At 51.0% G+C, this 72,089-nt stretch overlaps 1 protein-coding gene and 1 pseudogene across 2 annotated transcripts; one reads left to right on the top strand and one right to left on the bottom strand.

Moving 5' to 3' along the window:
• Positions 1 to 26,525: 26,525 nt before the first annotated feature.
• LOC142917324 (large ribosomal subunit protein eL43-like) lies at positions 26,526 to 36,326 on the bottom strand (annotated as a pseudogene).
• Positions 36,327 to 39,661: 3,335 nt separating this feature from the next.
• LOC142917329 (uncharacterized) lies at positions 39,662 to 67,854 on the top strand. 2 transcript variants are annotated; one of them, XM_076061964.1, is made up of 8 exons: positions 39,662 to 39,856; positions 41,673 to 41,758; positions 42,608 to 42,815; positions 50,390 to 51,836; positions 54,864 to 54,991; positions 59,830 to 60,026; positions 62,485 to 62,997; positions 66,953 to 67,854. In XM_076061964.1, exons 2-8 carry the CDS (start codon positions 41,681 to 41,683, stop codon positions 67,025 to 67,027), a joined length of 2,646 nt encoding a protein of 881 aa, XP_075918079.1. In that variant the 5' UTR covers positions 39,662 to 39,856; positions 41,673 to 41,680; the 3' UTR covers positions 67,028 to 67,854. The 2 variants fall into 2 exon arrangements, with proteins under 2 accessions (XP_075918079.1, XP_075918080.1); XM_076061965.1 differs by lacking the exon at positions 39,662 to 39,856 and adding an exon at positions 40,612 to 41,123.
• Positions 67,855 to 72,089: the final 4,235 nt, after the last annotated feature.

Raw genomic sequence — 72,089 nt, 5'->3', positions numbered from 1 at the left:
ATATTAGGGCCAGGGAGATTAGGGCCAGCATTATTAGGGCCAGGGATATTAGGGCCAGGGATATTATGGCCAGGGATATTAGGGCCAGGGTTATTAGGGCCAGGGATATTAGGGCCAGGGATATTAGGGCGAGGGATATTAGGGCCAGGGATATTAGGGCCAGGGATATTAGGGCCAGGGATATTAGGGCCAGGGATATTAAGGCCAGGGATTTTAGGGCAAGGGATATTAGGGCCCAGGGATATTAGGGCCAGGGATATTAGAGCCAGGGATATTAGGGCCAGGGATATAAGGGCCAGGGATATTAGGGCCAGGGATATTAGGGCCAGGGATATTAGGGCCAGGGATATCAGGGCCAGGGATATTAGGGCCAGGGATATTAGGGCCAGGGATATTAGGGCCAGGGATATTATGGCCAGGGATATTAGGGCCAGCGATATTAGGGCCAGTGATATTAGAGCCAGGGATATTAGGGCCAGGGATATTAGAGCCAGGGATATTAGGGCCAGGGATATTAGGGCCAGGGATATGAGGGCCAGGGATATTAGGGCCAGGGATTTTAGGGCAAGGGATATTAGGGCCAGGGATATTAGGGCCAGGGATATTAGAGCCAGGGATATTAGGGCCAGGGATATTAGGGCCAGGGATATTAGGGCCAGGGATATTAGGGCCAGGGATATCAGGGCCAGGGATATCAGGGCCAGGGATATTAGGGCCAGGGATATTAGGGCCAGGGATATTAGGGCCAGGGATATTAGGGCCAGGGATATTAGGGCCAGGGATATTAGGGCCAGGGAGATTAGGGCCAGCATTATTAGGGCCAGGGATATTAGGGCCAGGGATATTATGGCCAGGGATATTAGGGCCAGGGTTATTAGGGCCAGGGATATTAGGGCCAGGGATATTAGGGCGAGGGATATTAGGGCCAGGGATATAAGGGCCAGGGATATTAGGGCCAGGGATATTAGAGCCAGGGATATTAGGGCGAGGGATATTAGGCCCAGGGATATTAGGGCCAGGGATATTAGGGCCAGGGATATTAGAGCCAGGGATATTAAGGCCAGGGATATTAGGCCCAGGGATATTAGGGCCAGGGATATTAGGTCCAGCGATGTTACGGCCAGGGATATTAGGGCCAGGGATATTAGGGCCAGGGATATTAGGGCCAGGGATATTAGGGCCAGGGATATTAGGTCCAGGGATATTAGGGCCAGGGATATTAGGGCCAGGGATGTTAGGGCCAGGGATATTAGCGCCAGGGATATTAGGGCCAGGGATATTAGGGCCAGGGTTATTAGGGCCAGGGATATTAGGGCCAGGGATTTTAGGGCCAGGGATATTAAGGCCAGGGATATTAGGCCCAGGGATATTAGGGCCAGGGATATTAAGGCCAGGGATATTAGGCCCAGGGATATTAGGGCCAGGGATATTAGGTCCAGCGATGTTACGGCCAGGGATATTAGGGCCAGGGATATTAGGGCCAGGGATATTAGGGCCAGGGATATTAGGGCAGGGATATTAGGTCCAGGGATATTAGGGCCAGGGATATTAGGGCCAGGGATGTTAGGGCCAGGGATATTAGCGCCAGGGATATTAGGGCCAGGGATATTAGGGCGAGGGATATTAGGGCCAGGGATATTAGGGCCAGGGATATTAGGGCCAGGGATATTAGGGCCAGGGATATTAGGGCCAGGGATATTAGGGCCAGGGATTTTAGGGCAAGGGATATTAGGGCCCAGGGATATTAGGGCCAGGGATATTAGAGCCAGGGATATTAGGGCCAGGGATATTAGGGCCAGGGATATTAGGGCCAGGGATATTAGGGCCAGGGATATTAGGGCCAGGGATATCAGGGCCAGGGATATTAGGGCCAGGGATATTAGGGCCAGGGATATTAGGGCCAGGGATATTATGGCCAGGGATATTAGGGCCAGCGATATTTGGGCCAGTGATATTAGTGCCAGGGATATTCGGGCCAGGGATATTAGAGCCAGGGATATTAGGGCCAGGGATATTAGGGCCAGGGATATGAGGGCCAGGGATATTAGGGCCAGGGATTTTAGGGCAAGGGATATTAGGGCCAGGGATATTAGGGCCAGGGATATTAGAGCCAGGGATATTAGGGCCAGGGATATTAGGGCCAGGGATATTAGGGCCAGGGATATTAGGGCCAGGGATATCAGGGCCAGGGATATCAGGGCCAGGGATATTAGGGCCAGGGATATTAGGGCCAGGGATATTAGGGCCAGGGATATTAGGGCCAGGGATATTAGGGCCAGGGATATTAGGGCCAGGGAGATTAGGGCCAGCATTATTAGGGCCAGGGATATTAGGGCCAGGGATATTATGGCCAGGGATATTAGGGCCAGGGTTATTAGGGCCAGGGATATTAGGGCCAGGGATATTAGGGCGAGGGATATTAGGGCCAGGGATATAAGGGCCAGGGATATTAGGGCCAGGCATATTATGGCCAGGGATATTAGGGCCAGGGATATTAGGGCCTGGGATATTAGGGCCAGGGATATTAGGGCCAGGGATATTAGGGCCAGGGATATTAGGGCCAGGGATATTAGGGCCAGGGATTTTAGGGCCAGGGATATTAGGGGCAGGGATATTAGGGACAGGGATATTAGGGCCAGGGATATTAGGGCCAGGGATATAAGGGCCAGGAATATTAGGGCCAGGCATATTATGCCCAGGGATATTAGGGCCAGGGATATTAGGGCCAGGGATATTAGAGCCAGGGATATTAAGGCCAGGGATATTAGGCCCAGGGATATTAGGGTCAGGGATATTAGGTCCAGCGATGTTAGGGCCAGGGATATTAGGGCCAGGGATATTAGGGCCAGGGATATTAGGGCCAGGGATATTAGGGCAGGGATATTAGGTCCAGGGATATTAGGGCCAGGGATATTAGGGCCAGGGATGTTGGGGCCAGGGATATTAGCGCCAGGGATATTAGGGCCAGGGATATTAGGGCCAGGGTTATTAGGGCCAGGGATATTAGGGCCAGGGATATTAGGGTGAGGGATATTAGGGCCAAGGATATTAGGGCCAGGGATATTAGGGCCAGGGATATTAGGGCCAGGGATATTAGGGCCAGGGATATTAGGGCCAGGGATTTTAGGGCAAGGGATATTAGGGCCCAGGGATATTAGGGCCAGGGATATTAGAGCCAGGGATATTAGGGCCAGGGATATTAGGGCCAGGGATATTAGGGCCAGGGATATTAGGGCCAGGGATATTAGGGCCAGGGATATCAGGGCCAGGGATATTAGGGCCAGGGATATTAGGGCCAGGGATATTAGGGCCAGGGATATTATGGCCAGGGATATTAGGGCCAGCGATATTAGGGCCAGTGATATTAGAGCCAGGGATATTAGGGCTAGGGATATTAGAGCCAGGGATATTAGGGCCAGGGATATTAGGGCCAGGGATATTAGGGCCAGGGATATTAGGGCCAGGGATTTTAGGGCAAGGGATATTAGGGCCAGGGATATTAGGGCCAGGGATATTAGAGCCAGGGATATTAGGGCATGGGATATTAGGGCCAGGGATGTTAGGGCCAGGGATATTAGCGCCAGGGATATTAGGGCCAGGGATATTAGGGCCAGGGTTATTAGGGCCAGGGATATTAGGGCCAGGGATATTAGGGCGAGGGATATTAGGGCCAGGGATATTAGGGCCAGGGATATTAGGGCCAGGGATATTAGGGCCAGGGATATTAGGGCCAGGGATATTAGGGCCAGAGATTTTAGGGCAAGGGATATTAGGGCCCAGGGATATTAGGGCCAGGGATATTAGAGCCAGGGATATTAGGGCCAGGGATATAAGGGCCAGGGATATTAGGGCCTGGGATATTAGGGCCAGGGATATTAGGGCCAGGGATATCAGAGCCAGGGATATTAGGGCCAGGGATATTAGGGCCAGGGATATTAGGGCCAGGGATATTATGGCCAGGGATATTAGGGCCAGCGATATTAGGGCCAGTGATATTAGAGCCAGGGATATTAGGGCCAGGGATATTAGAGCCAGGGATATTAGGGCCAGGGATATTAGGGCCAGGGATATGAGGGCCAGGGATATTAGGGCCAGGGATTTTAGGGCAAGGGATATTAGGGCCAGGGATATTAGGGCCAGGGATATTAGAGCCAGGGATATTAGGGCCAGGGATATTAGGGCCAGGGATATTAGGGCCAGGGATATTAGGGCCAGGGATATCAGGGCCAGGGATATCAGGGCCAGGGATATTAGGGCCAGGGATATTAGGGCCAGGGATATTAGGGCCAGGGATATTAGGGCCAGGGATATTAGGGCCAGGGAGATTAGGGCCAGCATTATTAGGGCCAGGGATATTAGGGCCAGGGATATTATGGCCAGGGATATTAGGGCCAGGGATATTAGGGCCAGGGATATTAGGGCGAGGGATATTAGGGCCAGGGATATTAGGGCCAGGGATATTAGGGCCAGGGATATTAGGGCCAGGGATATTAAGGCCAGGGATTTTAGGGCAAGGGATATTAGGGCCCAGGGATATTAGGGCCAGGGATATTAGAGCCAGGGATATTAGGGCCAGGGATATTAGGGCCAGGGATATTAGGGCCAGGGATATTAGGACCAGGGATATCAGGGCCAGGGATATTAGGGCCAGAGATATTAGGGCCAGGGATATTAGGGCCAGGGATATTATGGCCAGGGATATTAGGGCCAGCGATATTAGGGCCAGGGATATTAGGGCCAGGGATATTAGGGCCAGGGATATTAGAGCCAGGGATATTAGGGCCAGGGATATTAGGGCCAGGGATATTAGGGCCAGGGATATTAGGACCAGGGATTTTAGGGCAAGGGATATTAGGGCCAGGGATATTAGGGCCAGAGATATTAGAGCCAGGGATATTAGGGCCAGGGATATTAGGGCCAGGGATATTAGGGCCAGGGATATTAGGGCCAGGGATATCAGGGCCAGGGATATCAGGGCCAGGGATATTAGGGCCAGGGATATTAGGGCCAGGGATATTAGGGCCAGGGATATTAGGGCCAGGGATATTAGGGCCAGGGATATTAGGGCCAGGGAGATTAGGGCCAGCGTTGTTAGGGCCAGGGATATTAGGGCCAGGGATATTATGGCCAGGGATATTAGGGCCAGGGATATTAGGGCCAGGGATATTAGGGCCAGGGATATTAGGGCCAGGGATATTAGGGCCAGGGATATTAGGGCCAGGGATATTAGGGCCAGGGATATTAGGGCCAGGGATATTAGGGCCAGGGATATCAGGGCCAGGGATATCAGGGCCAGGGATATTAGGGCCAGGGATATTAGGGCCAGGGATATTACGGCCAGGGATATTAGGGCCAGGGATATTAGGGCCAGGGAGATTAGGGCCAGCGTTATTAGGGCCAGGGATATTAGGGCCAGGGATATTATGGCCAGGGATATTAGGGCCAGGGATATTAGGGCCAGGGATATTAGGGCCATGGATATTAGGGCCAGGGATATTAGGGCCAGGGATATTAGGGCCAGGGATATTAGGGCCAGGGATATTAGGGCCACGGATATTAGGGCCAGGGATATTAGGGCCAGGGATATTAGGGCCAGGGATATTAGGGCCAGGGATATTAGGGCCAGGGATATTAGGGCCAGGGATATTAGGGCCAGGGATATTAGGGCCAGGCATATTATGGCCAGGGATATTAGGGCCAGGGATATTAGGGCAAGGGATATTAGGGCCAGGGATATTATGGCCAGGGATATTAGGGCCAGGGATATTAGGTCCAGGGATATTAGGGCCAGGGATATTAGGGCCAGGGATATTAGGGCCAGGGATATTAGGGCCAGGGATTTTAGGGCAAGGGATATTAGGCCCACGGATATTAGGGCCAGGGATATTAGAGCCAGGGATATTAGGGCCAGGGATATTAGGGCCAGGGATATTAGGGCCAGGGATATTAGGGCCAGGGATATCAGGGCCAGGTATATCAGGGCCAGGGATATTAAGGCCAGGGATATTAGGGCCAGGGATATTAGGGCCAGGGATATTAGGGCCAGGGATATTAGGGCCAGGGATATTAGGGCCAGGGAGATTAGGGCCAGCATTATTAGGGCCAGGGATATTAGGGCCAGGGATATTATGGCCAGGGATATTAGGGCCAGGGATATTAGGGCCAGGGATATTAGGGCCAGGGATATTAGGGCCAGGGATATTAGGGCCAGGGATATTAGGGCCAGGGATATTAGGGCCAGGGATATTAGGGTCAGGGATATTAGGGCCAGGGATATTAGGGCCAGGGATATTAGGGCCAGGGAAATTAGGCCAGGGATATTAGGGCCAGGGATATAAGGGCCAGGGATATTAGGGCCAGGCATATTATGGCCAGGGATATTAGGGCCAGGGATATTAGGGCAAGGGATATTAGGGCCAGGGATATTAGGGCCAGGGATATTAGTGCCAGGGATATTAGGGCCAGCGATATTAGGGCCAGGGATATTAGGGCCAGGGATATTAGGGCCAGGGATATTAGAGCCAGGCATATTAGGGCCAGGGATATTAGGGCCAGGGATATTAGGGCCAGGGATATTAGGGCCAGGGATATTAGGGCCTGGGATATTAGGGCCAGGGATATTAGGGCCAGGGATATTAGGGCCAGGGATATTAGGGCCAGCGATATTAGGGCCAGGGATATTAGGGCCAGGGATATTAGGGCCTGGGATATTAGGGCCAGGGATATTAGGGCCAGGGATATTAGGACCAGGGATATTAGGGCCAGGGATATTAGGGCCAGGGATTTTAGGGCCAGGGATATTAGGGGCAGGGATATTAGGGCCAGGGATATTAGGGCCAGGGATATTAGGGCCAGGGATATAAGGGCCAGGGATATTAGGGCCAGGCATATTATGCCCAGGGATATTAGGGCCAGGGATATTAGGGCCAGGGATATTAGGGCCAGGGATATTAAGGCCGGGGATATTAGGCCCAGGGATATTAGGGCCAGGGATATTAGGGCCAGCGATGTTAGGGCCAGGGATATTAGGGCCAGGGATATTAGGGCCAGGGATATTAGGGCCAGGGATATTAGGGCAGGGATATTAGTGCCAGGGATATTAGGGCCAGGGATATTAGGGCTAGGGATATTAGGGCCAGGGATATTAGGGCCAGGGATATTAGGGCCAGGGATATTAGGGCCAGGGATATTAGGGCCAGGGATATTAGGGCCAGGGATTTTAGGGCAAGGGATATTAGGGCCAGGGATATTAGGGCCAGGGATATTAGAGCCAGGGATATTAGGGCCAGGGATATTAAGGCCAGGGATATTAGGGCCAGGGATATTAGGGCCAGGGATATTAGGGCCAGGGATATCAGGGCCAGGGATATCAGGGCCAGGTATATGAGGGCCAGGGATATTAGGGCCAGGGATATTAGGGCCAGGGATATTAGGGCCAAGGATATTAGGGCCAGGGATATTAGGGCCAGGGATATTAGGGCCAGGGAGATTAGGGCCAGCGTTATTAGGGCCAGGGATATTAGGGCCAGGGATATTATGGCCAGGGAAATTAGGGCCAGGGATATTAGGGCCAGGGATATTAGGGCCACGGATATTAGGGCCAGGGATATTAGGGCCAGGGATATTAGGGCCACGGATATTAGGGCCAGGGATATTAGGGCCAGGGATATTAGGGCCAGGGATATTAGCGCCAGGGATATTAGGGCCAGGGATATTAGGGCCAGGGATATAAGGGCCAGGGATATTAGGGCCAGGCATATTATGGCCAGGGATATTAGGGCCAGGGATATTAGGGCCTGGGATATTAGGGCCAGGGATATTAGGGCCAGGGATATTAGGGCCAGGGATATTAGGGCCAGGGATATTAGGGCCAGGGATATTAGGGCCAGGGATATTAGGGCCAGGGAGATTAGGGCCAGCGTTGTTAGGGCCAGGGATATTAGGGCCAGGGATATTATGGCCAGGGATATTAGGGCCAGGGATATTAGGGCCAGGGATATTAGGGCCAGGGATATTAGGGCCAGGGATATTAGGGCCAGGGATATTAGGGCCAGGGATATTAGGGCCAGGGATATTAGGGCCAGGGATATTAGGGCCAGGGATATCAGGGCCAGGGATATCAGGGCCAGGGATATTAGGGCCAGGGATATTAGGGCCAGGGATATTACGGCCAGGGATATTAGGGCCAGGGATATTAGGGCCAGGGAGATTAGGGCCAGCGTTATTAGGGCCAGGGATATTAGGGCCAGGGATATTATGGCCAGGGATATTAGGGCCAGGGATATTAGGGCCAGGGATATTAGGGCCATGGATATTAGGGCCAGGGATATTAGGGCCAGGGATATTAGGGCCAGGGATATTAGGGCCAGGGATATTAGGGCCACGGATATTAGGGCCAGGGATATTAGGGCCAGGGATATTAGGGCCAGGGATATTAGGGCCAGGGATATTAGGGCCAGGGATATTAGGGCCAGGGATATTAGGGCCAGGGATATTAGGGCCAGGCATATTATGGCCAGGGATATTAGGGCCAGGGATATTAGGGCAAGGGATATTAGGGCCAGGGATATTATGGCCAGGGATATTAGGGCCAGGGATATTAGGTCCAGGGATATTAGGGCCAGGGATATTAGGGCCAGGGATATTAGGGCCAGGGATATTAGGGCCAGGGATTTTAGGGCAAGGGATATTAGGCCCACGGATATTAGGGCCAGGGATATTAGAGCCAGGGATATTAGGGCCAGGGATATTAGGGCCAGGGATATTAGGGCCAGGGATATTAGGGCCAGGGATATCAGGGCCAGGTATATCAGGGCCAGGGATATTAAGGCCAGGGATATTAGGGCCAGGGATATTAGGGCCAGGGATATTAGGGCCAGGGATATTAGGGCCAGGGATATTAGGGCCAGGGAGATTAGGGCCAGCATTATTAGGGCCAGGGATATTAGGGCCAGGGATATTATGGCCAGGGATATTAGGGCCAGGGATATTAGGGCCAGGGATATTAGGGCCAGGGATATTAGGGCCAGGGATATTAGGGCCAGGGATATTAGGGCCAGGGATATTAGGGCCAGGGATATTAGGGTCAGGGATATTAGGGCCAGGGATATTAGGGCCAGGGATATTAGGGCCAGGGAAATTAGGCCAGGGATATTAGGGCCAGGGATATAAGGGCCAGGGATATTAGGGCCAGGCATATTATGGCCAGGGATATTAGGGCCAGGGATATTAGGGCAAGGGATATTAGGGCCAGGGATATTAGGGCCAGGGATATTAGTGCCAGGGATATTAGGGCCAGCGATATTAGGGCCAGGGATATTAGGGCCAGGGATATTAGGGCCAGGGATATTAGAGCCAGGCATATTAGGGCCAGGGATATTAGGGCCAGGGATATTAGGGCCAGGGATATTAGGGCCAGGGATATTAGGGCCTGGGATATTAGGGCCAGGGATATTAGGGCCAGGGATATTAGGGCCAGGGATATTAGGGCCAGCGATATTAGGGCCAGGGATATTAGGGCCAGGGATATTAGGGCCTGGGATATTAGGGCCAGGGATATTAGGGCCAGGGATATTAGGACCAGGGATATTAGGGCCAGGGATATTAGGGCCAGGGATTTTAGGGCCAGGGATATTAGGGGCAGGGATATTAGGGCCAGGGATATTAGGGCCAGGGATATTAGGGCCAGGGATATAAGGGCCAGGGATATTAGGGCCAGGCATATTATGCCCAGGGATATTAGGGCCAGGGATATTAGGGCCAGGGATATTAGGGCCAGGGATATTAAGGCCGGGGATATTAGGCCCAGGGATATTAGGGCCAGGGATATTAGGGCCAGCGATGTTAGGGCCAGGGATATTAGGGCCAGGGATATTAGGGCCAGGGATATTAGGGCCAGGGATATTAGGGCAGGGATATTAGTGCCAGGGATATTAGGGCCAGGGATATTAGGGCTAGGGATATTAGGGCCAGGGATATTAGGGCCAGGGATATTAGGGCCAGGGATATTAGGGCCAGGGATATTAGGGCCAGGGATATTAGGGCCAGGGATTTTAGGGCATGGTATATTAGGGCCAGGGATATTAGGGCCAGGGATATTAGAGCCAGGGATATTAGGGCCAGGGATATTAAGGCCAGGGATATTAGGGCCAGGGATATTAGGGCCAGGGATATTAGGGCCAGGGATATCAGGGCCAGGGATATCAGGGCCAGGTATATGAGGGCCAGGGATATTAGGGCCAGGGATATTAGGGCCAGGGATATTAGGGCCAAGGATATTAGGGCCAGGGATATTAGGGCCAGGGATATTAGGGCCAGGGAGATTAGGGCCAGCGTTATTAGGGCCAGGGATATTAGGGCCAGGGATATTATGGCCAGGGAAATTAGGGCCAGGGATATTAGGGCCAGGGATATTAGGGCCACGGATATTAGGGCCAGGGATATTAGGGCCAGGGATATTAGGGCCACGGATATTAGGGCCAGGGATATTAGGGCCAGGGATATTAGGGCCAGGGATATTAGCGCCAGGGATATTAGGGCCAGGGATATTAGGGCCAGGGATATAAGGGCCAGGGATATTAGGGCCAGGCATATTATGGCCAGGGATATTAGGGCCAGGGATATTAGGGCCTGGGATATTAGGGCCAGGGATATTAGGGCCAGGGATATTAGGGCCAGGGATATTAGGGCCAGGGATATTAGGGCCAGGGATTTTAGGGCCAGGGATATTAGGGGCAGGGATATTAGGGCCAGGGATATTGGGCCAGGGATATTAGGGCCAGGGATATAAGGGCCAGGAATATTAGGGTCAGGCATATTATGCCCAGGGATATTAGGGCCAGGGATATTAGGGCCAGGGATATTAGGGCCAGGGATATTAAGGCCAGGGATATTAGGCCCAGGGATATTAGGGCCAGGGATATTAGGTCCAGCGATGTTAGGGCCAGGGATATTAGGGCCAGGGATATTAGGGCCAGGGATATTAGGGCCAGGGATATTAGGGCAGGGATATTAGGTCCAGGGATATTAGGGCCAGGGATATTAGGGCCAGGGATGTTAGGGCCAGGGATATCAGGGCCAGGGATATTAGGGCCAGGGATATTAGGGCCAGGGATATTAGGGCCAGGGATATTATGGCCAGGGATATTAGGGCCAGCGATATTAGGGCCAGTGATATTAGAGCCAGGGATATTAGGGCCAGGGATATTAGAGCCAGGGATATTAGGGCCAGGGATATTAGGGCCAGGGATATGAGGGCCAGGGATATTAGGGCCAGGGATTTTAGGGCAAGGGATATTAGGGCCAGGAATATTAGGGCCAGGGATATTAGAGCCAGGGATATTAGGGCCAGGGATATTAGGGCCAGGGATATTAGGGCCAGGGATATTAGGGCCAGGGATATCAGGGCCAGGGATATCAGGGCCAGGGATATTAGGGCCAGGGATATTAGGGCCAGGGATATTAGGGCCAGGGATATTAGGGCCAGGGATATTAGGGCCAGGGATATTAGGGCCAGGGAGATTAGGGCCAGCATTATTAGGGCCAGGGATATTAGGGCCAGGGATATTATGGCCAGGGATATTAGGGCCAGGGTTATTAGGGCCAGGGATATTAGGGCCAGGGATATTAGGGTGAGGGATATTAGGGCCAGGGATATTAGGGCCAGGGATATTAGGGCCAGGGATATTAGGGCCAGGGATATTAAGGCCAGGGATTTTAGGGCAAGGGATATTAGGGCCCAGGGATATTAGGGCCAGGGATATTAGAGCCAGGGATATTAGGGCCAGGGATATTAGGGCCAGGGATATTAGGGCCAGGGATATTAGGACCAGGGATATCAGGGCCAGGGATATTAGGGCCAGGGATATTAGGGCCAGGGATATTAGGGCCAGGGATATTATGGCCAGGGATATTAGGGCCAGCGATATTAGGGCCAGGGATATTAGGGCCAGGGATATTAGGGCCAGGGATATTAGAGCCAGGGATATTGGGGCCAGGGATATTAGGGCCAGGGATATTAGGGCCAGGGATATTAGGGCCAGGGATTTTAGGGCAAGGGATATTAGGGCCAGGGATATTAGGGCCAGGGATATTAGAGCCAGGGATATTAGGGCCAGGGATATTAGGGCCAGGGATATTAGGGCCAGGGATATTAGGGCCAGGGATATCAGGGCCAGGGATATCAGGGCCAGGGATATTAGGGCCAGGGATATTAGGGCCAGGGATATTAGGGCCAGGGATATTAGGGCCAGGGATATTAGGGCCAGGGATATTAGGGCCAGGGAGATTAGGGCCAGCGTTGTTAGGGCCAGGGATATTAGGGCCAGGGATATTATGGCCAGGGATATTAGGGCCAGGGATATTAGGGCCAGGGATATTAGGGCCAGGGATATTAGGGCCAGGGATATTAGGGCCAGGGATATTAGGGCCAGGGATATTAGGGCCAGGGATATTAGGGCCAGGGATATTAGGGCCAGGGATATCAGGGCCAGGGATATCAGGGCCAGGGATATTAGGGCCAGGGATATTAGGGCCAGGGATATTACGGCCAGGGATATTAGGGCCAGGGATATTAGGGCCAGGGAGATTAGGGCCAGCGTTATTAGGGCCAGGGATATTAGGGCCAGGGATATTATGGCCAGGGATATTAGGGCCAGGGATATTAGGGCCAGGGATATTAGGGCCAGGGATATTAGGGCCAGGGATATTAGGGCCAGGGATATTAGGGCCAGGGATATTAGGGCCAGGGATATTAGGGCCACGGATATTAGGGCCAGGGATATTAGGGCCAGGGATATTAGGGCCAGGGATATTAGGGCCAGGGATATTAGGGCCAGGGATATTAGGGCCAGGGATATTAGGGCCAGGCATATTATGGCCAGGGATATTAGGGCCAGGGATATTAGGGCAAGGGATATTAGGGCCAGGGATATTAGGGCCAGGGATATTAGGGCCAGGGATATTAAGTCCAGGGATATTAGGGCCAGGGATATTAGGGCCAGGGATATTAGGGCCAGGGATATTAGGGCCAGGGATTTTAGGGCAAGGGATATTAGGCCCAGGGATATTAGGGCCAGGGATATTAGAGCCAGGGATATTAGGGCCAGGGATATTAGGGCCAGGGATATTAGGGCCAGGGATATTAGGGCCAGGGATATCAGGGCCAGGGATATCAGGGCCAGGGATATTAAGGCCATGGATATTAGGGCCAGGGATATTAGGGCCAGGGATATTAGGGCCAGGGATATTAGGGCCAGGGATATTAGGGCCAGGGAGATTACGGCCAGCATTATTAGGGCCAGGGATATTAGGGCCAGGGATATTATGGCCAGGGATATTAGGGCCAGGGATATTAGGGCCAGGGATATTAGGGCCAGGGATATTAGGGCCAGATATATTAGGGCCAGGGATATTAGGGCCAGGGATATTAGGGCCAGGGATATTAGGGCCACAGATATTAGGGCCAGGGATATTAGGGCCAGGGATATTAGGGCCAGGGATATTAGGGCCAGGGATATTAGGCCAGGGATATTAGGGCCAGGGATATAAGGGCCAGGGATATTAGGGCCAGGCATATTATGGCCAGGGATATTAGGGCCAGGGATATTAGGGCAAGGGATATTAGGGCCAGGGATATTAGGGCCAGGGATATTAGTGCCAGGGATATTAGGGCCAGCGATATTAGGGCCAGGGATATTAGGGCCAGGGATATTAGGGCCAGGGATATTAGAGCCAGGCATATTAGGGCCAGGGATATTAGGGCCAGGGATATTAGGGCCAGGGATATTAGGGCCAGGGATATTAGGGCCTGGGATATTAGGGCCAGGGATATTAGGGCCAGGGATATTAGGGCCAGGGATATTAGGGCCAGGGATATTAGGGCCAGGGATTTTAGGGCCAGGGATATTAGGGGCAGGGATATTAGGGCCAGGGATATTAGGGCCAGGGATATTAGGGCCAGGGATATAAGGGCCAGGGATATTAGGGCCAGGCATATTATGCCCAGGGATATTAGGGCCAGGGATATTAGGGCCAGGGATATTAGGGCCAGGGATATTAAGGCCGGGGATATTAGGCCCAGGGATATTAGGGCCAGGGATATTAGGGCCAGCGATGTTAGGGCCAGGGATATTAGGGCCAGGGATATTAGGGCCAGGGATATTAGGGCCAGGGATATTAGGGCAGGGATATTAGTGCCAGGGATATTAGGGCCAGGGATATTAGGGCTAGGGATATTAGGGCCAGGGATATTAGGGCCAGGGATATTAGGGCCAGGGATATTAGGGCCAGGGATATTAGGGCCAGGGATATTAGGGCCAGGGATTTTAGGGCAAGGGATATTAGGGCTAGGGATATTAGGGCCAGGGATATTAGAGCCAGGGATATTAGGGCCAGGGATATTAAGGCCAGGGATATTAGGGCCAGGGATATTAGGGCCAGGGATATTAGGGCCAGGGATATCAGGGCCAGGGATATCAGGGCCAGGGATATGAGGGCCAGGGATATTAGGGCCAGGGATATTAGGGCCAGGGATATTAGGGCCAAGGATATTAGGGCCAGGGATATTAGGGCCAGGGATATTAGGGCCAGGGAGATTAGGGCCAGCGTTATTAGGGCCAGGGATATTAGGGCCAGGGATATTATGGCCAGGGAAATTAGGGCCAGGGATATTAGGGCCAGGGATATTAGGGCCAGGGATATTAGTGCCAGGGATATTAGGGCCAGGGATATTAGGGCCACGGATATTAGGGCCAGGGATATTAGGGCCAGGGATATTAGGGCCAGGGATATTAGCGCCAGGGATATTAGGGCCAGGGATATTAGGGCCAGGGATATAAGGGCCAGGGATATTAGGGCCAGGCATATTATGGCCAGGGATATTAGGGCCAGGGATATTAGGGCCTGGGATATTAGGGCCAGGGATATTAGGGCCAGGGATATTAGGGCCAGGGATATTAGGGCCAGGGATATTAGGGCCAGGGATTTTAGGGCCAGGGATATTAGGGGCAGGGATATTAGGGCCAGGGATATTGGGCCATGGATATTAGGGCCAGGGATATAAGGGCCAGGAATATTAGGGTCAGGCATATTATGCCCAGGGATATTAGGGCCAGGGATATTAGGGCCAGGGATATTAGGGCCAGGGATATTAAGGCCAGGGATATTAGGCCCAGGGATATTAGGGCCAGGGATGTTAGGTCCAGCGATGTTAGGGCCAGGGATATTAGGGCCAGGGATATTAGGACCAGGGATATTAGGGCCAGGGATATTAGGGCAGGGATATTAGGTCCAGGGATATTAGGGCCAGGGATATTAGGGCCAGGGATGTTAGGGCCAGGGATATTAGCGCCAGGGATATTAGGGCCAGGGATATTAGGGCCAGGGTTATTAGGGCCAGGGATATTACGGCCAGGGATATTAGGGCGAGGGATATTAGGGCGAGGGATATTAGGGCCAGGGATATTAGGGCCAGGGATATTAGGGCCAGGGATATTAGGGCCAGGGATATTAGGGCCAGGGATATTAGGGCCAGGGATTTTAGGGCAAGGGATATTAGGGCCCAGGGATATTAGGGCCAGGGATATTAGAGCCAGGGATATTAGGGCCAGGGATATTAGGGCCAGGGATATTAGGGCCAGGGATATTAGGGCCAGGGATATTAGGGCCAGGGATATCAGGGCCAGGGATATTAGGGCCAGGGATATTAGGGCCAGGGATATTAGGGCCAGGGATATTATGGCCAGGGATATTAGGGCCAGCGATATTAGGGCCAGGGATATTAGGGCCAGGGATATTAGGGCCAGGGATATTAGAGCCAGGGATATTAGTGCCAGGGATATTAGGGCCAGGGATATTAGGGCCAGGGATATTAGGGCCAGGGATTTTAGGGCAATGGATATTAGGGCCAGGGATATTAGGGCCAGCGATATTAGAGCCAGGGATATTAGGGCCAGGGATATTAGGGCCAAGGATATTAGGGCCAGGGATATTAGGGCCAGGGATATTAGGGCCAGGGATATCAGTGCCAGGGATATCAGGGCCAGGGATATTAGGGCCAGGGATATTAGGGCCAGGGATATTAGGGCCAGGGAGATTAGGGCCAGCATTATTAGGGCCAGGGATATTAGGGCCAGGGATATTATGGCCAGGGATATTAGGGCCAGGGATATTAGGGCCAGGGATATTAGGGCCAGGGATATTAGGGCCAGGGATATTAGGGCCAGGGATATTAGGGCCACGGATATTAGGGCCACGGATATTAGGGCCAGGGATATTAGGGCCAGGGATATTAGGGCCAGGGATATTAGGGCCAGGGATTTTAGGGCCAGGGATATTAGGGCCAGGGATATTGGGGCCAGGGATATTAGGGCCCCGGATATTAGGGCCAGGGATATTAGGTCCAGAGATATTAGGGCCAGGGATATTAGGGCCAGGGATATTAGGACCAGGGATATTAGGGGCAGGGATATTAGGGCCAGGGATATTAGGGCCAGGGATATTAGGGCCAGGGATATTAGGGCCTGGGATATTAGGGCCAGGGATATTAGGTTCAGGGATATTAGGGCCAGGGATTTTAGGGCCAGGGATATTAGGACCAAGGATATTAGGGCAGGGATATTAGGGCGAGGGATGTTAGGGCCAGGGATATTAGGGCCAGGGATTTTAGGGCCAGGGATATTAGGGCCAGGGATATTAGGGCCAGGGATGTTAGGACCAGGGATATTAGGTCCAGGGTTATTAGGGCCAGGGATATTAGTGCCAGGGATATTAAGGCCAGGGATATTAGGGCCAGGGATATTAGGGCCAGGGATATTAGGGCCAGGTGTATTAGGGCCAGGGATATTAGGGCCAGGGATATTAGGGGCAGGGATATTAGGGCCAGGGATATTAGGGCCAGGGATATTAAGGCCAGGGATATTAAGGCCAAGGATAATAGGGCCAGGGATATTAGGGCCAGGGATATTAGGACAGGGATATTAGGGCCAGGTATATTAGGGCCAGGGATATAAGGGCCAGGACTATTAGGGCCAGGCATATTATGCCCAGGGATATTAGGGCCAGGGATACTAGGGCCAGGGATATTAGGGCCAGGGATATTAGGGCCAGGGATATTAGGACAGGGATATTAGGGCCAGGTATATTAGGGCCAGGGATATAAGGGCCAGGACTATTAGGGCCAGGCATATTATGCCCAGGGATATTAGGGCCAGGGATACTAGGGCCAGGGATATTAGGGCCAGGGATATTAAGGCCAGGGATATTAGGGCCAGGGATATTACGGCCAGGGATATTAGGGCCAGGGATATTAGGGCCAGGGATATTAGGGCCAGGGATTTTAGGGCAAGGGATATTAGGGCCCAGGGATATTAGGGCCAGGGATATTAGAGCCAGGGATATTAGGGCCAGGGATATTAGGGCCAGGGATATTAGGGCCAGGGATATTAGGGCCAGGGATTTTAGGGCCAGGTGTATTAGGGCCAGGGATATTAGGGCCAGGGATATTAGGGGCAGGGATATTAGGGCCAGGGATATTAGGGCCAGGGATATTAAGGCCAGGGATATTAAGGCCAAGGATAATAGGGCCAGGGATATTAGGGCCAGGGATATTAGGACAGGGATATTAGGGCCAGGTATATTAGGGCCAGGGATATAAGGGCCAGGACTATTAGGGCCAGGCATATTATGCCCAGGGATATTAGGGCCAGGGATATTAGGGCCAGGGATATTAGGGCCAGGGATATTAAGGCCAGGGATATTAGGCCCAGGGATATTAGGGCCAGGGATATTAGGTCCAGCGATGTTAGGGCCAGGGATATTAGGGCCAGGGATATTAGGGCCAGGGATATTAGGGCCAGGGATATTAGGGCAGGGATATTAGGTCCAGGGATATTAGGGCCAGGGATATTAGGGCCAGGGATGTTAGGGCCAGGGATATTAGCACCAGGGATATTAGGGCCAGGGATATTAGGGCCAGGGTTATTAGGGCCAGGGATATTAGGGCCAGGGATATTAGGGCGAGGGATATTAGGGCCAGGGATATTACGGCCAGGGATATTAGGGCCAGGGATATTAGGGCCAGGGATATTAGGGCCAGGGATTTTAGGGCAAGGGATATTAGGGCCCAGGGATATTAGGGCCAGGGATATTAGAGCCAGGGATATTAGGGCCAGGGATATTAGGGCCAGGGATATTAGGGCCAGGGATATTAGGGCCAGGGATATTAGGGCCAGGGATATCAGGGCCAGGGATAATAGGGCCAGGGATATTAGGGCCAGGGATATTAGGGCCAGGGATATTATGGCCAGGGATATTAGGGCCAGCGATATTAGGGCCAGGGATATTAGGGCCAGGGATATTAGGGCCAGGGATATTAGAGCCAGGGATATTAGGGCCAGGGATATTAGGGCCAGGGATATTAGGGCCAGGGATATTAGGGCCAGGGATTTTAGGGCAAGGGATATTAGGGCCAGGGATATTAGGGCCAGGGATATTAGAGCCAGGGATATTAGGGCCAGGGATATTAGGGCCAGGGATATTAGGGCCAGGGATATTAGGGCCAGGGATATTAGGGCCAGGGATATCAGGACCAGGGATATCAGGGCCAGGGATATTAGGGCCAGGGATATTAGGGCCAGGGATATTAAAGTGCCACAATAAGCCCATCCCTCTTGAAACAAGACCCGGAAGAAAATCCCAGCTTGGACACTTTTAAAGGTATCGAGGTGAAATATGAAGAGGTGATGGTGAAGAGGGAAGAAGTGAAGGTGAAGAGGGAAGAAGTGTACACATAGTGTACACACTGTACACACATACAGTGTACACACGTAGTGTACACACAGGGTACACAGTGGACACACACACAGTGTACACACAGTGACAGTGACACACACACAGTGTACACACAGTGTACACACACAGTGTAGATACACAGTGTACACACAGGGTACACAGTGACACAACAACAAACGCCATTCGCCACTAAGTGGCGGTGACGTCACCACGACGTTTGTGCCAGGCACAGTGACACACACACAGTGACACAGTGACACAAACAGTGTACACACACACGCAGTGTACACACTGTGTGTACACACACACAGTGTATACACACAGTGACACACATAGTGTACATACACAGTGTCCACACACACAGTGTATACACAATAATGTCCACGTTGTTGCTGAGCTCACACACCCAAGGGAGGGAGCAATGTAAAATGAATCTAAATCAACTTAGACTTCAACTCTGTGACGTCACCACTCTGCATTCCCTCATCGGCGTGAAACGCCAGGGGGAGGTGTACCTCGCTAGTGACGTCACTGCGCTCTTGAGCGTGACGTCACCTCCGCTTGTGTCACTGCCGATATCGTTCCAGTGGCAATCCTTATTAGGGCAAAGCAACGCCCAGTGACTGGCGGCTCATTAACATAATGTATCCGTTAAAGCCGTCGCGAGTTTATTGCGACAGGTTGAGCGACCACGCACCCAGCCCTCGACATATGTGCCGGCCTCATTAACATAATTTATTCAGTTACAGAGCCGCTCTTGGGAGAGAAGTGACGTTATACTACTTCCTGCTGTCGCGAGGTAACAGGAAGCTTCCGTGTGCGCGCTTGCACTGAAATCTGAGGTGAGAAATTCTCATCGTTGTGGTGGTGGTTGTGGTGGTGGTTGTTGTTGTTTACCAAAGTAGAGCCTCTCTCTCTCGTAGGGATGTCAGTTGAGTAGCAGCGAGCATGGGAATCGATGTCCAGGTTGGAACTTTACAACGCGGGGCCTAGCCACGCGGGGCCTTGCCTCCTGCCCTCGCCTGATTGCATTCACTTTAATTATCTCTCTTAAGTTTAATTTGTCTTCACCCGGCTTGCCACTTTGTAACTTTGTTTTATTGTAAATATTCACGGAGTTTTTTATTTTCTTTTGTTAGCAGGCCAAGCCCGCTTGAGCTGCTATACCGCTCTTGTTATCAGAAGCGACCTGCCCACAACAACACAAGGTGAGGCTTTGTCAACGTGTGTGAATGTTTTGACTTAAAACTTTGGTGACTGCAGGAATTAATATTCTTGGTTCTTTCGGTAAAGTCACGTAGATAGGAAATAAAATAAAAAATAAAATAAAAAATTAAAATAAAGCAAAAAACCCACGACGTTTCGATCGCAACACAAGTGGTCTTTATCTTATTGAATTTAATCTGTTATTTTTATTTTCTATCTACGTGACTTTACTGAAAGAACCAACAATACGTGCGTCAATGTATCTATCGGTCAAAGACGCTAAGCGCGTGCCGCTGTTGACTCTGAATGTGTGGAAGGGAACACCTTCACCAAGGGGAGAGAGAGACAGAGACACGGATAGCCTCGGCTATGTTGATTGATCCTCGATTCATTACTTGGTGGAGTGAGGAAGAATTAATGCTGAGCAGATGAAGGTGGCCAGGCATGGTTCTGGTCACACCACCACCTGTTTACTCATGGCAGTGTGTGACAGTGTCAAGTTTGTGTTTGCAGTAAAGTCTATTAACTCTGTTAAACACGGAGGTTATATCAAAACAATAGTTTATTTTTCGTTTTCCTCTGGAACTCTTATTAGAATGGAAACAGGAGGTGAACATAGCACACACATTCAGCTGATGTCGGATCTGTTCATCCCAGCATTCAAGGACATCTGAGCCTGGATTCACACCTCTAAGTTGTGATTGAACATTAATTTCTGCATAACACAAATAGTATTGTTTTCATATTCTTAGCTCTTTCGGTAAAGTCACGTTGAAGGAAAACAATAAAATAATAAAATATATATAAAACTATAAAAATTATCATGACGTTTTGACCATAACACAAAAGGTCGTCATCAGGTGTGGCAGTTTATTTTTAAAACAGTGTTTTTATTTATAAAAACGTCAGCGCCATGCGCAGCGATTTGGCAGTTTATTTAGAAGGACGAGTCCATCTATGTTCTGAAAAGAGGAGGGGGGAGACGAAAAATTAATGTATGCTGTCTGAAAGGCACCGTAAGCGTGAACAATAAATTAGGACCTGAAATCGTTTATCAAATCCTTTCAATAATTGCTAAGCCAGAATCCATCTTCTAGGTTGAAATTGTCTCTGTGCTTGTATATGTGGATAGCCTCATGAACGAATCTCTCATGGTAGCCAGATGGCTTACAAAGAACCCCTGTCTTGGAAAAGTCAATGTCATGTGAGCCTACTGAATTATAACAATGATCTGCCACGGCCGAGGTGTTGGTCCTACCGTGGTTAAGGTCTGCTTTGTGTTCACGAATGCGGTCCGAGACATGGCGTTTGGTTTCTCCAATGTAACTACTACCACAGAGGCAACTTAGTTTGTAGACACCAGGGTACTGTATGTCCGGAATCACATCTTTTACAGACGGAACCAGATCACGTATTTTATGTAATGTGTTGAAACGGACCTGGATCTTGTGTTTATTCAAGATTTTGGAGATCTTTTTGTGAGCCCCGCAATGTAGAGTAAAGTGATGGTTTTGAAATGCTCCTCAAGAGGGTCCTTCTTCATGATTTGAGTGATAGCTTTGCGGATTGTATAGGCGGAGTAACCATTAGCCTTAAGAGCTTGGTGTACGTGCTTAGAGCCCAATGCATATCCGACCAGGAACACATAGGCAGTCACTTTACCCTACATTGCGGGGATCACAAAAAAGATCTCCAAATTCTTGAATAAACACAAGATCCAGGTCCGTTTCAACACATTACATAAAATCCGTGATCTGGTTCCGTCTGTAAAAGATGTGATTCCGGGCATACAGTACCCTGGGGTCTACAAACTAAGTTGCCTCTGTGGTAGTAGTTACATTGGAGAAACCAAACGCCATGTCTCGGACCGCATTCGTGAACACAAAGCAGACCTTAAACACGGTAGGACCAACACCTCGGCCGTGGCAGATCATTGTTATAATTCAGTAGGCTCACATGACATTGACTTTTCCAAGACAGAGGTTCTTTGTAAGCCATCTGGCTACCATGAGAGATTCGTTCATGAGGCTATCCACATATACAAGCACAGAGACAATTTCAACCGAGAAGATGGATTCTGGCTTAGCAATCATTGGAAGGATTTGATAAACCATTTCAGGTCTTAATTGATTGTTCACGCTTACGGTGGCTTTCAGACAGCATACATTAATTTTTCGTCTCCCCCCTCCTCTTTTCAGAACATAGATGGACTAGTCCTTCTAAATAAACTGCCAAATCGCTGCGCATGGCGCTGATGGTTTTTTAATAAGTAAATACACCTTTTTAAGAATTAATAAATTAATGCAAACCGACACTTCTTTCTAATGTTTCTTGCCATTGGTTTTTTCACACCTGATGACGACCGTTTGTGTTATGGTAGAAACGTCATGATAATTTTTTTTGTTTTATATATATTGTATTATTTTACTGTTTCCCCTCAACGTGACTTTACCGAAAGAGCTAAGAATATGAATTACTGCACTCACGAAAGCTTTAAATCAAAAAGTATTGTTTTCAACACCCTTTGCTATGTCAGCTGAATTTAGCTTTCATAAATATTCCTTTTGTAGCCAGACAGCCGAAATTGTGTGCTTAGAGTTTTGAGTTAACATTCATCTTGAAGATATGAAGGCTTCCAGGCATATTAATGACATTTTCCCTCTCATTGTGTGACATAACAGCCCGTGGAGAGAAACCCTTCAGGTGCACTCTGTGCGGGAAGGCGTTTGCACGTTCATCAAATCTGATGAATTTGGGAAACTTTTCACTACATCATGAATATATTAATAAGTATAGACGTGTAAGTCACGTGTGCATTCCTCTGTGCCTGACGTGTAGATGGTGTGGATATTATTTTTTTCTGTCTGCGGCTGACGCTTCCTCTGCAGATTTGGTCTGATGAAGCAAAGGCACTCAGCGCAGCTCGGTACGACAAGTCAACAATGCGACCGGCGTGCATACAGCACGGACCGGACTGGAAATTTGACACGGCACCAGAGAACTCGCACAGGAGAGAAACCCTTCAAATGTACTGTGTGTAACAAGGCATTTGCATGGCCATCAGTTTTTCAGAACCACCAGAGAACACACACGGGAGAGAAACCCTTCAGGTGCACGATGTGCGTGAAGGCGTTTGCACAGTCATCTGATCTTGTAAAACACCAGAGAACACACACGGGAGAGAAACCCTTCAGGTGCACGATATGCGCGATGGCGTTTACACAGTCATGTAATCTTGTAACACACCAGAGAACACACACGGGAGAGAAACCCTTCAAGTGTACTCTGTGTGGGAAGGCGTTTACACTTTCATCCTCTCTTGTAATACACCAGAGAACACACACGGGAGAGAAACCCTTCAGGTGCACTCCGTGCGGGAAGGCGTTTGCACAGCAACCACATCTTATAGAACACCGGAAAACACAGAAGCATCAGATGATCCACAAGGAGTGGAGTCTGAAATCAGCTTGTGAAAGTCAAAGTGCCACAATAAGCCCATCCCTCTTGAAACAAGACCCGGAAGAAAATCCCAGCTTGGACACTTTTAAAGGTATCGAGGTGAAATATGAAGAGGTGATGGTGAAGAGGGAAGAAGTGAAGGTGAAGAGGGAAGAAGTGATGGTGAAGAGGGAAGAGGTGATGGTGAAGAGTGAAGAAGTGAAGGTGAAATGTGAAGAAGATGAAACTCTAAAATGGGACCTTCACATCGATGGAGGCAACGTGAAGCAGGAGGAGAATTCTGACTGTGAGGCAGAGCGAGGCAACTCCCAGCAGTTTGTGGAAGTGGAGGTGTGGGTGGACTTCCTAGACAATACAAAGTCAAGTGGAGACCCGGTAGATGTGTAAGCCAGAGACAATGTCGCTACAATAGATGCACCTTTGTCACAGGCCTTTAATGACAAGAACGTGAAGTTGAACACTCTGCTCCTAGTAAGAGCGGCCAGTCTTTGTGGACCTGTGGGTTGGGTCAATCTCTCACCAGGAGCGAGAGACAATAAGCCCCCAAGCATTCACTATGTTATCATAATAATTGCATTTACACGGTGCTTGCTTAACTGCCTCAGCAACTCGGGAGTTTTGTACCTCGTCTGAAGCACTCGAAGAGCATCCCCAAGTAGCAGCTGCCCCTGTGTGGCACAAGGTGGTGGCCCTGCACCGGCCTGCATGTGAACAAGAGCCTGTCAGTAGGGGGCGATGATTGATGCGTCATCTCAGTTGTGTCGTTTATAGGCAATCTTGATTCGACGCTTTCGTGACTGCAGGAATCCACACTCTTGAGTTCTTTCGGTAAAGTCACCACGTGGGTAGAAACATAACAGATCACGGCGTTTAGATCACAACACAAGCAATCGTCATCAGGTGGGACAACCACAGCAAGAGAAACTGCTGAAGTAGTAGGCGCCTACTCCAGCAGTTTCTTATTGCTGCTGTGCTTGTCCCACCTGATGATGATTGCTTGTGTTGCCATTCGAAACGCCGTGATCTATTATTTGTAGCGTAATGTTTAGAATTTGCTACATTTTGACCCAGACGCCAGCATGCAACGGCCTTCTCGTTTTGAATGACGCAACAATAGTTTGTTGTACATACACTGTTAAGCAGACGGTGCGTATTTGTAAAATTACTTCTTGTTAATACGATGTAACGTGATGCAGTCAATTTCGCTGCAGTAATTCAATGTTGTTAATATGCCCGTCAATGATTTAGAATGAATACTTGTCTGATTGTGCGCGTACATGTATCATTTTGTCTGAGGTCACACATTGAATAAGTGATGTTAGGACAAAGTGTGTGTGTGTGTTTTGGAAGTAACCTGTACAGAGAAGTCAGGTGAGACCCGTTGTTCTTGTGATACAGGTCAAAGGGTACTTTTGTGTTTCACGAAGCGTTTGCCTCTGGAGCAACTCATTTTCCTTGAAATAGGGAGCACGCTCGGATCATTCATCAGTTACAAGGCATACCACTTGAAGGTTACACGTATAGGAGGAGGTACATTCTCTACAACACAAATTGTAGTTTTGTCTTACGTGTTGACGTTGATTTTGTCTAACTGGGACTAGATATGGTCCTTGCTGATTCACGTCTGGATGTTCGTAACCATCGGTTGAAGCAAACCCCACTGCTGTTGTTGAGACGCTGTGCACCAATAAAGGTCCAACACGTTGACGGCCTTCAGGCCAGGAAAGTCACAACATTTGCACACGAAGGACGCATTCAACATTTGCACACGAAGGACGCATTCACGCAAGTACCCCATGCTCCGTTTTGAAGTTTTAGAATGAAACATCTTTGAATTGTGTTGTGTTTTGAGTTAGATGATTTTATTTCTTCATTAAAAGCTTGTATCAATTTACATCTGGAAGACTTCATTTCGTGTGAATTTTCTCTCGTCATTAAGTAGATGGCCTTGCCGGGGGTTCGGTTCAATGCGGACACACACTGTATACACACACACAGTATACACACACAGTGTACACACACACAGTGTACACACACAGTGTACACACAAACAGTGACACAGTGTACACACACACAGTGTACACACACAGTGTATACACAATAATGTCCACGTTGTTGTTGCTGAGCTCACACACCCAAGGGAGGGAGCAGTAGAAAATGAATCTAAATCAACTTAAACTCCAACTCTGTGACGTCACCACTCTGCCATACCTCATCGGCGTGAAACGCAAGGGGGAGGTGTACCTTGCTAGTGACGTCATGTCACCAAGGTATTCACCCCTCCTCCGTCCACCGAGCTCTTGAGCGTGACGTCACCTCCGCCTGGGTCACTGCCGATATCGGTCCAGTGGCAATCCTTATTTGGGCAAAGCTACGCCCAGTGACTGGCGGCTCATTAACATAATGTGTTCGTTAAAGCCGTCGCGAATTTATTGCGACGGGTTCAGCGCCCACGCCCCCATCCCTCGACGTATGGTCTGGTCTCATTAACATAATTTATTCACTTCGAGAGCCGCTCGTGGGAGGGAAGTGACGTCATACTACTTACTGCTGTCGCGAGGCAACAGGAAGCTGCCGTGTGCGCGCTTGCACTGAAATCCGAGGTGAGAAATTCTCATCGTTGTGGTGGTGGTGGTTGTGGTGGTTGTTGTTGTTTACCAAGGTAGAGCCTAGCTCTCTCTCGTAGGGATGTCAGTTGAGTAGCAGCGAGCATGGGAATCGATGTCCAGGTTGGAACTTTACAGCGCGGGGCCTAGCCACGCGGGGCCTTGCCTCCTGCCCTCGCCTGATTACAAAATCTAAACGTGTTGGTTTGTGATGTTTCAAATACTTGTTCATTACCAATGTCCTCAACACTTAATACAACTCTGCAGTACAACTTGAGATGCCTTGCACCAGCTCACCCAAGTGGCACCATGTGAATGAACGCAGCATCACTGGTCACTAAGTGGGCATTAGCGATGTGAGGGGGGGGGTGGCAGCAATGGTGCTTTGTCATTTCCCAATTCGCGAGCAATGATGCAGAAATGAAGAGCACACTGCACAGAACAAAAAACGCACAGGCACTGATGCTGGTTCATATACACTTTATTGTGATCTCCCTGGTGTGCTAGGACGGTGGTGTGAGCAGTGTGGGAAGGGTCCCTCGCTGGTCCTTCAGCTCACGCAGGCGGCGGATGGCAGACCTCACTGTGACAGCCGAGGTCGTGCTGAAGGAGGAACGGGCGGTTACACACATTGGGTGACATCGTAATAAACACTTCTAAACCTTCATCCTAATAATACACACCTTGGTCATTTTGAAAATAATTACCTTTGAAAATATTACAGAAAACGATAAGGAACGGTAAAAGCATCTTAGGCTTTGGCTCAACATAGCGTGCAAGACGTACTTGTAGGTCCATGCACCTCCTGCCACGGTCTTCGTGCACGAGCCGCAGTGCCAGATGCCCACCACCCTCCTCTTCATCTTGGTCTGGCTTTCACAAGGACAACACGAGCACCACAGGTACACTGAGCGGAAATCACCGGTCAAGGCACACAGTTAACAAGCGTGAGCACAACACGTGTGCGTGTACTAAAACACGAGGACCCCAATTTGTTAAGGACAACACGAGGGCAATTTATGGGAATTGTGGATGGAAATCTTCACTGGTAGTGCATTTATCATGAGCAACCACGGCAAATTGGTAGGGCAGAGGAAGCGATGGGAGTTGTGTCTAGCAAATGAGAATGTCTAGAAGAGTGTTTAATGAACAGTGATCGGTGTACACAGGCGACAAAACCCTGGGTTAGTCACGTGTAACGTCTGAAATTAAAATTGAAATAAGCCATATCCCATTTACCCAGACAGAAACAGCCACTGCCACTCCTTGGGGTAACGACGTTTAACTTTTTATCGGTCCTTTAAAGTCTTGCTTTATTAGCCGATGACCTGTTATTGTAGTCGGTTTAAGGGTCGAGGCAGTCGTACCTGAGACTGCTTTTTCTGCCCTGCAACTCCAAGGACAGTAGTCCAGGCCCAATTTTATTCGCAAAAAAACCTATTGAGGCAACCATTGCCGGTGACGACCACCACCCAATTGCAATCTTGACCTTTGCAGGCTGGCACTCACAACTTGACCCAACCAGCGCGAGCCACCGGATAACGCCCAGACGTGCCCCTATTGCCACGTGGGTTGGCGCCCCTCACCTTGCCGCAGAAGGAGCACGTGTACTTGGCGTGCTGGCTGATCTAGATTTTCTTCACCATCTTACGCAGGGACGCGCCGTACCGCGTGCCATACTTGCCCACAATGCCAACCTTCTTCGTGCGCTTTGCCTAACGGAGAAAGAGAGCCGAAAGCAAAGACCACACAAAACGTCATTTTCCTGGACACGCAGCGTTTTATATCCGCTCAGATGCTTCGCACCAAGGTCACATTACGACAGACTTCCCAAACAAAACAATATTCAAGTTTATATTTTACTCGCCCTTATAAGAACAATTGCCACCCATAAGTCTACAATTACCTATGGCACGCTTTCAGCACGAAGAGGTTGGGCAAAATCGAATAGGTCGCAGTAGACAAAGGCTAAAGGATAGTTTAACGAACCACACCACCAGAACGGTTTACGTACAACAGTAAACATTAAGGTCTGGTGGCGTGGAATACCCTACACATCGGCAATTTACTGCATTGCAGATTAAACATTAAGTTTAACACGTAGGCTTTCGCGACCACTATCATCCATAGTAGAGTGTTTTGGGTTAGATGGCGTAAATATATAAAAGTGTCGATAAAACCCGCCACCACCCGACAGCCAACTAGTAAGGGTTGTCACGTAAACTGAACATGCCAATTCGTTACTAGTACAGCACTAGTGTATTGTATAGTGTAGTGTATTGTGTAGTATACTAGTACAGCACATCAGTGTTGGAGAGCCAAGCCACAACATTTACAATCTGAGTACGACGTTTTGCCAGTAATTACACCTAGCTTCATCAGGTGACAACCAGATTTGTGCCGTACTAGTAACGAATTGGCATGTTCTGATTACGTGACAAACCTTACTAATCGGCCGGTGGCAGGTTTAACGATACATTTGCATATTTACGCGATCTAATCCAAGAAGACCTGTACGGAGATTAAACATTGTCAACACTCGGGAAATTATTTAAATCCGCACAAAAACGTTAAATATATTATTCAGATGCCTGGTCTCGTGTGTTGAGCCATGTGCACATAAAACCAATCAAGAACCCAGCGAGGAATATTTTTGAAGGGAAACCTGCGGCAACTCTCCAAGCAGGTTTGGGACGCCAACAGTCATCAGGTCAATACACTGCTGGATCAGAGAATGACCGCGCCAACACGCACGTCTCGTGCTGCTGCTACTCTCCCACACCAAGTTGGAAGGTGTCGAGGCATCACAAGCACCGTACAAGGGTAGTACTACTGCACCGATCCCCAACCGAGTCCCGCGGCCTATATGATGCTTATGGCGTTTTCTGTCCACAGCTGCTGGACACGCGGTTTCTTAAGACGCCATCACTTGCGGTGCAACCTGCAGCCAAACCGGCTACTTGCGCGAGCTCGGTGGCGGGTTGAATACATGCTCGTCCAACCGATGAAATAGATCGACACCGTGGCCGTCTAAGCCACACTCGCAACCCAGCGAAGGCGTCTGTCACCATCAATCGTTTCGCCGCGCAACACAAACAGGCGAGTCGCAAGGTCGTTAAAAAGAGGCGGACTGCTTTCATCTAACAGTGGATAGACCACGGCAAAAACAACGCACATATAAAACTCGCACCAATGAATAAAGCAGCGCGGAACGTAATCGGCCCTAATATCCCTGGCCCTAATATCCCTGGCCCTAATATCCCTGGCCCTAACATCGCTGGACCTAATATCCCTGGCCCTAATATCCCTGGGCCTAATATCCCTGGCCTTAATATCCCTGGCCCTAATATCCCTGGCCCTAATATCCCTAGCGAGTGTCCATGTTGGTTAGGTCATTTTTCTAGTGTCCATGTTGGTTAGGTTATTTAGTGAGTGTCCATGTTGGTTAGGTTATTTAGCGAGTGTCCATGATGGTTAGGTTATTTAGCGAGTGTCCATGATGGTTAGGTTATATATTGAGTGTCCATGATGGTTAGGTTATTTATTGAGTGTCCATGATGGTTAGGTTATTTAGCGAGTGTCCATGATGGTGAGGTTATTTAGCGAGTGTCCATGTTGGTTAGGTTAGTTAGTGAGTGTCCATGATAGTTAGGTTATTTATTGAGTGTCCATGATGGTTAGGTTATTTAGCGAGTGTCCCTGATGGTGAGGTTATTTTGTGAGTGTCCATGATGGTTATGTTATTTAGCGAGTGTCCATGTTGGTTAGGTTATTTAGCGAGTGTACATGATGGTTAGGTTATTTTGCAAGTGTCCATGATGGTTAGGTTATTTAGCGAGTGTCCATGATGGTTAGGTTATTTAGCGAGTGTCCATGTTGGTTAGGTTATTTAGCGAGTGTACATGATGGTTAGGTTATTTTGCAAGTGTCCATGATGGTTAGGTTATTTAGCGAGTGTCCATGATGGTTAGGTTATTTAGCGAGTGTCCATGTTGGTTAGGTCATTTTGCAAGTGTCCATGTTGGTTAGGTTATTTAGTGAGTGTCCATGATGGTTAGGTTATTTAGCAAGTTGTCCCTGATGGTTAGGTTACTTATCGAGTGTCCATGTTGGTTAAGTTATTTATCGAGTATCCATGATGGTTAGGTTATTTAGCGAGTGTCCATAATGGTTAGGTTATTTAGCGAGTGTCCATGATGGTTAGGTTATTTAGCGAGTGTCCATGATGGTGAGGTTATTTAGCAGTGTCCATGATGGTTAGGTTATTTTAGCGAGTGTCCATGATGGTTATGTTATTTAGCGATTGTCCAAGATGGTTAAGTTATTTAGCGAGTGTCCAAGATGGTTAAGTTATTTAGCAGTGTCCATGATGGTTAGGTTATTTAGCGAGTGTCCATGATGGTTAGTTAATTTAGCGAGTGTCCATGATGGTTAGGTTGTTTAGCGAGTGTCCATGATGGTTAGGTTATTTAGCGAGTGTCCATGATGGTGAGGTTATTTAGCAGTGTCCATGATGGTTAGGTTATTTTAGCGAGTGTCCATGATGGTTAGTTAATTTAGCGAGTGTTTCATGATGGTTAGGTTATTTAGCGAGTGTCCATGATGGTGAGGTTATTTTGCGACTGTCCATGTTCGTTCGGTTATCTAGCGAGTGTCCATGTTGTTTAGGTTATTTAGCGAGTGTCCATGTTGGTGTGTATGTTGAACTTCTATCACACCGTACATAGCCATCCATGATCATCGGAGGTGCGGGGGAAGGACAACAAACTAAGCACAAAAGCAGTTCTCAAGAAAATGTATTTTCGATCGAGATTTTAAAAATGCGTAGCTCCAGTAACTTCCTAATATCGGAAGAACATTCCAGATGGCTGCAGAAGTGCATCTGAAAACGTGCAATGCAGCGACCGTCTTTATTCGACGACTAGCCAAAAGCTGGTGCGAGGATGACCAGAGTTTGCATGAGCGTTTATGCTTTTTGATGATACCAGCAAGGTATTGTGGTTCATTTGTGGCAAGCGCTTTGTATGTAATGGGTGCAACCTTATAATGAATGAGTTCGGGAACAGGAAGCCAATGCAGTTCAGTGAGCACTGGACAAACATGGTCGGATTTTGCAGTTCCCGTCATGACGCCTGCCAAATAATTTTGTACACACTGCAGCTTGGCAATGTTTTTTGGCAGATGTGCCTAACCCCTAACCTTAAACCCTAACCGCCGACCTTAACCCCTAACCCTAACCTCTAACCCTACCCATAACCCTAACAGCTAACGTTAACAGCTAACCTTATCCCCTAACCATAACCCCGAACGCTAACTCCTAAGCATAACCCTCTAACCCTAAAAATTAACCCTAACCCCTAACCCTTTCCCAACCCCGAATCCAAATGAACCCTAACCCCTAACCGCTAACCCTACTGTTGTATATATAGGTGTTATGAAAATTGATGAAAATAATGAAAATTAAATGAAATTTGAAATGTGCCTAATTTATCCGAAATTATGTTAATCAGTGTAATTATGCACATAAATTATGCAGATTCGAGAGATAATCGTATTAATTTATGAGAGTGGGCGTGGGTATGATAATGCAGGTCGTTATGGATTATGTGGTCGAGCCTCGGTGACGAGGTTTGGTTATGAATTGGAATAACGCAATTGATCGTATGCAGTTCTGTAGGTGTTGTGAGCATGAATGAAAGGGAGTCGATTCATGGTTTTAGTCGCCGGACGTTGACCACCATCTCCCGGCCTCTCTCCCCCCCTTGAATCAGTACCGTCCAGGGGGAGATCTGTCGTCCCACGGTCCAGGGTCCCCGCCAGTAGGTGGTTAGCTTCCCCGCCTGCCCGGCCCTGACGCGAGGGGTGTGCAGCCATACCTTAGAGCCCGCCGAGTAGAAGGAGGGCTCCATTCGGGGTCGGGTCCCCTGCTCCTGCCTCTGGTGTGCGGCCTCGCCTTGCGGGTAGGCCCGGCCCCTCGCTCCTCGTAGGGTCTCCATCAGATGCTCCACGGGGCGGCTCCCTTCCTCCCATTGCGGCGGAGGGACACCGAACAGCAGATCTGTGGGTAGGCGAGACTCACGACCAAACATCATTAGGAACGGGGTCTGTCCCGTAGATGTGTGTACCGTGGTGGTGTAGGCGAACAGAGCATAGGGGAGGTGTTCGTCCCAGTCCCGTTGATTCGGGGCCGCCATGCGTTTAAGCTTCCCGGCTAGAGTCTGGTTCATCCTCTTTACCATCCCATTTGCCTGGGGGTGGTACGCCGTAGTTGGTCCTTCTGGATCCCGAACTCCCGGCACAGCGCCTGGAATAGCTCTGCCTCGAACTCACTACCCTGGTCGGTAATGACTCGTTCGGGGATCCCGTGCTTCAGTACGTAGTGTTCCACGAACGCTCGGGCCACTACGAGGGCTGTCTTATCGGGGATGGCCACCGCTACGGGATAGCGTGTGAAGTACTCCACCGCTACGAGAATATATCGGTTGCCCCGGTGGGATCGCGGGAATGGCCCTTGCAGGTCGATCCCAACCAGCTGATTCGTTCGACTGATGCGGAACGGTCTCAGGGGTACCTGGTATCGCGCTGGTTTCGGCCCGCATTGCTGGCACGCGCGGCAGCCCTGTACCCAGGCGGGCACGTCTTGTGCTAACTTGGGCCAGAGATACTGGCGACGCAGGGTTTCCCGAGTGCGCCATTCCCCATCATGGCCCCCGAGCGGGTGGTCGTGCACCAGTCTTAGCAGCTGGGGTCGCACCTGGGCGGGAACACAGATGCACCCAGGCTGGCCGGCTTCAGTCAGCTCTCGTACTACCCCGTTCTGCATGCACAACCGGGCATACAAACCACTCCAGGGTCCTGGTAGGGCGTCCTTCTTCTCCCGTAGGGCCGCTTCCACCGCCGCCAGATCCGGATCCCGCAGCTGGGTCCGTCTCAGCTGCACGTCGTCCAGGCCCGGAAAGGCGCAGCCGACGTCCTCCTGGATCCGATCGGGTGGGGTTGCGCGACCCGTCGGGCCCCGGGGTGTGGGCCCCGTGCCCGCCGAGTGGTCCGCCAGGTCCCTGGTTCCTCCTACCGGGGTGTCTGTGGCACATACTGCACTGCCTCTCACCGGGGGAGGGTTAGTCTCGGTGCGCTCCTGGGGGCCTGCCACCTGCCGGCAACGCCCCCCCGTGAAGCACGGGCAGACTTCCTCCAACCTTGTCTCGGCGCACACCGCGGGCCGCCTCGACAAGGCGTCCGCGTTTGCGTGCGTACGCCCAGCTCGGTACTCTATTTGCAGGTTGTACTCCTGCAACTGCGCCAGCCATTGCGCCATCTGCCCCCCCCACCCTGCACCTGTGACAGCACCGCGGCCAGCCCACTGCTGCAGGCGTCGGTGTCCAAGATAAAGTCCGTGGTGAAATCTGGGAAAGCTAGGGTGGGGGTGTGGGTGAGGTGGTCTTTGAGGGCGGTGAAGGCCGTCTGGCAGGCCTCCGTCCATCGATAGGGGTTCTTAGGGGAGGTGAGTTGGGTGAGGGGAAGTGCAATCTCGCTGAATCCCTTTACAAATCGACGATAATAGGTGGCGAGTCCCAAGAATGACCTGATCTCCGTCAGATTCCTGGGCCGTGGCCATTCCACTACGGCGCGCACCTTTTCCGGATCGGTGCGCACCCCCGCCTCGCTGACTCGGTGTCCGAGGTACCCTACCTCGCACTGCGCAATGTAGCACTTACGCGGCTTGAGCTTGAGATGGGCTGCTCGTAGTCGCTGGAACACCTCTCGCAACCTGGACCAGTGCTCGGACAGAGATCTGCTGAACACTATCACGTCATCCAGGTAAATCAGGCACTGTTCCCACTGTAAGCCCCGCATTACCAACTCCATCAACCGCTGGAACGTCGCGGGCGCGTTAGTGAGTCCGAACGGAAGCACTCGAAACTCGAACAGCCCCATCGGGGTGGTAAACGCGGTTTTCGGCCGATCCTCCTCCGCCATCTCCACCTGCCAGTACCCGGACGCCAGATCGAGGGTGGAAAAATACCGTGCTCCTGCGAGGCTGTCAAAGGTGTCGTCGATGCGCGGTATGGGGAAGGCGTCGCCGAGGGTGACTGCTTGTTTCGTCACTAGCACCACCGGGGCAGACCAGGGGCTCGTCGAGGGGTGAATTATGTTATCACGTAGCATGTCCACGACTGCCTCCTTGATCTGGGTCCGTTCGGGCACGCCCACCCGGTATGCGGGGAGTTTGATCGGTCGGGCTGCACCTGTGTCAATTTGGTGCTTAACAAGGTCTGTTCGGCCTACATCTGAATCGTGCTCGCTGAACACGTCGGTGTACTCCCGTAACAACCCACACAGCTGATCGGCCTCCCCCTTAGGTAAATCTGCCCAAGGCACATGTAACGCATCATGCAGGGGAGCAATCTCGGCCCGGGGGGTTGGGCCAACCTGCCAGGCCAGATCCTGGTTGTCCTCGGAGTGGCCAGGGTCTTCCGAGTCGTTAGAGTGGCGCGCGTGCAGGGGGTGTATGGTGGCTACTGTGGCGCGTCGTCGTAGCAACGCCGGGGTACTGTGTGGGTTAAACACCCGCATAACGTATATGAACAGTCTAGGACGTATATAAACAGTCTAGAACGTATATGAACAGTCTAGAACGTATATGAACAGTCTAGAACGTATATGAACAGTCTAGAATGTATATGAACAGTCTAGAACGTATATGAACAGTCTAGAACGTATATGAACAGTCTAGAACGTATATGAACAGTCTAGAACGTATATGAACAGTCTAGAACGTATATGAACAGCCTAGAACGTATATGAACAGTCTAGAACGTATATGTTTGCAAGTTGAGGCTTTGCTACCCTGCAACTTTCACGCAAGGCGCTGCAGCGGCTGTTGCTGCCCGCTGCCAAATTCAACTCCCGCTTGCTCGAGTTGCATGAAGACCAAAACAACGAGAACTGATTGCTCTGTTTATGGCCAAAACGCTGCCGTGATGGCAAGCGTCATTCAATTCCTCGCCGTGTTCGCGGTAGCAACTATGTAACGCACGCGTTAACACGTTTGTAATCTTTCACCCTGTCCTGAAATTGTATTTAAATAAAATAATAATAAAATTTACATAAGTGCTTCCGAAATGCTCAATTTTACCAACGCTTACAATGCTGCCTCATTGAGGCCAGACTAACGTGAATTTAACGACTCCATTAAAGTAAAACAGTTGCCGTCCAACAGGAGCAATTTCCATTCGACCGTCGGGTTTTTCTCGCTGGGAAAGACGCAAACGCCTCGCTCGCACAGAGAGGTTCAAAACATTAACAAAGCACCGACAGGCCCCACAGAACGCGACCGACGGTTTGGCACCACGCACCCCGGCGGCCCGTCGCTCCCGTGCGGCAGGTTTTAACGAAACGGAAACTTAACGGGACAGCGAAGATCGGCACGCAAAACAAAAAAGCTGCATTTTAATTGAAAGCTTTCGTGACTGCAAGGATTCATCTTCTTTGGTTCTTTCGGTAAAGTCACGTAGAATGAGAATATTATTGTGTTATTTTATTTTATCAATTTATTATTTTATTCTCATTCTACGTGACTTTACCGAAAGAACCAAAGAACAAAAAAGCTGCATTTGCAAGCTGCATCTTTGCAAAGACTCCACCGCCACGGTAACGTTGAGCACCACAATTTAACTTTGCAGGGGAGGGGGGGGACGAGTGCCGCGTCCGTTCAGAGTCTCGATGTTTTTCCCCGCGGTCGCGGTAGCGGTGCTCCGTTTAGCTCGGCCGGAGGCGACGACGCCGTGGGGCACGCCGTGCACGGGAGCCGGACACGATTGGGGCCTAGTCCCGCTTGGAAGGTTCAGCAGAATCCGCCGAGGATCTTGCAAATGTATGTAGAAATACAATAAGATTATATTGAAACAAAAAACAATCACGACGTTTCGATCACAACGCAAGCGATCTTCATAAGGTGTCAAGAACAAATCACGGCGGTAAATACAGCAAAAAGATGAGAGACGAGAATTCAACAAACCTGAAAAATATTACGTGAAGCACATCCAGTCAGGCCAACAACACAGCTAGACACTTCCTGGCGGACCACGAATTTCAGAAGAGTGTTACATTTCGTGTTCAACCAATGAGTAATTTTATGCAGTCACGAAAGCTTTAATACTTTATGATCTTGCGAACGCCCAACGCGGCCAGACCCGCCACGGCCCCGAACCCCGCGACGGCCACCGGCGTGTTTCTGAGCGAGCTGCCGGGCAGTCCCCCGCCCATACTCCCGCACGAACCACCCGTCCCGCGTCCGGGGGAACGCGAGCGCAGTCCGCCGTCAGTACGGTCGTGCGTGTGCACGGCGTCGGTCCCGGAAATGGCAGTGGCACGGCTAGCGATTGTACAGGCGGTGCAACTGGCGCGCTCAAGAGGCAGATGAAGGCCCAGCTGCCGAAGTTCGAAAAGAGGAGAGTGGGACACATTTGCTCTGCAACGGCGTTTTCGCAAACTTAATATGCAGGTCTTGGATTGACGAATTGGGTTATTTTTTTTGGAAACATTTGACTGCTTCGAACAAACGCTTCTCCTAAAACATGGACCCGCTGAAGACCCCACAGGCAATGGCGAGAAACATATACAGATGGTATAAACGACGGGGCGATTTCTGCCGTCCGAGAGAGGGGATTAGGCGTCTCTCACGATTTAACAAACACACAAGCCGCTCGCTCCCCTGCCAGTCGCTCACTACTCTACACAGAAGCGCCAAGCTGTCTAAGCCGACGACATCTCGCAGCAACTTGGCAAAACTCAAATAAAAAACCAAATTAAATTTCTCTTCAGTCTCGCCTGGTAACAAAAACAACAACCCCCACCTGTTGTATATGAGCCTTTTCGAAAATTGATATTAACAATAATATTTGCCGTTATATATATCATATATTTTTTTAACAAACGAAAAAAATAATCAATAAAACCCGTAAGCCAGGCGCACGAAAAACCAGATGTCGGTCATAAACAGGCCATTAATAAATAAAGAAATAATAAAACTCTCGAAGCGAGGATGTTAGCAGCTATCTGCGAAGATCTCCAGATTAACAAGAGTTTGATGTGCCCTAAGGGAGGTCACGCAGAGGGAAGCCCTCCGCAAGCCAGAAATGAGGACGCCCACGGGTTAAACCATTTTTTTTTAAACAACAGTTAAAATTTAAAATGCAATAACAAGAATAAGCTAAAGTTAGCGGTCCTCGTGCTCACTCCAATTAAGACCAGGCCACCAGATACATCAGTGAATTATTATCCAATAATTAATTCGCTATCAAATGATTTTCACCTTTAATACTTTTACTCTTAAAATAAAGCTTGGAGACAAAATACAGTCACATCAAAGGTTTTCGAGAAGGAATGAGGCGAACGGGCAAACTTACGAAAGAGTTTAAACAATATCCCAAGCAACCCCGACCACCTTTGTCTCTCCCGAAGAGCGCGAGAGCCATCTGTACACACACACGAACTCACACACACAAACCCCACCCCCCCCCCCCCCCCTTTTCCACTGCGCAGAGAGAATTGTCTTTGAATATAACGGTCAGCCGCATTTTCAAAAGTCAGAGAAGTCAACAGTCAAGAGTGAAGACAGATCAGCGAGTCAAGACGTCCACAGGACGAGCAGTCGCATGGAGCGGCTGGCTCCGAGCCTCGCTGAGTAGCGAGGATCGCATGAGTCGCCATGTATCAACGAAAGTGAGTCATACAGCAGTGGAGAGAAACTGCTATCAGCGAATCAGCGCTGAGAGCGCTCGAGCATCTCCAAAAAGAAAGCACGTGCAACGTGGCTCAACCAGCAGCGGAAAAGCTTGGGCAGCCGCCAACAACTTCAGCTAACCAGTGACCAAGCGCGTGCGACTTGAGTCATACAGCAGTGGAGGAAACCTGCTGTCAGAGAGCCGCCAACAACCTCAACAAAGAGAGCGCGTGCGAATCGGCTCACTCAGCAGAAGAAAAAATTGACCTGTCGCCGGCGAGCGCAGCGTCAGATACTACAGCAGCGGAAAGAGCGCGCGCCGGCGTAGCTCATCCAGCAGTGGAGGAAACTGCTGTCAGCGAATCAGCACGGGCGCGTTCGCGCATCTTCAAGGAGAGGGAGCGCGCGCCACCAGCGTGCCATCAGCACCAGCATCAGCACCAGCGCGTGCCAACAGCGCGCCACCAGCGTGCCATCAGCATCAGCACCAGCACGTGCCAACAGCGTGCCACCAGCGTGCTACAGCACGCAACTTCGCGTCACCGTCATCGGCGCGACGACGGCGAGCGTCGTGCTGACTCATCCAGCCAGCGGTGGACAGAAACTGGCAGTCGTTCGTATGCCCCTCCCCCACACTCCCTTCTCACTCCCCCACCGCTACACAACGAACAAACATTTTTTTTGGCAAGGAAATCAACCTAGGCGTTTGCTCAACGCAAGAAATCAACAACACTCCCATTAAACATACAAGACTCATGATAACTGCGTCAACTATTAGCTGATAACGAAAAACATCCCCACCCATTGAGTTACGTTGATGAGGCAATCATAATTATTTCAGTAGAACGCTTTAATTGCATAATCGTTGATGAATCAATGAACGAACATCGCCGTGGTACTGTGCTGACGATTTCAAGCATAATAATTTCGCATATCAGAATGTGTTAAGGATTGGATACGAATCAAAGACCGAGTGCCGTGTTGTGTAATCATTCAAGAATACGAGTTTGCATATTATAAGGTCAAGGTTTTGATAGAATAGTTCGCTTGTTTTTAATCTCTCTCTCAACAACCGATCGATTGCGTTACGCGTCGGGAATTAACCACAGGTGCCGCTATCGAGGTGAAACAACGCAATCGTGATGGTATCATGTTAACGCTGTGTTGAAATTCCAACATCCCGAGATTGAGTTTTCATATTATCCAAAAATTAAAGTTAGCTAGAAAATAAAATTGATCAAAGCAGGTTTGTGTGTGATTCTTCCTGAAATTCTGCATAATATTGTTCTGCGTATGAGATCTGAATCCTGGGGACCTATCATAAGCACACTATCACCACACATAATCCATAACACATAATTCATAATGTTCAATCGAGAGTAATCGTATCCTTATCGATAATACGGAATTAAAGAGCAGAGTGGAATCGACTCTCTCTCATTCACGCTCACAACGCCTGCGTCACTGCATACGATTAATTGCGTTATTCCAAATCATAACACAATCCTCGTCACCGAGGCTCGACCTTATAATCCATAATGACCTGAATTATCATAACCATGCCCACTCGCATAAATTAATACGATTATCTCTCGAATCAGCATAATTTATGCGCATAATTACACAATTAACATAATTTCGGATAAATTATGCAAATTTCATTTAATTCTCATTATTTTCATCAATTTTCATAACACCTATATATACAACAGGGGGATGACGTGACTCCCCCCTCCCCCCATCCCCAACGGCTAGAGCGCTCCTAACGGCCGCAAAGAGGATTCGATTGGATGCGTGGGATGACGTCACATGACCCGGGGGGGTTGGGGGGCGGGGTTAAGGGGCTTGCTACATATATAAGTGTGGTGCAGGAGGGAGAATTTGTGGCAGAGTCCTTCTGGAGCGGCGGCAGCGGAGAGAGAGAGGAGCTAGCCGTCCTCAGGGTCCGCGCTCGGGACGCCTGCAGGGTGGAGCTGAGAGCGATCGACGACACAAAGTCCCCCAAGGCGAGAGAGAGAGAGAGAAACATCTCCCTCGGCCCCGTCGGGCAGCGGCGGCAGCGGCCGCAGAGGTGAGCGGCAGACACGGACAAAGGAGGTCAGTTCGGTCGGCTCGGGCTCAGGCAGTGGACGCACTCTGAGACGGGTAGGTGAGAGAGGAGGAAGGGCTGCTGCTGGCTGGAGGGAGACATACACGGGAAATAAATTTTAGCGCAGACTGACTTTGTGACGCGTGTGTGCGTGCGTGTGTGTGTGAAGAGCGGTTACGGCCTTCATAGGTGCTGCTCGCTAACAGCACTTGCCCCTACAGTCTGTTAAGGCTATATGGGGGATCTTTGTGAAGAGCGGTGGGACAGCGATTGGCGTACCACGCTGTGCGTGTGTGTGGGTGGCTTTAATCAGCATAGGCACCCGTAAATAAATAATTAAACAGAGGGACGTTTGACTTTCACCGCAAGCGAGCGCGCAGAGATTAATTAATTAAGTGCTTACCGAGCGCGTGCAGAGATTAATTAATTAATTGCTTACCGAGCGCGCGCAGAGATTAATTAATTAATTGCTTACCCAGCGCGTGCATATTAAACTACCCTACTACGGCTGCCCGCACCCACGCGCGTGGGTGGGGGGGTCACGTGGGTGGGGGAGGGCCGTCCAGCCCCCGTTGGCTGTTGACACAACGGCTTAGTATAAATAAATAATTAACTCTGAGCAGCCGCCAGCGGCGAGTGGGGGGGGTGGAGGGGTGCTGACGTCACACCCCACCCGCTCGCGGGGGAGGGGGGAGGGGAAGATCAGTCCCCCCCCACCTAATGGGGAGTGGGGAGGGGGAGATCAGTCCCCCCCACCTAATGGGGAGTGTGGAGGGGGGCACTAGCCCCCCACAGATGGAACCAGGGGGGTCGGTGTGTAAATGAGAGGCTGTGTGTGTGTAGTGTGAGGCTGTGTGTGTACTGTGAGGCTGTGTGTGTAGTGTGAGGCTGTGTGTGTGGTGTGAGGCGTGTGTTGCCCTGGCTTGCCCTGGCTTGCCCCAGCAACGTCACGTGGTGTGCCTCGTCACTGCTGCTGCTGCTGCTGCCACCACAACACGCTTAGGGCTTTAAGGCTTTTCTGTTTATTATGAATCTGTCATTTTCCATGATTAGTCTGTGGTTTTCATTATTAATCTGTCATTGTTGATTATGAGCCTGTCATTAATATGTCATTTTTCATTATTAACCTAATTTGTGTGTATTATTAATCTGTCATTTTTCATTATTAACCTAATTTTTGTTTATTATTAATCTGTCATTTTACGACGGCAAAAACGTGGTAGTCACGGCGACATTTGTCATCAGTGTTGTGAGTAGCCCGCACTGAGAGCACGACTACACACACAGACATACACAAACACACAGGTTGTGTGTCTGTGTGTGTGGGGTGAGGTTGCACAAGAGACACACACACAGACACACACAGACACACAGACACACAGGTTGTGTGTGTGTGTGGGGTGAGGTTGCACAAGAGACACACACACAGACACACACAGAGACACACACACACAGGTTGTGTGTGTGGGGTGAGGTTGCACAAGAGACACACACAGAGACACACAGAGACACACACACAGACACACACAGGTTATTGTGTGTGTATGTGTGGGGTAAGGTTGCACCAAAGACACACACAGACACACACACACAGAGACACAGGTTGTTGTGTGTGTGTGTCTGTGTGTCTGTGTGTATCTGTGTTTGTGTATCTGTGTGTGTGTCTGTGTGTGTGTGTGTCTGTTTGTGTGTCTGTGTGTGTGTGTGTCTGTGTGTGTCTCTGTGTGTGTGTCTGTGTGTGTGTATGTGTGTGTGTGTATCTGTGTGTCTGTATGTGTCTGTCTGTGTGTGTGTTAAGGTTGCACCATGTCGAGCCCATTGAAGCTGATCGTGAGCGCCGATTCCAACCGTGGGGGGCGGCGCTACATGGAGGACATCACAGAGGTGGGCGGAGTCTCTGTGTGTGTGTGTCTCTGTGTGTGTCTGTGTGTGTCTCTGTGTGTGTGTCTGTGTGTGTGTCTCTGTGTGTGTCTGTGTGTGTGTGTCTGTGTGTCTGTGTGTGTGTCTCTGTGTGTGTGTGTCTCTGTGTGTGTGTCTCTGTGTGTCTCTGTGTGTGTCTGTGTGTGTCTCTGTATGTCTCTGTGTGTGTATCTGTGTGTCTGTGTGTGTCTCTGTGTGTGTCTGTGTGTGTCTCTGTGTCTCTGTGTGTGTGTCTCTGTGTGTGTGTGTGTCTGTGTGTGTGTCTGTGTGTCTCTGTGTGTGTGTCTCTGTGTGTGTCTGTGTGTGTCTCTGTGTGTGTGTCTGTGTGTCTCTGTGTGTGTGTCTCTGTGTGTCTCTGTGTGTGTCTGTGTGTGTGTGTCTCTGTGTCTCTGTGTGTGTCTCTGTGTGTGTCTCTGTGTGTGTGGGGAGCGATAGTGTAGCGGTTAGCGCGCTGCACTATGAACCTGGCGACCCCGAGTTCGATTCCCGCTCACGGCCAACACCCAGTGGCGATTATCTGAACCGGTCCTGGGCCTCCCCCTAGGTCGATTCGGCCTCAAACGAGTACCCGGTGCGGTGCGTGAACATCGCCACCGGGGAGACAAAGGCGGCCGGGCGTGGTGCCGGCCACCCACCCCCTCGTGTGCCCTCGCGGCCATCGCTGGCGCCGCTCGCTAACGGCACTCGCCTCTACGGTCCGCCAAGGCTGCACGGGGGATCTTTGTCCGCCGGGTCGCCGGTCGAGGCCTAGGACCGACCCACAATGCACCGCTCGCGTCACGTGACGTTCCCCTCGCCGCCCCGTGCCCGCAGGTCTCCACCGAGGGCGACGGGGACGCCATCTTCCTGGCCGTGTTCGACGGCCACGGCGGCCCCCAGGCCGCTCGATTCGCCCGCCGCTGCCTCTGGCCCTCGATCCGTGCCCAGCCCGGGCTGTGGGGCGCCACCGACCCCGCGGGAGTTTGCCACGCCATCCGTGACGGCTTCCTGGCGTGCCAGCGTGCCATGTGGGAGGAGCTGGGTGGGTCTCACGCGTGCTGCGTTATACACTACACTATACACTACTATACTATACACTACACTATACACTACTAGATATACTACACTATACACTACTATACTATACACTACACTACTATACACTACTATATACACTACACTATACACTACACTATACACTACACTATACATTACTATACACTACACTATACACTACTATACACTACACTATACACTACACTATACACTACACTACTATACACTACACTACTATACACTACTATACACTACACTATACACTACACTACTATACACTACACTATATACTACACTATACACTACACTATACACTACTATACATTACTATACACTACACTATACACTACACTACTATACACTACTATACACTACACTATACACTACACTATACACTACTATACACTACACTACTATACACTACACTATACACTACACTATACACTACTATACACTACTATACGCTACACTACTATACACTACACTATACACTACACTACTATACACTACACTACTATACACTACACTATACACTATACACTACTATACACTATACACTACACTATACACTACTATACACTACACTACACTATATACTACACACTACACTACACACTACATTACACTATACACTACACTATACACTACACTAAATTAACGTTTTGTTCCACCATTGGAACCTCGTTTGCCTGTAACACAATATGATAATTATTTTTTTTTAACCCTTTCATCTGGCAACAAAACTGACACCATTTTTTTCGTATACAAGGAGTCATTGTTTGTGCATTGAGCACAATACCTGCGGTCGGAATGCAAACACAAAACACGCAGCTCTGATAATGCATTGGCGGTGGAATTGATAAGTCCACACCCGAGACAGCTTCCCTTAGAGCCTCGTCTCACACGCGGTGTTAGACCAGGTGATGATGATGACGTCTCACACGCGGTGTTAGACCAGATGATGATGATGACGTCTCACACTTGCGGTGTTAGACCAGGTGATGATGACGTCTCACACGCGGTGTTAGACCAGGTGATGATGACGTCTCACACGCGGTGTTAGACCAGATGATGATGACGTCTCACACTTGCGGTGTTAGACCAGGTGATGATGACGTCTCACACTTGCGGTGTTAGACCAGGTGAAGATGACGTCTCACACACGCGGTGGTAGACCAGATGATGATGACGTCTCACACTTGCGGTGTGAGACCGGATGATGATGATGTCTCACACTTGCGGTGTTAGACCAGGTGATGATGACGTCTCACACTTGCGGTGTTAGACCAGGTGATGATGATGTCACACACTTGCGGTGTTAGACCAGGTGATGATGACGTCTCACACTTGCGGTGTTAGACCAGGTGATGATGACGTCTCACACTTGCGGTGTTAAAGCAGATGATGATGACGTCTCACACTTGCGGTGTTAGACCAGATGATGATGACGTCTCACACTTGTGGCGTTAGACCAGATGATGATGATGACGTCACACACTTGCGGCGTTAGACCAGGTGATGATGACGTCTCACACTTGCGGTGTTAGACCAGGTGATGATGACGTCTCACACTTGCGGTTTTAGACCAGGTGATGATGATGTCACACACTTGCGGTGTTAGACCAGGTGATGATGACGTCTCACACACGCAGTGTTAGACCAGATGATGATAATGTCTCACACTTGCGGTGTTAGACCAGGTGATGATGACGTCTCACACACGCAGTGTTAGACCAGGTGATGATGACGTCTCACACAGGCGGTGTTAGACCAGGTGATGATGACGTCTCACACTTGCGGTGTTAGACCAGGTGATGATGACGTCTCACACTTGTGGCGTTAGACCAGATGATGATGATGACGTCACACACTTGCGGCATTAGACCAGGTGATGATGACGTCTCACACTTGCGGTGTTAAAGCAGATGATGATGACGTCTCACACTTGCGGTGTTAGACCAGATGATGATGACGTCTCACACTTGTGGCGTTAGACCAGATGATGATGATGACGTCACACACTTGCGGCATTAGACCAGGTGATGATGACGTCTCACACTTGCGGTGTTAGACCAGGTGATGATGACGTCTCACTCTTGCGGTGTTAGACCAGGTGATGATGACGTCTCACACTTGCGGTTTTAGACCAGGTGATGATGATGTCACACACTTGCGGTGTTAGACCAGGTGATGATGACGTCTCACACACGCAGTGTTAGACCAGATGATGATAATGTCTCACACTTGCGGTGTTAGACCAGGTGATGATGACGTCTCACACACGCAGTGTTAGACCAGGTGATGATGACGTCTCACACAGGCGGTGTTAGACCAGGTGATGATGACGTCTCACGCTTGCGGTGTTAGACCAGATGATGATGATGACGTCTCACACTTGCGGTGTTAGACCAGGTGATGATGACGTCTCACACTTGCGGTGTTAGACCAGGTGATGATGACGTCACACACACGGTGTTAGACCATATGATGATGACGTCTCACACTTGCGGTGTTAGACCAGGTGATGATGACGTCTCACACTTGCGGTGTTAGACCAGGTGATGATGATGTCTCACACACGCGGTGTTAGACCAGATGATGATGACGTCTCACACGCTGTGTGAGACCAGGTGATGATGACGTCTCACACTTGCGGTGTTAGACCAGGTGATGATGACGTCTCACACTTGCGGTTTTAGACCAGGTGATGATGATGTCACACACTTGCGGTGTTAGACCAGGTGATGATGACGTCTCACACACGCAGTGTTAGACCAGATGATGATAATGTCTCACACTTGCGGTGTTAGACCAGGTGATGATGACGTCTCACACACGCAGTGTTAGACCAGGTGATGATGACGTCTCACACAGGCGGTGTTAGACCAGGTGATGATGACGTCTCACACTTGCGGTGTTAGACCAGGTGATGATGACGTCTCACACTTGCGGTGTTAGACCAGGTGATGATGACGTCTCACACTTGCGGTGTTAAAGCAGATGATGATGACGTCTCACACTTGCGGTGTTAGACCAGGTGATGATGACGTCTCACACTTGCGGTTTTAGACCAGGTGATGATGATGTCACACACTTGCGGTGTTAGACCAGGTGATGATGACGTCTCACACACGCAGTGTTAGACCAGATGATGATAATGTCTCACACTTGCGGTGTTAGACCAGGTGATGATGACGTCTCACACACGCAGTGTTAGACCAGGTGATGATGACGTCTCACACAGGCGGTGTTAGACCAGGTGATGATGACGTCTCACGCTTGCGGTGTTAGACCAGATGATGATGATGACGTCTCACACTTGCGGTGTTAGACCAGATGATGATGACGTCTCACACTTGTGGCGTTAGACCAGATGATGATGATGACGTCACACACTTGCGGCATTAGACCAGGTGATGATGACGTCTCACACTTGCGGTGTTAGACCAGGTGATGATGACGTCTCACTCTTGCGGTGTTAGACCAGGTGATGATGACGTCTCACACTTGCGGTTTTAGACCAGGTGATGATGATGTCACACACTTGCGGTGTTAGACCAGGTGATGATGACGTCTCACACACGCAGTGTTAGACCAGATGATGATAATGTCTCACACTTGCGGTGTTAGACCAGGTGATGATGACGTCTCACACACGCAGTGTTAGACCAGGTGATGATGACGTCTCACACAGGCGGTGTTAGACCAGGTGATGATGACGTCTCACGCTTGCGGTGTTAGACCAGATGATGATGATGACGTCTCACACTTGCGGTGTTAGACCAGGTGATGATGACGTCTCACACTTGCGGTGTTAGACCAGGTGATGATGACGTCACACACACGGTGTTAGACCATATGATGATGACGTCTCACACTTGCGGTGTTAGACCAGGTGATGATGACGTCTCACACTTGCGGTGTTAGACCAGGTGATGATGATGTCTCACACACGCGGTGTTAGACCAGATGATGATGACGTCTCACACGCTGTGTGAGACCAGGTGATGATGACGTCTCACACTTGCGGTGTTAGACCAGGTGATGATGACGTCTCACACTTGCGGTTTTAGACCAGGTGATGATGATGTCACACACTTGCGGTGTTAGACCAGGTGATGATGACGTCTCACACACGCAGTGTTAGACCAGATGATGATAATGTCTCACACTTGCGGTGTTAGACCAGGTGATGATGACGTCTCACACACGCAGTGTTAGACCAGGTGATGATGACGTCTCACACAGGCGGTGTTAGACCAGGTGATGATGACGTCTCACACTTGCGGTGTTAGACCAGGTGATGATGACGTCTCACACTTGCGGTGTTAGACCAGGTGATGATGACGTCTCACACTTGCGGTGTTAAAGCAGATGATGATGACGTCTCACACTTGCGGTGTTAGACCAGGTGATGATGACGTCTCACACTTGCGGTTTTAGACCAGGTGATGATGATGTCACACACTTGCGGTGTTAGACCAGGTGATGATGACGTCTCACACACGCAGTGTTAGACCAGATGATGATAATGTCTCACACTTGCGGTGTTAGACCAGGTGATGATGACGTCTCACACACGCAGTGTTAGACCAGGTGATGATGACGTCTCACACAGGCGGTGTTAGACCAGGTGATGATGACGTCTCACGCTTGCGGTGTTAGACCAGATGATGATGATGACGTCTCACACTTGCGGTGTTAGACCAGGTGATGATGACGTCTCACACTTGCGATGTTAGACCAGGTGATGATGACGTCACACACACGGTGTTAGACCATATGATGATGACGTCTCACACTTGCGGTGTTAGACCAGGTGATGATGACGTCTCACACTTGCGGTGTTAGACCAGGTGATGATGATGTCTCACACACGCGGTGTTAGACCAGATGATGATGACGTCTCACACGCTGTGTGAGACCAGGTGATGACGACGTCTCACACTTGCGGTGTTAGACCAGATGATGATGACGTCTCACACGCGGTGTTAGACCAGATGATGATGATGACGTCTCACACTTGCGGTGTTAGACCAGGTGATGATGAAGTCTCACACTTGCGGTGTTAGAGCAGATGATGATGACGTCTCACACTTGCGGTGTTAGACCAGGTGATGATGACGTCTCACACTTGCGGTGTTAGACCAGGTGACGATGACGTCTCACACTTGCGGTGTTAGACCAGGTGATTATGACGTCACACACTTGCGGTGTTAGACCAGGTGATGATGACGTCTCACACTTGCGGTGTTAGACCAGGTGATGATGACGTCTCACACTTGCGGTGTTAGACCAGATGATGATGACGTCTCACACTTGCGGTGTTAGACCAGATGATGATGATGACGTCTCACACTTGCGGTGTTAGACCAGGTGATGATGACGTCTCACACTTGCGGTGTTAGACCAGGTGATGATGACGTCTCACACACGCAGTGTTAGACTAGATGATGATGATGTCTCACACTTGCGGTGTTAGACCAGGTGATGATGACGTCTCACACAGGCGGTGTTAGACCAGATGATGTCTCACACTTGCGGTGTTAGACCAGATGATGATGACGTCTCACACTTGCGGTGTTAGACCAGGTGATGATGACGCCAAAAGGCGCAACGTTTTGTCGTGTATGATTGGGGCCAAATGTAGCTGATAGAGGCAAAATAAACATTGAAATTGGTTTAATTTGTTGATCAGGGAAGTCTTCTGTATCTTCCACAATAGACGAAGGGGGAACATTCTCTGTGCCTGCTGCGCAATTTGAACAACCCCCCCCCCCCCCGTAACTTAACCTTAGCGCTGTTTTCAATCACCCGAAGCTGTTAACTGACGAATTTGATCTTAGTATAGGAATAGGTTTTACCCTTTTAACTGGCACAAAAACTGACACCTTTATTCAAGGCATCATGTTTGCAATAACCACAACACAAGCAGTCAAAATGCAAACAAAAGAGACAACTCTGATAATAAAAAGGGTAAAAACTATTACTAGGTTGTAAATGCTCACCCCGAGCCCTCAATACTCTGATAGTACGCTGTTTTTGAGTTGTACGCCTTTTGGCGTCTTCTGGTCCAACACCAGTGGAGACTAGGCTCTAAGAAAAGCCGTCTCGCGTGTGGACCAATCAAATTCAAGGACAGTGCCAATATTATTATCAGAGTTGTCTCTTTTGTTTGCATTTTGACTGCTTGTGCTGTGGTTATTGCAAACATGATGCTTTGAATAAAGGTGTCAGTTTTTCTGCCAGTTAAAAGGGTAAAACCTATTACTATATATTGTTACTGGCAAAGGAGGTCTCATAATGAATTTGATCTTCTCCGATGGACGCTGCTTGATAGCGGAGAGTGAAGAAACGTGAGTGTGGCTGATGCTGTCTGAAGTTACCTAGGAAATAACGAAGAGCAAAGAGAAGCGGTAGAGTTACCAATAAATTGATCAGAGTCTAATTTTATTTTGTCTCAATGTAATGGCAGGGAATATTGACAGAAATAACGTCATCAAACACTTCGCTGCATTTCACTGTAGCACTGCATTAATGGCAGTGAATGTTGCACGATACATTTATTTCGCCCATGGCTAATGTGTAAGAGATTCTCGCAACATTTTTCATATTTGATATATTTTTGTTCAATAACATTGAAAATTGTAAAACGTTTCAAAATACAAAAAAAACTTTTACAATTTAATTTTTGTTATAACAAATTTAATAACATAAAATTCCTAGCAACAATTGTCCATCTTACCTTCCAGAGGTTTTTTTTGGCACACTCACCCACCCACTCAATCACTCACCCACCCACCCACTCACACAGTCACTCACCCACACAGTCATTCACCCACCCACCCACTCACACAGTCACTCACCCACTCAGTCACTCACCCACCCACACAGTCACTCAATCACTCACCCATCCACTCACACAGTCACTCACCCACTCAGTCACTCACTCACCCACTCAATCACTCACCCACCCACCCACACAGTCACTCACCCACTCAGTCACTCACCCACACAGTCACTCACCCACCCACCCACTCAATCACTCACCCACCCACTCACACAGTCACTCACCCACCCACCCACTCAATCACTCACCCACTGACAGAGTCACTTCCCACTCAGTCACTCACCCACCCACTCAATCACTCACCCACCCACCCACTCACACAGTCACTCACCCTCTCAGTCACTCACCCACCCACTCAATCACCCACCCACCCACTCACACAGTCACTCACCCAGTCAGTCACTCACCCACCCACCCACTCAGTCACCCACCCACCCACCCACACAGTCACTCACCCACTCAGTCACTCACCCACCCACTCAATCACCCACCCACCCACCCACTCACACAGTCACTCACCCAGTCAGTAACTCACCCACCCACTCAATCACCCACCCACTCAGTCACTCACCCACTCAGTTACTCACCCACCCACTCAATCACTCACCCACCCACCCACTCACTCACCCACCCACTCAATCACTCACTCACCCACCCACCCACACAGTCACTCACCCACACCCCTGTCTAACTCCCCCCCCCCCCTACAGGAGGCAGCTGGTCGCGCACACGGCAGGGCCATCCCAGCACGACAGGCACCACGGCTTGCTGCTGCCTCATCAGGGGCGGTGACGAGCTCTACGTCGCCCACGTGGGAGACTCGCGAGCCGTCATCGCCCAGCGCCACCCCCGGGGGGGGGGCACCCCCACAGACGGACCCCCCCCCCCTTCAACGCACCCCGTCTATTCATTGGCCCCCCCTTCCTCACTGCGACCCATTTATTCAGCGGGCCCCCCTTCTTCCTTGCGCCCCATTTATTCAGCGGACCCCCCTTCGGACATGGGCCCCCCTTCTGTGAAGGCCCACCTAGCCTGGGACGGAACCCCACCTACGCATGGCCAAGTCGTGGCGGACTTCATAGCGGCCATCGGCCAAGCCGTGGCAACACCGCAACCACCGCCACTGTCACAACCACCACAACTACAACCACAACCACCACTGTCACAACCACCACAACCACAACCACCACTGTCACAACCACCACCACCACTGTCACAACCACCACCACTGTCACAACCACCACAACCACAACCACCACCACTGTCACAACCACCGCCACTGTCACAACCACCACAACTACAACCACAACCACAACCACCACTGTCACAACCACCACAACCACCACCACCGCCACCACCACCACTGTCACAACCACCACCACCACTGTCACAACCACCACCACCACCACTGTCACAACCACCACCACCACCACGGCCACCACTGTCACAACCACCACCACCACCACTGTCACAACCACCACCACCACGGCCACCACCACTGTCACAACCACCACCACTGTCACAACCACCACCACCACCACCACGGCCACCACTGTCACAACCACCACCACTGTCACAATCACCACCACCACCACGGCCACCACCACTGTCACAACCACCATCACCACCACCACGGCCACCACCTCTGTCACAACCACCACCACCACTGTCACAACCACCACCACTGTCACAACCACCATCACCACCGCCACCACCACCACTGTCACAACCACCACCACTACAACCACCGCCACCACCACGGCCACCACTGTCACAACCACCACCACCACTGTCACAACCACCACCACCACTGTCACAACCACCACCACCACTGTCACAACCACCGCCACCACCACGGCCACCACTGTCACAACCACCACCACCACCGCCCCGGCAGGAGGTGGACAAGGAGGAGGTGGTGGACGAGGTGGAAGAGGAGGAGGTGGACAAGGAGGTGGTGGTGGACAAGGAGGTGGATAAGGTGGTGGAGGTGGACGAGGTGGTGGAGGAGGTGGACGAGGTGGTGGATGAGGAGGTGGACGAGGTGGAGGAGGAGGTGGTGGACGAGGTGGTGCCGCTACTTGCCGTGGCGTTGACGCGCGACCACAAGCCGGAGGATCCAGTGGAGAGGGAACGCATCGAGAGGCTGGGCGGGCGGTAAGACATTCGTGTGTATGTGTGTGTGTGCCTATGATACCATCAGTAGGCCTGGGCTCTGGGTCGTTCTTCGTGCTTTTGGAGTACCTGACCCTCTGCTCACGATCATTAAGGACCTTCATGATGGTGAGCGGGCCCGGGTAAAACTACGTGGCCGGGAGTCAGAGCCATTCCCTGTACACCTTGGGGTGCGACAGGGATGTCCTCTGGCTCCCACATTATTTAACATCTATTTTGACCGCGTAGTTCGTGAAGCCTTCAATAGCTGTACCGGGGGAATCTCCATATGGTACAGATATAATGGGAGGCTGATCGATGCCCGGGTGCGGTCAAGGGATGGCTCCCTATTGCTCAACCACGTTATGTCTGCTGATTTGGTAATAGCTGCTCATTCAGAGGAGGAGTTGGAGACGCTGCTGCTGAGACTGGAGCGTGCCACTAAGAGGTGGGGCCTTACCATCAGCCCCACCAAAACTAAGCACCTGCCTGGGTATTTTGTACCATCGGACACTCCACCCCCACAACTCCCTATCAGGGATGGGGCAGTTGTGGAGAGTGTGGAGAGTTTCCCATACCTGGGCAGTGTGCTTATGACTGGCTCCAGTTTAACAGCAGAGGTCTCACTCCGAATCAGTCGAGCAGCAATATCTTTTCATCGGTTGCGTAACGCTGTGTGGAAGCTACCTGGTTTGTCGCTCCGCACTAAGCTTCAGGTCTTCTCGGCCACGGTCATTCCCTCCCTTCTATACGCTTGCGAAACATGGACCCCCCTAATGGAACATCTTCGCCGGTGTGAAACATTTAGGCTGGCCTGCCTACGATCCATCCTGGGTTTAACCAGACTGGATTGTGTGAGGAGCTCACAAATCCTTGAAAGATCTGGACAAGGTCCCATCGGTGAGCTCCTCCGGCGGGCAAGGCTGCGATGGCTGGGTCATGTAGCCCGCATGCCCAGCCACCTCATACCGAAACAGCTTTTGTTCGGCCAGATTGAGGGGGCTAAGCGGGCGCGGCACGGGCTAGAGAAGAGATGGAGTGATGTGGTACAAGAGGACGTGGAGCTGAGTGGACTTGCCGATGACTGGTACCAGCGGTGTCAAGATCGGCCTCTGTGGAGGAGGCTCGTGAAGGACGCTACTGGGCAGTTGGAGGCAGTCGCCCACCAACAACAACGGAGGGCAGAGGAGCGACGCTCACAACAACGAGCGGAGCGCCGGGTGGCTAAAGCACAGCAGGTTGGCACAGTAGGGGGCACAGGTGCTGCATCAGCCAGTCATCTCAGTCAGTCGACCCGTGGCACCTGGGTCTGCCCCGTGACCTCCTGCCAGCGGGCGTTCGACACTTCACGTGGCCTCAGGGTGCACATAGCCTGGCACAAGCGTCGTGGTGACGTCACCGCCACTTAGTGGCAAATGGCGGTTGTTGTTCTTGTGTATGTGTGTGTGTGTATGTGTATGTGTGTGTGTATGTGTGTGTATGTGTGTGTGTCTGTGTGTGTATGTGTGTGTCTGTGTGTGTGTGTGTGTATGTGTGTGTGTATGTGTGTCTGTGTGTGTGTATGTGTATAATACCCAGGCACCTGCCTGGGTATTTTGTACCATCGGACACTCCACCCCCACAACTCCCAATCGGTGATGGGGCAGTTGTGGAGAGAGTGGAGAGTTTCCCATACCTGGGCAGTGTGCTTATGACCGGCTCTAGTTTAACAGCAGAGGTCTCACTCCGAATCAGTCCAGCGACAATATATTTTCATCGGTTGTGTAACGCTGTGTGGAAGCTACCTGGTCTGTCGCTCCACAGTAAGCTTCAGGTCTTCTCGGCCACGGTCATTCCCTCCCTTCTCTACGCTTGCGAAACGTGGACCCCCCTAATGGAACATCTTCGCCGGTGTGAAACATTTAGGCTGGCCTGCCTACGATCCATCCTGGGTTTAACCAGGCTGGATTGTAGTGAGGAGCTCACAAATCCTTGAAAGATCTGGGCAAGGCACCATCGGTGAGCTCCTCCGGCAGGCAAGGCTGCGATGGCTGGGTCATGTAGCCCGCATGACCAGCCACCGCATGCCGAAACAGCTTTTGTTCGGCCGGATTGAGGGGGCTAAACGAGCTCGGCACGGGCTAGAGAAGAGATGGAGTGATGTGGTACAGGAGGACGTGGAGCTGAGTGGACTTGCCGATGACTGGTGCCAGCGGTGTCAAGATCGGCCTCTGTGGAGGAGGCTTGTGAAGGACGCTTCTGGGCAGTTGGAGGCAGTCGCCCTCCAACAACAACGGAGGGCGGAGGAGCGACGCTCACAACAACGAGCGGAACGCCGGGTGGCTAAAGCACAGCAGGTTGCCACAGTAGGGGGCACAGGTGGTGCATCAGCCAGTCGTCTCAATCAGTCGACCCGTGGCACCTGGGTCTGCCCCGTGACCTCCTGCCCGCGGGCGTTCGACACTTCACGTGGCCTCAGGGTGCACATAGCCTGGCACAAGCGTTGTGGTGACGTCATCGCCACTTAGTGGCGAATGGCGGTTGTTGTTGTGTGTGTGTATATATGTGTGTGTATGTGTGTGTGTATGTGTGTATGGGTGTATGGGGAGGAGTAGTGTAGTGGTTAGCGCGCTGTGCTACGAACCTGATGACCCGGGTTCGATTCCCGCTCACAGCCAACACCAGTCACGATTATCTGAACCGGTCCAGGGCCTCCCCTAGGTCGACTAAGCCTCAAATGAATACCTGGTACGGTGTGTAAACATCGCCACTAGGGAGACAAAGGCGGCCGGGCGTGGTGCTGGGCACCCACCCCCTCGTGTACCGTTCCGGCCTCCGTAGGTGCTGCTCGCTAACAGCACTTGCCCCTACAGTCTGTTACAGGCTACACGGGGGATCTTTGTGTGTGCTCGCTAACAGCACTTGCCCCTACAGTCTGTTACAGGCTACACGGGGGATCTTTGTCTTTGTGTGTGCTCGCTAACAGCACTTGCCCGTACAGTCTGTTAAGGCTACACGGGGGATCTTTGTCTTTGTGTGTCTGCCCACCAGGGTGATGAGGAAGCCAGGGGGGCCTTGCCGTGTGGCCTGGAGGAGGCCCCTTGTGGCTCACTGCGGCCCTGGGCAGCAAAGCTCAGCCACGGAGGACATCCCCTTCCTGGCCGTGTCACGCTCCCTCGGTACACACACACACACCTACACACACACCTACACACACACCTATACACACCTACACACATACACCTACACACACACCTACACACACACCTACACACACCTACACACACACACACCTACACACACACACCTACACACACACACACACCTACACACACACACAGCTACACACACACCTATACACACACCTACACAACAACAACAACAACCGCCATTCGCCACTAAGTGGCGGTGACGTCACCACGATGCTTGTGCCAGGCTATGTGCACCCTGAGGCCACGTGAAGTGTCGAACGCCCGCTGGCAGGAGGTCACGGGGCAGACCCAGGTGCCACGGGTCGACTGACTGAGATGACTGGCTGATGCACCACCTGTGCCCCCTACTGTGCCAACCTGCTGTGCTTTAGCCACCCGGCGCTCCGCTCGTTGTTCTGAGCGTCGCTCCTCTGCCCTCCATTGTTGTTGGAGAGCGACTACCTCCAACTGCCCAGTAGCATCCTTCACGAGCCTCCTCCACAGAGGCCGATCTTGACACCGCTGGTACCAGTCATCGGCAAGTCCACTCAGCTCCACCTCCTCCTGTACCACATCACTCCATCTCTTCTCTAGCCCGTGCCGCGCTCGTTTAGCCCCCTCAATCCGGCCGAACAAAAGCTGTTTCGGCATGCGGTGGCTGGGCATGCGGGCTACATGACCCAGCCATCGCAGCCTTGCCCGCCGGAGGAGCTCACCGATGGTGCCTTGCCCAGATCTTTCAAGGATTTGTGAGCTCCTCACACAATCCAGCCTGGTTAAACCCAGGATGGATCGTAGGCAGGCCAGCCTAAATGTTTCACACCAGCGAAGATGTTCCATTAGGGGGGTCCACGTTTCGCAAGCGTAGAGAAGGGAGGGAATGACTGTGGCCGAGAAGACTTGACGCTTAGTGCGGAGCGACAGACTAGGTAGCTTCCACACAGCGTTACGCAACCGATGAAAAGATATTGCCGCTCGACTGATTCGGAGTGAGACCTCTGCTGTTAAACTGGAGCCGGTCATAAGCACACTGCCCAGGTATGGGAAACTCTCCACTCTCTCCACAACTGCCCCATCACCGATTGGGAGTTGTGGGGGTGGAGTGTCCGCTGGTACAAAATACCCAGGCAGGTGCTTAGTTTTGGTGGGGCTGATGGTAAAGCCTCACCTCTTAGTGGCACGCTCCAGTCTCAGCAGCAGCGTCTCCAACTCCTCCTCTGAATGAGCAGCTATTACCAAATCATCAGCATACATGACGTGGTTGAGCAATAAGGAGCCATCCCTTGACCGCACCCGGGCATCGATCAGCCTACCATTATATATGTACCATATGGAGATTCCCCCGGTACAGCTATTGAAGGCTTCACGAACTACATGGTCAAAATAGATGTTAAATAATGTGGGAGCCAGAGGACATCCCTGTCGCACCCCAAGGTGTACAGGGAATGGCTCTGACTCCCGGCCACGTAGTTTTACCCGGGCCCGCTCACCATCATGAAGGTCCTTAATGATCGTGAGCAGAGGGTCAGGTACTCCAAAAGCATGAAGAACAACCCAGAGCCCAGGTCTACTGATGGTATCATAGGCCTTGACCAGGTCAAGAAAGCAGATATGTAGGTCTTTTTGGAATTCCCTACACCTCTGCTGTAGCAGACGGACAGAAAATATGGCATCTTTGCAGGACCGCCCTTTCCTGAAACCGCATTGGGGCTCCGCAAGCCTCTCCTCAGCGTGCCTGGCAAGGCGATGTTGAATAATCCTTGCCAGGACCTTTCCCGGCACACTGTAGTTGTTACAGTCTGTGCGGTCCCACTTCTTAAAAAGGGGGACCACCAGGGCATCCTTCCAATCCTGCGGACCCCGTCCAGTGGTCCAGACTGTTGTTATGATGTCATATAGGGCAGTCTGTGCACAAACGCCGCCCTCCCTCAGCATTTCGCTTGGGAGATCATCTCTGCCCGCTGCCTTTCCTGGTCTCAGACTCCAGATCGCCTTCAGTACTTCCTCAACAGATGGCACCTTAGCCAGCCACTCACAGGGGGTGACTTCTTCCAATATTTGAGGCACCGTAGCCTCAGCAGGGTCATCCTCACTTTGTGCCACGATGTTTTCCCGATTGAGGGATTTTCCCTCCCCCAGGACCTCACAGAAATGCTCAGCAAATCTGCAAACCTGTTCCTGGGGGTCGAAGATTGGGTCACCGTTTTTTTTCCTAATGATGGTAATAGGTGTGGCGCTGCAGATTACTTTTTTGATGGAGTTAAATAGAGATTTGTGATCACGGGCCACTGAGGCAGACTCCATCTCCTCAGCAACCCGCGACCACCACCCATCCTTGCAGCACCTCATGGCTCTCCGAACCTCCGAGCGAAGGCTGCGGTAAGCCTCCTCATTCTCTGACATGGGATTCTGTAACTGATGACAGTGGGCCTGTCGTTTTTTCTCAACCATCCTGAACACCTCCTCTGTCAGCCAGGGTCTCTGGGGAGGTCTGGACCGCGTACCCAAAGCAGCCATTGCAGCTGCATGAGTCACAGTCCTAAACCTCGCCCATTTACCCTCGACATCAGGAGGAGTCGGGGACGATGCCAATCCCAGCCGCAAGCGATGATGAAATTCTCGCTTGCAACTTTCATCAGATAACTGAGACCAGGCCACTTTAGGTTGGAATGGGGTCCTGGGTGTACACCCACCACCGGAGTTGAAGAATAGCAGGCACATCTTACAGATGACTAGTCGGATGGTCAGAAGGCAGATCAGCTCCACGGTAGGTCCTGGTGTCAAGGACATGGGCTCGCATCCGCTGGTCCGTCACTATCTAGTCCAGCAGATGTTCTTGCTTGGACTCGGCATGCATCCATGATGTTGTGTGGATGCGCCGATGCCGGAACAGCGTGTTGGTAATTACTAGCCCATGGGCTGCACAAAAATCTAGCAGCCTTCTACCGTTGTTATTGAGCTGATCTGGCCCATGCCCTCCAATCACTCCAGACCAGGTGCCAGTATCATGACCAACTCGGGCATTGAAGTCACCCAACATGATGACTCTATCCCGAGGGGCCACTTTAGCCAGCACCTGTGACAGGAGGTCATAGAAGTCATCTGACTCATCGGCTTTGCCTGCATCCCTCCACGGATGTTCATCTTCGGTGGGGGCATAAGTAACCACGACCACCATTCCTCGCCTCCAGTTGATGGGAAGGCGAGCCCAAAGTAGCCTGGGACTTACAGCTTCCCACACCTCACCGCCATGTTCCCACGCCCCTTTATTCTTTTGTTCAAAAGAAGAGCCACACCCTGTTGTTTGGCAGTCTGCTGCCCCGAGTAGAGGACTGTCCACCCCTCATAGTGGCAGGAGCCAGAGCCGGTCCACCGGACCTCCTGAATGCCACATAGATCCAGGCGGTACCGGTCCAGCTCCCGACAGAGGAGTGGCAGCCTCTCCTCCGCAGTGAGTGTTCGAACATTCCACGTGGCCACCCGTAGTGGTTTTTCGTTGTTTCTGGAGGAGCCCCGAGGGTAGATATTCAATCTCCTGGCTCCGCCAATTGGGGTTTGGCCAGGAGACGTCATAGACGCCTGGCCTCCCGGGGCCTCCGGCACAAGCTTATTAGTAATATATTCTTAATTCGTGGTTTAGTGGTAATTAATTGAAGGTGGAGGGGTTACCAGCCCCTCGCATCCATCCAGAGCCCCCGTTTAGCCCCTGTGTGTGTATGTAGAGGAGCCAATCAAAATTGGACCTCCCCCCACAGCACTGTCCACGACAGAGTTGCCCGTCCGGCACACACACCTACACACACACCTACACACACCTACACACACACCTATACACACACCTACACACACCTACACACACCCCTACACACACACCTACACACACCTACACACACACCTACACACACACACCTACACACACACACTTACACACACACACCTACACACACACCTACACACACCTACACACACACCTACACACACACACACCTATACACACCCGTGGCACCTCCTGGCGACCTCCTGCCAGCGGGCATTCGACACTTCATCTGGCGTTAAAAGTGCACGTAGCCTGGCACAGGCGCCCTGGTTATGTCATCGCCACCTAATGGCGAATGGCGGTTGTTGTGAAACGTGTGTTCATGTATATGTGTGTGTACGCATAGGTGTGTTTACGTGTGTGTTTACGAGTGTGTGTACATGTGTGTACGTGTTTGTGTGTACGTGTGTGTGTGTACGTGTGTGTGTACGTGTGTGTACGTGTGTGTGTACGTGTGTGTACGTGTGTGTGTGTGTACGTGTGTGCGTGTGTGTGTACGTGTGTACGTGTGTGTGTACGTGTGTCCGTGTGTGTACGTGTCCATGTGTGTGCGTACGTGTGTACGTGTGTGTGTACGTGTGTGTACGTGTGTGTGTACGTGTGTAAGTGTGTGTGTACGTGTGTGTACGTGTGTGTGTGTATGTGTGTGTGTACGTGTGTGTGTACGTGTGTGTACGTGTGTGTGTGTACGTGTGTGTGTGTGTACGTGTGTGTGTGTACGTGTGTGAGTGTGTACGTGTGTGTGTGTACGTGTGTGTGTGTACGTGTGCACGTGTGCGTGTGTGTACGTGTGTGTGTGTGTACGTGTGTGTGAGTGTGTACGTGTGTGAGTGTGTACGTGTGTGAGTGTGTGTGTGTACGTGTGTACGTGTGTGTGTACGTGTGGGTGTGTGTACGTGTGTGTGTACGTGTGTGTGTGTGGTACGTGTGTGTGTGTACGTATGTGTGTGTACGTGTGTGTGTACGTGTGTGTGTGTGTACGTGTGTGTGTGTTGGCGATATCCCACAGGGGACCTCTGGAGCTACGACTTTGCGAGCGCCCAGTTTGTGGTCTCCCCCGAGCCGGACGTCAGCGCCTACAGGCTGGACCCAGGGCACCACCGCTACCTGGTGCTGGCCACCGACGGAGTCTGGGATGTCCTCACGCCCACAGAGGCCGTGGCGCTCTGTCATCGTGCGGACGCACAGCAGCAGCAGCGAGCACGGGCACGTCTACATACACACACACACGTCTACATAGACACAAACGTCTACATACACACACACACGTCTACATACATACACACACACGTCTACATACACTCACACACGTCTACATACACGCACACACATATACACACACACACGTCTACATACACACACACACACGTCTACATACACACACACACATATACACACACGTATACATACACACACACACACGTCTACATACACACACACGTCTACATACACACATACGTCTACATGCACACACACACACACGTCTACATACACACACACGTCTACATACACACACACACGTCTACATACACACACACGCCTACATACACACACGTCTACATACACACACACTATACACTTACACACGTCTACATACACACACACACGTTTACACACACACACGTCTACATACACACACGTCTACATACACACACACACGTCTACATACACACACACGTCTACATACACACGTCTACATACACACACGTCTACATACACACACACACGTCTACATACACACACACGTCTACATACACACGTCTACACACACACACGTCTACATACACACACACGTCTACACACACACACACGTCTACACACACACACTATACATACACACACACACACGTCTACATACACGCACACACGTCTACATATACACACACGTCTACATACACACACACATCTACATACACACACACACACGTCTACATACACACACACACGTCTACATACACACACACACGTCTACATACACACAAACGTCTACATACACACACACACGTCTACATACACACACACACATCTACATACACACACACACGTCTACATACACACACACACGTCTACATACACACACACACGTCTACATACACACACACGTCTACATACACACACGTCTACATGCACACACACACACGTCTACATACACACACACGTCTACATACACACACACACACGTCTACACACACACACACGCCTACATACACACACACACGTCTACATACACACACACACACGTCTACATACACACACACTATACACTTACACACGTCTACATACACACACACACGTTTACACACACACACACGTCTACATACACACACACACTATATATACACACACACACACGTCTACATACACACACACGTCTACATACACACGTCTACACACACACACGTCTACATACACACACACGCGTCTACATACGCACACACGTCTACATACACACACGTCTACATACACACACACGTCTACATATACACACACGTCTACATACACACACACACGTCTACACACACACACACACGTCTACATACACACACACACGTCTACATACACACACACGCGTCTACATACGCACACACGTCTACATACACACACGTCTACATACACACACACGTCTACATATACACACACGTCTACATACACACACACACGTCTACATACACGCACACACGTCTACATACACACACACACGTCTACATACACACACACACACGTCTACATACACACACACGCGTCTACATACGCACACACGTCTACATACACACACGTCTACATACACACACACGTCTACACACACACACTATACATACACACACACACGTCTACATACACGCACACACGTCTACATACACACACACACATCTACATACACACACACACGTCTACATACACTCACACACGTCTAAATACACGCACACACGTCTACATACACACACACACGTCTACATACACACACACACACGTCTACATACACACACATATACACACACGTCTACATACACACACACACGTCTACATACACACACACGTCTACATACACACACACGTCTACATACACACACACACGTCTACACACACACACGCCTACATACACACACACACGTCTACATACACACACACACGTCTACATACACACACACTATACACTTACACACGTCTACATACACACACACACGTCTACATACACACACACGTCTACACACACACACTATACATACACACACACACGTCTACATACACGCACACACGTCTACATACACACACACATCTACATACACACACACACGTCTACATACACACACACACGTCTACATACACACACACACGTCTACATCCACACACACACATCTACACACACACACGTCTACATACACACACACACACGTCTACATACACACACACGTCTACATACACACGTCTACACACACACACGTCTGCATACACACACACACGTCTACACACACACACTATACATACACACACACACGTCTACATACACGCACATACGTCTACATACACACACACATCTACATACACACACACACGTCTACATACACACACACACGTCTACATACACACACACACGTCTACATCCACACACACACATCTACACACACACACACGTCTACATGCACTTACACGTCTCATCCTGCAGGCCAGCGGTGGTGGTGGTGCCGGTGGTGGTGGTGGTGATGTCGGTGGTGGTGCCGGTGGTTGTGCTGGTGGTGGTGCCGGTGGTTGTGCTGCTGGTGGTGCCGGTTGTTGTGCCGGTGGTGCCAGCAGCAGCAGCAGCGGTGTAGACCTGACGCTGGCGCAGGCGCTGGTGGCGGAGGCGCTGTCCCGCTGGCACCGGCTCGGCACCAAGGCCGACAACGTGAGCGCCGTGGTGGCGCGGCTGTGCCCGTCGGCGGCGTCGCCGGCGCCCCGGCTCGGTGCCGACGGCGCCGCCGGCGCCGTGCTCGTTGCCGGCGGAGGAGGAATGGTCGCTGGTGGTAGTGGTGGTGGCGCCGTCCGTGCGTCAGCCCTGGCCAGGAGTGGAACCGAGGTTCTACGAGGGCCGGGCACCGAGGAGCTACCCAGCAACAACAGCAGCAGCAGCAACAACAACAGCAACAGCAGCAGCGGCAACAGCAGCAGTGGGAAGTTCACTCCACTGCTGGCTGACCTGGTGAGGGCACCGTCACGATGCGTGGTGTGTGTGTGTGTACATGTGTATGTGTGTATGTGTGTGCGTGTGTACGTGTGTTTGTGTGTATGTGTATTTGTGTGCGTGTGTATGTGTGTTTGTGTGTATGTGTGCGTGTTTGTGTGTGTGTACGTGTGCGTGTGTGTGCGTGTGTTTGTGCGTGTGTGTACGTGTGTTTGTGTGTATGTGTGTACGTGTGTGTGTGTTTGTGTGTATGTGTGCGTGTTTGTGTGTGTACGTGTGTGTGTATATGTGTTTATGTGTGTTTGTGTGTATGTGTGCGTGTTTGTGTGTGTACGTGTGTGTGTGTGTATATGTGTTTGTGTGTGTATGTGTTTGTGTGTATGTGTGTTTGTGTGTATGTGTGTGTGTTTGTGTGTACGTGTGTGTGTGTGTGTGGATGTGTACGTGTGTGTGTACGTGTGTTTGTCTGTAAGTGTGCGTGTGTTTGTCTGTCCAGCGAAACGATCCCCTACCTCATTGGTGTCGGACGGTAATGCTGTGACTCTGTGTGTGGTGAGTCTATGGGTCTTTGTGTGTGGTGAGTCTATGGGTCTCTGTGTGAGTGAGTCTATGGGTCTCTGTGTGTGGTGAGTCTATGGGTCTCTGTGTGTGGTGAGTCTATGGGTCTCTGTGTGTTGTGAGTCTATGGGTCTCTGTGTGTGGTGAGTCTCTGGGTCTCTGTGTGTGGTGAGTCTATGGGTCTCTGTGTGTGATGAGTCTATGGGTCTCTGTGTGTGGTGAGTCTATGGGTCTCTGTGTGTGGTGAGTCTATGGGTCTCTGTGTGTGCTGAGTCTATGGGTCTCTGTGTGTGGTGAGTCTATGGGTCTCTGTGTGTGGTGAGTCTATGGGTCTCTGTGTGTGGTGAGTCTATGGGTCTCTGTGTGTGGTGAGTCTATGGGTCTCTGTGTGTGGTGAGTCTATGGGTCTCTGTGTGTGGTGAGTCTATGGTTCTCTGTGTGGTGAGTCTATGGGTCTCTGTGTGTGGTGAGTCTATGGGTCTCTGTGTGTGGTGAGTCTGTGGGTCTCTGTGTGGTGAGTCTATGGGTCTCTGTGTGTGGTGAGTCTATGGGTCTCTGTGTGTGGTGAGTATATGGGTCTCTATGTGTGGTGAGTCTATGGGTCTCTGTGTGTGGTGAGTCTATGGGTCTCTGTGTGAGTGAGTCTATGGGTCTCTGTGTGTGGTGAGTCTATGGGTCTATGTGTGTGGTGAGTCTATGGGTCTCTGTGTGTTGTGAGTCTATGGGTCTCTGTGTGTGGTGAGTCTCTGGGTCTCTGTGTGTGGTGAGTCTATGGGTCTCTGTGTGTGATGAGTCTATGGGTCTCTGTGTGTGGTGAGTCTATGGGTCTCTGTGTGTGGTGAGTCTATGGGTCTCTGTGTGTGCTGAGTCTATGGGTCTCTGTGTGTGGTGAGTCTATGGGTCTCTGTGTGTGGTGAGTCTATGGGTCTCTGTGTGTGGTGAGTCTATGGGTCTCTGTGTGTGGTGAGTCTATGGGTCTCTGTGTGTGGTGAGTCTATGGTTCTCTGTGTGGTGAGTCTATGGGTCTCTGTGTGTGGTGAGTCTATGGGTCTCTGTGTGTGGTGAGTCTGTGGGTCTCTGTGTGGTGAGTCTATGGGTCTCTGTGTGTGGTGAGTCTATGGGTCTCTGTGTGTGGTGAGTATATGGGTCTCTATGTGTGGTGAGTCTATGGGTCTCTGTGTGTGGTGAGTCTATGGGTCTCTGTGTGATGAGTCTATGGGTCTCTGTGTGTGGTGAGTCTATGGGTCTCTGTGTGTGGTGAGTCTGTGGGTCTCTGTGTGTGGTGAGTCTATGGGTCTCTGTGTGTGGTGAGTCTATGGGTCTCTGTGTGTGGTGAGTCTATGGGTCTCTGTGTGTGGTGAGTCTATGAGTCTCTGTGTGTGGTGAGTCTATGGGTCTCTGTGTGTGGTGAGTCTATGGGTCTCTGTGTGTGGTGAGTCTATGAGTCTCTGTGTGTGGTGAGTCTATGGGTCTCTGTGTGTGGTGAGTCTATGGGTCTCTGTGTGTGGTGAGTCTATGAGTCTCTGTGTGTGGTGAGTCTATGGGTCTCTGTGTGTGGTGAGTCTATGGGTCTCTGTGTGTGGTGAGTCTATGGGTCTCTGTGTGTCATGAGTCTGTGGGTCTCTGTGTGTGGTGAGTCTATGGGTCTCTGTGTGTGGTGAGTCTATGGGTCTCTGTGTGTGGTGAGTCTATGGGTCTCTGTGTGTGGTGAGTCTATGAGTCTCTGTGTGTGGTGAGTCTATGGGTCTCTGTGTGTGGTGAGTCTATGGGTCTCTGTGTGTGGTGAGTCTATGGGTCTCTGTGTGTGATGAGTCTGTGGGTCTCTGTGTGTGGTGAGTCTATGGGTCTCTGTGTGTGGTGAGTCTATGGGTCTCTGTGTGTGGTGAGTCTATGGGTCTCTGTGTGGTGAGTCTATGGGTCTCTGTGTGTGGTGAGTCTATGGGTCTCTGTGTGTGGTGAGTCTATGGGTCTCTGTGTGGTGAGTCTGTGGGTCTCTGTGTGTGGTGAGTCTATGGGTCTCTGTGTGTGGTGAGTCTGTGGGTCTCTGTGTGGTGAGTCTATGGGTCTCTGTGTGTGGTGAGTCTATGAGTCTCTGTGTGTGGTGAGTCTATGGGTCTCTGTGTGTGGTGAGTCTATGAGTCTCTGTGTGTGGTGAGTCTATGGGTCTCTGTGTGTGGTGAGTCTATGGGTCTCTGTGTGTGGTGAGTCTATGGGTCTCTGTGTAGTGAGTCTGTGGGTCTCTGTGTGATGAGTCTGTGGGTCTCTGTGTGTGGTGAGTCTATGGGTCTCTGTGTGTGGTGAGTCTATGGGTCTCTGTGTGTGGTGAGTCTATGGGTCTCTGTGTGTGGTGAGTCTATGAGTCTCTGTGTGTGGTGAGTCTATGGGTCTCTGTGTGTGGTGAGTCTATGGGTCTCTGTGTGTGGTGAGTCTATGAGTCTCTGTGTGTGGTGAGTCTATGGGTCTCTGTGTGTGGTGAGTCTATGGGTCTCTGTGTGTGGTGAGTCTATGAGTCTCTGTGTGTGGTGAGTCTATGGGTCTCTGTGTGTGGTGAGTCTATGGGTCTCTGTGTGTGGTGAGTCTATGGGTCTCTGTGTGTCATGAGTCTGTGGGTCTCTGTGTGTGGTGAGTCTATGGGTCTCTGTGTGTGGTGAGTCTATGGGTCTCTGTGTGTGGTGAGTCTATGGGTCTCTGTGTGTGGTGAGTCTATGAGTCTCTGTGTGTGGTGAGTCTATGGGTCTCTGTGTGTGGTGAGTCTATGGGTCTCTGTGTGTGGTGAGTCTATGGGTCTCTGTGTGTGATGAGTCTGTGGGTCTCTGTGTGTGGTGAGTCTATGGGTCTCTGTGTGTGGTGAGTCTATGGGTCTCTGTGTGTGGTGAGTCTATGGGTCTCTGTGTGGTGAGTCTATGGGTCTCTGTGTGTGGTGAGTCTATGGGTCTCTGTGTGTGGTGAGTCTATGGGTCTCTGTGTGGTGAGTCTGTGGGTCTCTGTGTGTGGTGAGTCTATGGGTCTCTGTGTGTGGTGAGTCTGTGGGTCTCTGTGTGGTGAGTCTATGGGTCTCTGTGTGTGGTGAGTCTATGAGTCTCTGTGTGTGGTGAGTCTATGGGTCTCTGTGTGTGGTGAGTCTATGAGTCTCTGTGTGTGGTGAGTCTATGGGTCTCTGTGTGTGGTGAGTCTATGGGTCTCTGTGTGTGGTGAGTCTATGGGTCTCTGTGTAGTGAGTCTGTGGGTCTCTGTGTGATGAGTCTATGGGTCTCTGTGTGTGGTGAGTCTATGGGTCTCTGTGTGTGGTGAGTCTATGGGTCTCTGTGTGTGGTGAGTCTATGGGTCTCGGTGTGTGGTGAGTCTATGGGTCTCTATGTGTGGTGAGTCTTTGGGTCTCTGTGTGTGGGTAACTCCCCACCCCCTCCCTTTCCAGGGCTGCAGCCAGGAGGAGATTCCCAGCAAGCGCAGCCGCAGGAGCGGTCCTCACGAGGGCACCGCCTCAGACTAGCACCTCAGACTAGCGCCGCAGACTAGTACCTCAGACTAGCGCCTCAGACTAGCACCTCAGACTAGCGCCTCAGACTAGCGCCTCAGACTAGCGCCTCAGACTGGTGCCTCAGACTAGCACCTCAGACTGGCGCCTCAGACTAGCGCCTTGGACTAGCGCCTCAGACTAGTGCCTCAGACTAGTGCCTCAGACTAGCGCCTCAGACTGGTGCCTCAGACTAGCACCTCAGACTAGCGCCTCAGACTAGCGCCTCAGACTTGCGCCTCAGCCCAGCGCCTCAGACTAGCGCCTCAGACTAGCGGGGACCCCGGTAGAGGGACCCTGGGACCCTGGTAGAGGGACCCTGGTAGAGGGACCCTAGTAGTGGGACCCTGGTAGAGGGACCCTGGTAGAGGGACCCTGGTAGTGGGACCCTGGTAGAGGGACCCCGGTAGAGGGACCCCGGTAGAGGGACCCTGGTAGGGGGACCCTGGTAGAGGCCTGGTAGTGGGACCCTGGTAGTGGGACCCTGGTAGTGGGACCCTGGTAGTAGGACCCTGGTAGAGGGACTCCGGTAGAGGGACCCTGGTAGTGGGACCCCGGTAGAGGGACCCCGGTAGAGGGACCCTGGTAGAGGGACCCTGGTAGAGGGACCCTGGTAGTGGGACCCTGGTAGAGGGACCCCGGTAGAGGGACCCCGGTAGAGGGACCCTGGTAGAGGGACCCTGGTAGAGGGTCCCTGGTAGAGGGACCCTGGTAGAGGGACCTTGGTAGTGGGACCCTGGTAGAGGGACCCTGGTAGAGGGACCTGGTAGAGGGACCCCAGTAGAGGGACCCTGGTAGAGGGACCCCGGTAGAGGGACCCTGGTAGAGGGACCCTGGTAGAGGGACCCTGGTAGAGGGACCCTGGTAGTGGGACCCTGGTAGAGGGACCCTGGTAGAGGGACCCCGGTAGAGGGACCCTGGTAGGGGGACCCTGGTAGAGGGACCCTGGTAGAGGGACCCTGGTAGAGGGACCCTGGTAGTGGGACCCCAGTAGAAGGACCCCGGTAGAGGGACCCCGGTAGAGGGACCCTGGTAGAGGGATCCTGGTAGAGGCCTGGTAGTGGGACCCTGGTAGTGGGACCCTGGTAGAGGGACCCTGGTAGAGGGACCCTGGTAGAGGGACCCCGGTAGAGGGACCCCGGTAGAGGGACCCTGGTAGAGGGACCCTGGTAGAGGGACCCTGGTAGTGGGACCCTGGTAGAGGGACCCTGGTAGAGGGACCCTGGTAGAGGGACCCTGGTAGTGGGACCCTGGTAGAGGGACCCTGGTAGAGGGACCCTGGTAGAGGGACCTCGGTAGAGGGACCCTGGTAGAGGGACCCTGGTAGAGGGACCCTGGTAGTGGGACCCCAGTAGAGGGACCCTGGTAGAGGGACCCTGGTAGTGGGACCCCAGTAGAGGGACCCCGGTAGAGGGACCCCGGTAGAGGGACCCTGGTAGAGGGATCCTGGTAGTGGGACCCTGGTAGTGGGACCCTGGTAGAGGGACCCTGGTAGAGGGACCCTGGTAGAGGGACCCTGGTAGAGGGACCCCGGTAGAGGGACCCTGGTAGAGGGACCCTGGTAGTGGGACCCTGGTAGAGGGACCCTGGTAGAGGGACCCTGGTAGAGGGACCCTGGTAGTGGGACCCCAGTAGAGGGACCCCGGTAGTGGGACCCCGGTAGAGGGACCCTGGTAGAGGGACCCTGGTAGAGGGACCCTGGTAGGGGGACCCCGGTAGAGGGACCCTGGTAGAGGGACCCTGGTAGAGGGACCCTGGTAGAGGGTCCCCGGTAGAGGGACCCTGGTAGTGGGACCCTGGTAGAGTGACCCTGGTAGAGGGACCCTGGTAGGGGGACCCCAGTAGAGGGACCCTGGTAGTGGGTCCCCCTCGTCCGCGTGCCACTCTCGTCACGTCCCGGTCGTTGGCGGCGATGGCGACGACGTCGCGAGTGAAGGTTTTGTTTTTGGCGTGAGGGAGAGCTGCCCAGGTCCTGGGGGGCTGTCCCCCCTCCTCCTCCCCCCCCAATCCTCCCCCCCCCCCCGGTTGCCGTAGCCCCCCACGAAACTCTTTAGTCGGACGTGGCGGCGGTGTGGACGACGACGGTGGCGAAGGTGGCGAAGGTGGCGAAATTGGCGAAGGTGGCGAAGGTGATTCACGCGAACACGGAGGAGGGCGATGATGGGTGGTGGCGGCATCTCTCTCCAGGGCGATGTCTCGTCTCTCTCTGGGCGTGCGATCCGCATGGCTAGCGCATCGATGTTAGGGGTTTGATCGCTGTGTGTGTCTGTGTGTGTGTCTGTGTCTGTGTGTGTGTCTGTGTGTGTCTGTGTGTGTCTGTGTGTGTGTCTGTGTGTGTGTCTGTGTGTGTGTCTGTGTGTGTGTCTGTGTGTGTCTGTGTGTGTGTGTGTGTGTCTGTGTGTGTGTGTCTGTGTGTGTGTCTGTGTGTGTGTGTGTCTGTGTGTGTGTCTGTGTGTGTGTCTGTGTGTGTGTCTGCGCGTACACTTATTTGTTAATTGTTTTAAATAAGTATTAAATAGTTGTTGACGATTTTGCTGCGTTTGAAATTGTTCATTTGTTTGGGCTGCCAGAATTGAGGCCCATTTTGCTTAGTCGTAACGTGTGTAAGTTAGACCTTACGTATCGCTTGATTGATGAATGATCGCGAGCGTTATCGGTTCTAGTTAACGTAAGCTCTGCAGTGATTCTCACAGTGCTAAGATATTCGTATTGTCCCTCTCAGTCACGGCGGGGCTGTTTAGTGCTTATCATAGACGTGATAAGTCGGGCAATACAAATGATAGCCAGGATAAGATTCAGACTTTAAATCCTAGTCTGGATAGGTAATATAATGAATTTCGTAGATAGGATGAGTATGGTAATACAAATGATAGCTGAAACATGTGTTAAGGGGCCGTCCATAAATGACGTAACCCAGCTGGGGGGGTGGAGGAGAGGTCAGACATTTGTGACGATGTGTGAGGAGGTGGGGGGGGTGTTTGAGAAATGTGACGTCACGTCAAAATGCGCAACTTTAAATAAACACGTCCTGCTGAATTAAAGAGTAAACAGACTTCTTAATAAACGTTTCCTGATGACAGTGAACACACACCCAGCATGCACGTGCCTTGACACTCACTACAGTCAGGACACAGCAAGAACATTTATTTGATGAAGTGGGAGAGAGATGCTGTGGTAAGAGGTTATACAGTTTTGATTTAAATCTTTCATGACTGCAGTAATTCATATTATTAGTTTTTTCGGTAAAGTCACGTTGAAGAGAAACAACAAAATAATAAAATATATATAAAACAATAAAAAATTCTCACGACGTTTCGACCATAACTCAAACGGTCATCTTCAGGTGTGTTGGTTTGCATAAACACCTGAAGATGACCGTTTGAGTTATGGTCGAAACGTCGTGAGAATTTTTTATTGTTATATATTTTATTATTTTGTTGTTTCTCTTCAACGTGACTTTACCGAAAAAACTAAGAATGTAGGTTATACAGTGTCGGTAAGAGAGGGGGGTAGGGGGAGGGGAGCGTCCACGCAATTCTTGCTGTGGTTTTCCCAATGATGATGATGGACGCTTGTGTTACAATCGAAACGTCATTTATTTTATTTGATTACCTACGTGACTTTACCGAAAGAACCAAAGAGCATGTTTCCTCTTTGCGATAAGATATCATTAAACCTGGGTACAATGTATATGTGTGTGCACCCTAGTGGAGATAATGCATACTAGAATTTAAATAAAAACCTAGTGCCATTTGGTACGCTTCGTACCAAGACAGTTATATATCCATACGGTTTTATTTTCTGGGTGAGATCACTTCAATACAAATGTGCCGTTAAACCCGCCAACCAATTGGTATGGTGTCACGTAAATAGAACGTGGACAATTCCTTACTAGTACAGTACAGCGGTATGTTTCAGTGTAAATAGAACGTGGACAATTCCTTACTAGTACAGCACACCGCTGTGTTTGAGGGTAAATAGAACGTGGACAATTCCTTACTAGTACAGCACAGCAGTATGTTTCAGTGTAAATAGAACGTGGACAATTCCTTACTAGTACAGCACACCGCTGTGTTTGAGGGTAAATAGAACGTGGACAATTCCTTACTAGTACAGCACACCGCTGTGTTTGAGGGTAAATAGAACGTGGACAATTCCTTACTAGTACAGCACACCGCTGTGTTTGAGTGTAAATAGAATGTGGACAATTCCTTACTAGTACAGCACACCGCTGTGTTTGAGTGTAAATAGAACGTGGACAATTCCTTACTAGTACAGCACACCGCTGTGTTTGAGGGTAAATAGAACCTGGACAATTCTTTACTAGTACAGCACGCCGCTGTGTTTGAGGGTAAATAGAACGTGGACAATTCCTTCATAGTACAGCACACCGCTGTGTTTGAGGATAAATAGAACGTGGAGAATTCCTTACTAGTACAGCGCACCGCTGTGTTTGAGGGTAAACAGAATGTGGACAATTCCGTACTAGTACAGCACACCGCTGTGTTTGAGTGTAAATAGAATGTGGACAATTCCTTACTAGTACAGCACACCGCTGTGTTTGAGTGTAAATAGAACGTGGACAATTCCTTACTAGTACAGCACAGTGGTGTGTGTGAGGGTAAATATAACGTGGACAATTCCTTACTAGTACAGCACACCGCTGTGTTTGAGGGTAGATAGAACGTGGAGAATTCCTTACTAGTACAGCACACCGCTGTGTTTGAGGGTAAATAGAACGTGGACAATTCCTTACTAGTACAGTACACCGCTGTGTTTGAGTGTAAATAGAACGTGGACAATTCCTTACTAGTACGGCACACCATTGTGTTTGAGTGTAAATAGAACGTGGACAATTCCTTACTAGTACAGCACACCGCTGTGTTTGAGGGTAAATAGAACGTGGACAATTCCTTACTAGTACAGCACACCGCTGTTTTTGAGTGTAAATAGAACGTGGACAATTCCTTACTAGTACAGCACAGCGGTGTGTGTGAGGGTAAATAGAACGTGGACAATTCCTTACTAGTACAGCACA

Source organism: Petromyzon marinus, unplaced genomic scaffold (genome assembly GCF_048934315.1).
Source record: "Petromyzon marinus isolate PM22_M1 ecotype Great Lakes invasive population unplaced genomic scaffold, UKy_Petmar_22M1.pri1.0 PM_G_Scaffold_46, whole genome shotgun sequence".
Lineage (NCBI taxonomy): Eukaryota > Metazoa > Chordata > Hyperoartia > Petromyzontiformes > Petromyzontidae > Petromyzon > Petromyzon marinus.
The sequence above is the reverse complement of the archived record's forward strand: the minus strand, read 5'-3'. Positions and strand labels throughout refer to the sequence as shown.

Bases quoted from the DNA above. Each gene is read 5' to 3' on its own strand.
- LOC142917329 (XM_076061964.1), top strand. From the start codon at position 41,681: ATGTCGAGCCCATTGAAGCTGATCGTGAGCGCCGATTCCAACCGTGGG. The intron at 41,759-42,607 runs GTGGGCGGAGTC...CCGTGCCCGCAG, and splicing joins ACATGGAGGACATCACAGAG to GTCTCCACCGAGGGCGACGG. The intron at 51,837-54,863 runs GTAAGACATTCG...TCTGCCCACCAG, and splicing joins ATCGAGAGGCTGGGCGGGCG to GGTGATGAGGAAGCCAGGGG.